We start from the raw sequence: 72,089 nt of genomic DNA on the forward strand, positions 1-72,089 counted from the left end.
GTGTGTACCATAATTTATTCATTCCACTTCCCGTGTGTGGAAACTTATGTTGTTACAAATAATTTGTAATTACAAATAATAAATAATGTTAGGCAAATGTACTATTATTTTATTGAGAGTATAAGTCATGACTTTAAATTAGCTCTTTTCCTCAAGTTAAAAGCACACAGAAGTATCAGGAGGCATTAACTCTTTTTTCATGTGTCAAAACAAAGATTTATAATGCTCTGCTTCCTGAAAAGCTATATAGGAATTATATAGTCTGGAAAACTGTAACTACATTCTGTGGAAGTAGAAATTGTAACACATATTTGTATAACAGCAAGGCAAGTGTGGTCTCTAGGAAGTATAGGTAAAGTTGATTAGATTGCAGTGTATACTTAAAAGTTGAATAATGTGCTCTTGTAAAACACTCTTCAAAATTATTTAACTTCCCATGATATCATCACAGCATGTGCAAAAAAAAAATCTTTAGTGTTATCTTTTCCTGTCACATGACTAGTGCAAACAAAAGAAATCCTTATCTTTTTGTTTCTATACTGGCCCTTTATAAAATGGCATTAAGCGCCATTCAAAACTTAAACAGTAAAAGGTTTGGTTTGAGGAAAAAAGAGTTATTTTATATTTCAAACAAATTATACTTGCTAAATTATAAAGTAAAATTTCCCCCAACAATTGAAGGTTTCTAATATTTTATATGTGTAGAAAAATTTACAGTTTTAAAACCACTTTTCTAGGTATTTTTACACTTAAGTATTGTAGCAATTCTTGGCATTATGAATGAGTCAGGAGTTATAATGTGCTTATTTTACAAAAGAAAACAGAGGCATTTAGATAGTTTAAGAAAATTGCCCTAGGATGTAGGACTGTGGACTAAACCCTGAACTAGAATTCAGGACATTTTTTTTTTTTTCTCGATGAAGTGGAATGTACCTATTTAACAGTGTTATTGTGGTGACCAAATAAGGCAATGGACTTGAAAATGCTAAAATTATACAGAGATGGTAGTTTTATTATTAAAGTTTTTGGGCTTTGGTAAAATTTCTCTGTATTTTAGTATAACGTATATATGTAATATAGGAGACATATATGTAAATAAGAGTATGAGAAATATAAATCACACAGCACGACTTAAAGTATTCACATGGGGAGATATTTTGTCGACTGAATTTGTACCTCTAGGAGCAAGAGATGATGCTCTATATCCATTGTGGAATAATTAACAGCATTATATATTCTACAGAAGTTAGACCTTGAAACAAACCTCATTAAAAGGTACTTGATCTTAGTTTTAAACCTTTAAGCATCTTCTTTAAAAGTGATCAATGTATGTACTGGCTACTTTAGTTATCCCGCTATGAGATTCACACAACTTTGATCTAACTTTCTTTGATTTAACACTGCAATTAAGAAGATTTGGTTCAAAGTAAAAGCTCATTGGTTGATGTTTTCCACTGATGTGATAATGTTTACACAGATGTGCTTTGAAATCTTGATTATGGTGGATCTGGGGGTCCTACCACAAGACAGATTGCTATTATTTGAAAGGTGAAATAATATGACATTTACCTGGTACAACCTTTAAAACTGACTTTGCTGTGTACATTTCTAAAGTGATTTATCTGTTTATTGTTTTTAGTCAGTGTTTTTGTTTTATTTCATATCTATCAACAGTAAATCACTTGCTTTAAGGACTCTTTTATAACTTGGCTGCACAAGGGTCAGTACTTAGGGCCACAGTGATGAAAAGGTGTAACTTTACCTACTTTAAAGCACCTGCCAATTAATTAGCAAAAATCCTTTCAGAGCAAATAAAATAAAGCAGTCACATCCATCTGTGCTCCCCCACTTAGGCCTTTGGTAAACAGACCATGAAACAAGACTGAAAAACTAGTCTTTAGTGAGTCCCTAAAATTTTTGCCCAGGGGAAGCATAAATCCACCAAATCATTCTAAACTCTTCTGCCACTGAAAAATTTTAACCGAAAAAATTTAAATCTAGCTAATGGTACAAAACCACAGGTTTAAGTTTTAAATGGACATGTATCCAACTCCTCCACTTCAACAACTTTTGATTTTACAAAAATGCAGAGACACTCTCACATTTTATCTGCAAATTTCCATGTCTCAAAAACACATCAAGAATCAACACCATTTTCCATTTAGTTGTTTATATAATTCAAATGTGAATGTCAACAAAAATCTGGTCTTAAGGAAAAGACAACTAAGAACAGAGAAGTGCTCTCAGATTGGAGAAGGGACCCAGAGGCTACTCATCATTTGTGACACTATTACAGATATTTCATTTTCTATTCGTGGCAAATATAAGAATGTAAATCATCCCTTTTCAGCCTACTTGGATTTACTCTGAATCTCTAGAGTCATAATTATATTACTTTATTATATTATGTTGATTATAAGTCCATAAACTTAGCACACAATTTAAAGCTTCCATATAGATATAAGGAAATCTTGGTTATATCATGTGCTATCTGAGTAAAGATAAACATTAAAGAGAACCTGGGAAGGGGGTGTGTGTGTTCCTAACCTAACCTTGATTATGTAAAGAAAATCCCCCATCTAAATGATAAAAGAAAAGAGTAATGCTTGTACACTTTATTAGTGTTTTAAAATTAGTGAGTTAAACTGTCAAAGCTTTGATTTTCCTTTCATGTGTGTCTGGGCAGGTCTAAGCCTCAGGTAACGCCCTTTTTCCTTCTCCTTCTCCTACCTTTCTTTGCACCTGTCCACTGCAGGCTCCCAGCAGCTCCCAAAGAGTCTAATTCTCCTCTTCTCTCCTTTTCCTCCTCCTTCTCGTCCCCCCCCCCCCCCGTCCCTCCCTTCCCCCTCTTCCCTTCTTCAATATACCTGCCAAGTTGGGCTCCTTTTAGCAGCGATCTATCACTGCAAAGGACCTCACATCAAAGGCTATTGCACAGTCGCAGCCGAACAGCATCACGGCTGTTCCAAAGACAACCCCAAAGAGGGGCCTTGACTGCGCCTCCCCGAAGTTGCTGGCTAGCTTTGGCCAAGTGTGGGAATGATTTTTGCGACTGCATGGATAAAGAGCCGTCAAAGGCCCCTTCTGGTCACTTCCGAAGAGCAAAAACGTGTTGAGAGGAGGCCGGTTTAAGATTTCAAACAGAACCTCCCCAGCGCGGATGAAAGGACTTGATTAGCATATGTCAAGAGGACCCGCATATATACCCGGTGTGTATGTACACAGGACTCTGATCTGATCAGTTTGCGGAGTTGGAGCCCCAGCCCCCAGCCCCCAGCCCCAGCCCAGCCCCAGCCCCAGTACAGGCAGCGGCAGCTAGCTATAGATGTTTCTGCAAAGCCAGCGGCCGGCTCCCACCTACCCAAGGAGAGAAGATCGCTCCAATACAGCGAAAGCTTCCCTATTCTTAGTTCAAAGTCCATCCAGCGACCTCCAGGAGTAACCGGGCCTTAACTTTTTTGCGCTTGTTTGACTGTAATTTTTCTCCGTTCACCTCCCCATCCCCGCTACATTTTTTATCGGGGGGGTCTTTTGTTTTGCGGATCCTCCGCCTCTCCCTCTAGCCGCTTCATGGCTCCCTTAGCCGAAGTTGGGGGCTTCCTGGGCGGCCTGGAGGGCTTGGGCCAGCAGGTGGGCTCGCACTTCCTGCTGCCTCCTGCGGGGGAGCGGCCGCCTCTGCTGGGCGAGCGCCGGGGCGCGGCGGAGCGGGGTGCGCGTGGCGGGCCCGGGGCTGCGGAGCTGGCGCACCTGCACGGCATCCTACGCCGCAGGCAGCTCTACTGCCGCACCGGCTTCCACCTGCAGATCCTGCCCGACGGCAGCGTGCAGGGCACCAGACAGGACCACAGCCTCTTCGGTAAGTACCCGCACCCTGGCACCCCATGCCCCGATCCTCTTTTCCACCCCTGCACCACCCACCGGGCCTGCGGAGCGAGGGCTGCGCGGAGCCGGGAGCCCCCGGAACCCTGATGGTGCGAGGTGCGCGCTGGGGCTGCGGGGCGGCCAGCGCAGGGACCGGAGGACTTTTCCTGCGCTGGCAGCCGCGGTCGTTAGCAGGCCTGCTGCTCTGGGCGCTGGGGGCGGAGGGAGAGGGGGAGGGTGTGTGCCCAGGTGCCCCGCCCGCACCTGGCTGCCCTGCCCTTCCTGCTGCCTGGGACACCGGGCCTGGACACCAGTCACATCTTTCCAGTGCTCCTTACCTCACAGGCGGTTTTTTTCAGTTTTATTTTAAAAATCCCTATTGTTTTCTCCCAATTCCTCTCTCATTTCCTACAGTACCGTCCACTTAACAAAAATTAACAGTTGGAAGACTTCCGCTTTTTTAAACATGCCCTCCAGGTATGCAGTTGATTACCCATTGATGGCTACTGCTCAAAGGATTTCTCATGGGAGCATTTACGTGTCTACATAGAGAACAGTTCACCTGAAAAGTAACAGGTTAACTTTCCTTGGGCACATTGGCCCACTGTCAGGCTCACCAGCCGCCTGCAGTTCTCAGAGCTCTTAAAGTTTGAGGCGGGGTGTGGGATGGGGGCGCTATCCGGCTATTGAGCATGCCCAGTCCTTCAGCCAGGCTCCTCTATAGAAATTGTGAAATCCGAAAGCAAAGATCTTGGTATTGACTGTAGGTAAGAGGAAGTGGGGAAGCGAAAGAAGATATGGGTGGGAACAGAAAGGGACGTGTTTCAGAATACCTCCAGCGGTGTCTGGGAGCAGAAGGGGTTAAAAGAAAGAAAAAAACACCCGAATGATTGTTAAGGCAGATTGTTAAAACACTAGATTGGGAAATCCTAAGGTCTCTACTGTTAATTACTCCCTAACTAACTCTGTGACTAGCACCTGCCCTCAGTCTTCTTGTCTGTGCAATGATGGGGTTAAATTAGGTGATTGCTCTCTTGTTCTAACAGCCCTGGATCTTTCTTCCACTGTGGAAGTTTTCATCATATTAGAGTTAACTGGCTAACACTCTCAGAGGATTTTGATCATCAAACTTGGGACATCATTAGAGAGACTCGTATTTTTTTTTTTTTTTTTTAAAGATACTATTTACCTGTCAGCAGCAATGTAGAAGGGCATAGCTTAGGGTCAGTTTTCCTTTTCCTTCCTTAGCACAGGAATTCTTTGAGAATCTCATCTCTGAAGGGCCCTTTATCGTCCCCATTCTTGTTCTTACTTGGCTTTCTTTTTCTTTTTCTTTTTCTTTCTTTCTTCCTTTCTTTCTTTCTTTCTTTCTTTCTTTCTTTCTTTCTTTCTTTCTTTCTTTCTTTCTTTCTTTCTTTCTTTCTTTTCTTTCTTTCTTCCTTCCTTCCTTCCTTCCTTCCTTTCTTCCTTTCTTCCTTTCTTCCTTTCTTCCTTTCTTTCTCTTTCTTTCTTGACTTGTAGTACTCATTAAAACTTTGGAGAAGTGTAAATCTCAGTTTGAGGGGCATTTGTAATTCTAGATGGAGAAATGAGCATGTGGCGGTCATTTGGTAGCACTTAAAGGCTTAGAAAATTAACTTTTAAAACCCATATGTTTGCAGCTTCCACTGATCTCTTCCAAATTCCCATTGACTATGAGTCCAGAGTGTCATGACCCAGTGGCCAACCTTGGGGTCACTTTCGGAAAGTGGTTTCTAAATTGAGGAGGCTGAGATTCGGAGTCTAAAGAACGTTGCTGACACCAGGTGGCTCAATTCTCTTGCCTTTAAGAATTATTGCACTCCACTCATTACAGAAAAACTCTAAAACTTTCTACCTGAAAGATTTAGAAATGAATGCAAATGTGATAATGTCTACAAGTAGAGCAGGTAGAACTTGAGCTTAGGTAATATTCAGACTTCCCCTCCAGTGACACATAATGTGATCTTGGAAATTCTACTTTTAAGACACTTGTAATTCAACTGTAATCTTTCCAATGGCGAGTTGTTTCTTCCACTTTGTGTCTCTTTATAAGACTAACTCTGTGGGAAGAGATTAGTAAATATTTACAGACTTGAAAACACTCATTAAACTGGTATTCCATTCCATAACAGATAAGTGTCTCATATTAAATTACCATCCTAGAATTTTTTGCTAAAATTGTGTATACTTGCTTAGTAATTGCAAAAGTATAACTTGGACTGATTTTGTGCTGGTTAAAGTCACTCTATGGTGCAAGGGTATATAGCAGAACAAAATATTTATTGTTATGCACAGGGACGATAACCCAGATTAGTCTGGTAGCCTAAAGGAGTGACAACACCTCTGACACATTGTGGTGCATCCTAGTGGCCTTCGATAGTTAAGACATCCTAATTTACTACAAGGGAGTGTAGGTGAGAAGAAAGTATATGGTCAGCATGTATAATATTATATACTTCTCTCCAAATTTACCTTCTTTCCTAGTGCTGCAATTATTAACTATGAAATTGCTTTTCTCCTAAAAATTCATTTCTGTGTCATCAAAGTAAGAATTTTGAAAAAACTTAAGGTATGCTATTTGAGATGTAAATAACATTTTTGATAATTTATATTAATTTGGCCATGATTAAAATAAAAATTCAGAAAACTGTGTTTTGAAATTTCAAAACCACATCAATAGAATATAAACTGAAAGTTCCCAGTGGGGTTTAAATAATTTCCTATCTGAGTTAGCTCTGTATTTATAATAGTTTTTCTGCACAGTAGTACAGTAGGAAGATTTTACCTAATACGTAAACATGGAATCATTACTTTAAAAAAAGTTGAGCCTGAGATCAAACATATTCCTTTAAAGGCTTTTCCTTTATTCCCCTATTATCCATAGATTTGTCTGATGTGGTTGCATTGTGGGTTGACTCACCTGTTTATTATGATTTTTTTAAAGGCTGGCTTTGAAAATGATACCAGAAAGACAAAGTACCTCCAAGTCTTTTTATGGGACACTGGGCATTAGAAAATCTATCTAAAATCTGTGATTACCTCTTAAGGAAAGTTTTTCATGTCTACTCTTTGTTAAGGAATTAGCTTAGTTGCCACCTCATATTATAAATAAGAAAGACTTGTCAAATCTCATTTAAGAATCAAATGATTACAAATTACTGTGGGGTATACTATTTCCTTGAGGAGAAAAAGGATCAGAATTTAAAAGTGTGGCTAAAATCTTTAAGAGGAACATGAAAAACACATAACCCTTTTCCCACCAGCCCCCATGAGCCATTGCAAAATTATTTAGACCTGGTTCTATGTTTATGAAATTTTGGATGTCATTTAATAAAGTTGAAACTATTGAGTATAATTATTCTAAGAATATATGTAATTTCTTTTTTCTACATAAAGAAAAATTACATATTTTTTGACAAGATAACAGCATTATTTTAAGATGAGAATTAAAGTATAAGTGGTTTACAATTTAGTTTTGCAATAAAAATGATTGCTTTATAAGATTTTTCTATAATTGGTTTATATGGAAATGAAACTCATTGTACTTGAAAACTAGTTCTATTATGCATTGTAATCAGCTAATCAGTTCCTGTTCTTTGAAAGACAAGAGCATCTTAATGTAAATCAGATACTTAAAGAGAATTAAGTTACATATGAGCCACAGTACACTTTTCACTTCGAATGTAACATTCAATACAACTTCAAGTAATTAGACATCTCTAAGTATATCCTGGATGAAATTCCATCAATGTATCTTCTTTTACCAATCATGTTTTGGGCCTGTATTTTTGTTTCTAACAGGAATCGCTCTCTAATGAGCTTGGCATTAAGTTTAATTTTCTTTTGTTCCCACTTCTATATAGAGTCATTATAATGGCTTATGCATTGTAATGGGGTCTGTCCTCTATCTTATCCTTTCTCTGCCTTAGGCTCTTGGTTAGGGGCACTAACTCTTTCAAGCCACTTACAGGCTATTTGGCAGTACATTACTGCTGTAAGATCCTTGTTAGCTCTAGTGTTCTACATGTTCTCCTAATAGTTTGAAAGTGCTCAGCTGAGCTCTAAAGAACCTATGTTTAGAGGTTAAGCATCTATGTTTCTGCCGAAGAGTGAATTAGTATCTGGATAGGATAGAGCCCTCCATCTAAGCAAATATCCAGATTTTGTACTTTCTTTTGGCCTTGGGAAAGTCGCATGTCCAAATAGGAACTCATACATAAATCAAGAAGTGACTTAAGAGCAAGATTCAGGCTAACTGGTACTCTTATACTGTTTGTAGAGCTTAAGAGGAGGTGAAGGTAGGAAGCTATTGAACAAGGCAGTTCCAAGCATAGAAAGTATGTCTATATCCTTTCTCAGCAAAGAATTTAAAGAGAATACCAAGACAAAGGTTATTGTGTGCAGAGAAAAACAATGATGCAGAGGGAAGCATTAAGTTTAAAAAAAATTTTTTTTTACTGTAATATATTGAGTATTGGAGTTTCTTTGTGTCTCGGTGGGTTAAGGATCTGGCCCTGTCACTGCTGTGGCTCTTGTTATTGCAGTGGTGCAGATTCCATCCCTAGTCCGGGAATTTCCACATCTTATGAGTGCAGTCAAAGAACAAAAGAGTACTAAGTGGAGAGTTTGGAGTACTAATTTACCTATAGATCAATGAAAGAAATTCTGAAAAGTTACTGAAAGCAAAATCTAATCATATGCTAAATTATTGGTATTTGACCATCACATTTCATGAATTATAAAAGTCCTTTTACTTCTTTGAATCATAACATTTATTTTTAAGAATCAGGTGACAGGAAACAGCGTATTACATAATTTATAAAGTTTTAAAACTTCTATCTTGTCCTCAAGAAGCTGTGTTCTGCCATATAGGCATTGGATCAGGGCTCAGAAGATGCAAGTTCAAGTATCCGTCTTATTAGTTACAAACATCATGTCTTTAAGCAAGTCAAGGCTCATTGAGCCTTAGTTTCTTTATAAAATGGGATAACAATATCTTCCCTAGTTATCTTAGGAAATCATTTTTGAGAACCAGATAGAAAGTAAAAGTAGAAGCCTTTTATAAACTATAAAATACTAATATGTCCATATAAAGTTTAGTAGCTGCTGCTAGAAGAAAATTCACTTCATTCATAGTAAGCAAAAACAAAGCAAAAGAATTAATAGAACATGGTTATAATTAATGGAATCAAGGAGAACTAAGAACACCTCTATTCTATACTAATTTATGATGATAAAAATAGCTTCCATTTGTTGAAGGCCTAAATGTTTTAGCTCTTACCACTCTCTTATAAGGAAGTATTTTACCCATTTTGCATATGAGGAAATTGAAGTTCAAAGAGGACAAATAATTTATACAGACTAACCAGCAAGTTACTAAGCTGGATTCAAACCCAGGTCAGTCTGGTGTAAGATTTTACACTCTTAACCTTATATCATGATGAACAATTTTTCCTACTCAGGTTTTTTTTTTTTTCCATCTACAAAGTGAGAGGCTCATCATAATAAGACAATGGTATACACTTATCAATTTACAAAGGACTTCCACATACATCATTATATTTAGCAAAATTGATCTACTACTGTTTGGAAGAGTTATATTAGTCATATGTTCTTGAATCAATTCAAATAATTATTTTGTTTATAAATTCAGGTATCCTGGAATTCATCAGTGTGGCAGTGGGACTGGTCAGTATTAGAGGTGTGGACAGTGGTCTGTACCTTGGAATGAATGACAAAGGAGAACTCTATGGATCAGTACGTATTTTTAAAAACATATTATAATTCATTAAATAATGACTATCCACTTTGTAAGTAGCTACCCAATAATGCATGTCAAAGGAAACATGTACGTATACATACTCATATAGAAATTAAAAATCTGTATCGTGATGAATTCCCATATGTTTAGGGAGTAGTAGAGTAACTCACTTTCATTTCTTTTTTTTTCTTTTAAATATTTTATTACAGAAAATGAAAATTCAAGACCTATTTGAATACATTTAAAATATGTGTAGAATGTGACAACAAGGTGCACGTTACTGGTTTTGTCAATTACTTTCATTTCTTAAACCCCGAAACTTGATTGCTTTCAGCTCACTAGTTCTTTCTAGCCATTACCCTGTGACCAGAGACAGAAAAATGAGAGCATTTCTCCTTGCCCTGTTAGATTCTTTTCACCTTTACATTCATTTGATGTAAATTTTCTCTACTCATTACCTTCAATGCTAAGTATACATCACTTATTTGCTGACCTTTGCATATAGGAAATAAGTGAATGAAGTCTTAGAATACTGTGAACAACAGAAAATGGCAACTATGTTAGTTGTACCATATCTGCAGTTTTGATAATTACTATAGTAATTATCAGGGTTGCATTGGGCAATTTTAACTTGTCACTGGGGATTAAACACACACATTTATAGGTCTACTATAGATGTTTTAAATATGAAACTTAAAGTAAACTTTTCAGGTTACTATTTCATGAGTGTAAGGTTTTTCTTTCTTTTCTTCTCTCTCTCTCTATTTAAACCAGAAAGTAGCTACAATACCACAAGAATTAGAGTAACAGGAAAATATAAAATTCAACCTTCAGTACAGTGCAGATCTTTCTCTGTCACTGGTAACGTTTTTATTTTTTATTTTTTTTAATGATTTTTATTTTTTTCCATTATAGCTGGTTTACAGTGTTCTGTCAATTTTATACTGTACAGCAAGGAGACCCAGTCACACATACACATATATATTCCTTTTTCTCACATTATCATGCTCCATCATAAGTGACTAGATATAGTTCCCAGCATGCTGGTAACATTATTAATTTGTTGACAGTTGCTTATATAATTTTAAGAAAATAGTTAAAATTTAAATGTGTGTCACTCTCCTACCCATCCTCTCATATGAATATCCCTTCTTAAAGTCAAAGTCTCAGTAGCTATTTCCAAAGAGAATTTTCTTTTTATGATTTAGTAGATGAAAATATATAGTACCTTCTTTTTCCTTAAAATCTCGATTAAGACCACACCATACAGTTAGAATCTCCATATATACTGAGGAAAATTGGTTATCATATTTCAGTAAATGGTACTCCATTTAATATCTGTCTTTTGTAAGGACAAAACTCGCCCTTTCTGGGCTTTCTGTCAGCTCAGAAGAAAAAGAAATAATGCATCATATAATCTCACAAGAGTAGAATTACAACTGAAAGAGAAAAACATGCCCATAATCTTCCTTCTTCATGTATGTGTTGGATTAAAGAGGCAACTGTAGTCTATCTCTTGGGATAACATACAGTAATCTTGAAAAGACAAGAAATCACTGGGCTTTTACTACATTTACCTAATGGTAATATCTGGATAAAAGTTAATCATGGGGATTGTATCATCAAACAATAAATTCATAAAGGGAAGATATATGATTTGGAGTAATGATTGTGAATTAGGAACTTGGATATTAGCAAGATCTTGAACTGTTTCAAGATGAGAGTATAGATTTGCTGTGCTAAACTTTGGCATCTAATGATGGAACAAGATAAACTACAAACCTATTTGTTGTGATGGTGATAGAGGGAGATAAAATGGAGCATGGGCAAGTTTAGAATATCTATCATTTAAAAATAAAATTGAGAATTGACATTTAACTTAAAGTTCTTTGAACTAAACTGCTGGATGGGGTCACCTGGGAGAAAGAACTCCAGAGAACGTGAGAACTGAAACAGAAGAAAGCAAAAACAATTTACCCTTTCTCCTTGTTTGACAAGGGTATAGTTATAGGCAAAGAAATAAAAATATAGAGTTTTTTTTCCATTATAGCTGGTTTAGAGTGTTCTCCCAGTTTTCTACTGTACATCAGGGTGACCCAGTCACAATACACATATACATTCCTTTTTTGCACATTTTCATGCTCCACCATAAGTGACTAGATATAGTTCCTGGTGCTATACAACATGATCTCGTTGCTTATCCATTCCAAAGGCAATAGTTTGCATCTATTAAACCCAAATTCTCAGTCCATCCCACTCCCTCCCCCTCCCCCTTGGCAACCACAAGGCTCTTCTCCATGTCCATGATTTTCTTTTCTGTGGAAAGGTTCATTTGCGCCATATATTAGATTCCAGATGTAAGTGATATCATATGGTATTTGTCTTTCTCTTTCTGACTTACTTCACTTAGTATGAGAGTCTCTAGTTCCATCCATGTTGCTGCAAATGGCATTATTTTGTTCTTTTTTATGGCCGTGTAGTATTCCATTGTGTATATATACCACATTTTCTTAATCCATTCATCTGTTGATGGATATAGAGTTTTTTTTTTTTAAAGGAAATTCTTTTAAAGATATCTTTTTTTTAATGGTATTTATTTTCTCTCTTTTAGGAGAAACTGACTCCTGAATGCATCTTTAGGGAACAGTTTGAAGAGAACTGGTATAATACCTATTCATCCAACATATATAAGCATGGAGACACTGGCCGCAGGTATTTTGTGGCACTTAATAAAGATGGAACTCCAAGAGATGGTGCCAGGTCCAAAAGACACCAGAAATTTACACATTTCCTGCCTAGACCAGTGGATCCAGAAAGAGTTCCAGAATTGTACAAGGACCTACTAATGTACAGTTGAAGGGTGATAATGTCTTTACTACAAGAAGAACCAAACTACAAGTATTCTTTCTTATTACAGTTCCTGTCATAAAATAATAATCCAGAAAGACATTCAGGATATTATGGAGTCTATTTTCCACTGGGAGCCTGGATTTGGAAAGAATATTGAGAACAAACAAAAATATTTTGACTTGAAGTAGATCAAGATCTCTCTTTACAAGTGGATTAAGTTCCCTTAGGTACCCAGGCTCAGTTCTTACTTGTAGATTGAAGCTGAACTTCTGCTAAACTCTGGATAATGGGAACCCCACCTAGTTTGCTGCTGGTGCCTCGCCTCTCTGGATTATGTTTACTTTAAAAGTTACATTAAAAATAGATATCCTTCATGTTGAAGAGATGGATTGACATAGTTGGCCAAGATTATTGCTACATGAATTCTGAGAATCTTGTAGGATTTTGCAGGTTATGAAATTATGTGTAAAAAATTGGGATGAAACATGGACTATGAAACATGCCACATCAAGATGGAACATTTTTTAAAGGATGGACCTATTTATATGTTTTCAATTTGCAGATATTTATTATATATATTTATTTATTAAAGAGTTTATTTTTTACTGGTATATGAAGATAATACAAAGAGGAAAAAGCAACAACAACAAAAAATTCCTTTACTGTGCCATTATTTTGTTGTGGTGTCTTGGGCTGTAAAGAAGACATCATTATTGCTACACATTAAACATAGAATAAGATCTTTAATTCCTTTTTAAAAATAAAGTATAGCATAGATTATATATATATATTTTGCAGTCAATTGCCTTCTAAATGTAGCATTTGTTTCTTTGGCCTAGAAAATGTATCAATTTGTGCTGAATTCACACATTCAAAAGGGGAATTAAATATTTTTATTTTAGTGTTTTGATTTCATTCATTTTTAGGTGAAGTTATTCTACTTATATGACATTTTTTTAAAATGACAAAATTCTAAATTCCTTAGAGAAAAACATGATAGAGAACTTCTAATGTTGAAAATTGAAGGACATTACAAGCAATTTATGCTTCCTTATTTTCTTGATTTAGTGTGTCAAAGCATATTTCTTTCACCTACTGTAATCCCTTTGTGGTACTGCCATTAATAATAGCGAGGCACCTATCTGAGTGTGGTATCTTTTCCATTATATCTCCTATTTTGTCGTTTTTTTTCCCGATAAATAGTCATTAAGCCTCCTATACAAAAGATACTGTTAGGCACTAAGGAAAATATAGTGATTAAGACAGAGGTGGCCTTCCAGGGGTTTGATGTCTAGTGGGGGGACTGACAAACACCATAAATGTGAATTGGGATGTGCTCTATGAGAAAACAAGTTTCAGACATAGGAAAAAAAGAGAGGGAGAGAGAGAACAAATTTAGGTAGGATGAGTCAGAGTCTTCTCTAAAGAGATGACATTTCTTAAAGGATAAGAAGGATCCAGCCAGGCTAAGAAGAGAAGAGCCTTAAAGGAAGAGAACACAATGAGTCTGGGGTCCCCGAGGTGAAAAAGAGCTTTGTGACTGGAGATGAGTGAGCATTTGGGAGGGTGGCACTTTGAAGTTTACAAAGCCATGCAGATACAAATCCCATAGGTTCTTAAAAACCTTTCTGAGGTTTTATTTGTTCTTATCCAGCAGCTGTCAATGTCACCACCCTTAGATGTGGCTGTCATCGTTGGGGATGTGGTAACAATCATGGTGGCAGCTGCCACCAGTTACCAACCTAGAAGGCTTGGTAAAACACAGATTGCTGGACTCCAGCCCCATAATTTCTGCTGTGTGAGTCTGGGGTGGTGCCTAAAATTTTGCATTTTTAACAGGTTCCCAGATAATGCAATGATGCAATTGGTCTGGAGACCATATTTTAAGAACAACTGGTCTAGAGCATTGTTTCTCAAACTTTAATGTGCATACAAAATCACCCAGGGATCTTCTTAAACGACAGATCTGTTAAACAAGATCTGGTTGGGGATGGAATGGGGAGCTGAAATTTCACATTTTTAACAATGTCCCAGGTGACGCTTGATACCGCCAGACGAGTAACCACTCTTTGAACACAAGACTGTTTTTTCAATGTTCTCTGGAGTTATCCATATTAATTCATCCTCTCATGACATTTTTTTGGGGGGGAGGGGCTGGGCTAATGCCATGCTGAAGTTCTGGGGCCAGGGATTAAACCTGCGCTCTAGCAATGACCTAAGCCACAGCAGTGACAATGCTGGATCCTTAACTGCTAGACCACCAGGACTCCCCAGCCTTTCACTACTTGAATAAATTCATGGTGATATGTGGGGTGAGGGTAGAGAGTACAACCTATAACTAATAAAGCTACACATGGGAATGTGTATACTTGAGGTGTGGTGTATGTACTTGAGTGTGTACAGGGTGAGAGGGAGAGAAATGGTTCAACTTAAAACGTTCTGGTGTTATAAATGTAAAAATAATAGGAAAAAATAGTTTAGCAGTAATACTTTAAAAGTCTTCAAGAGTTCCCATTGTGGCTCAGCAGATTAAAGAACTGATGTAATCTCTGTGAGGATGTGGGTTCTACCCCTAGCCTCTCATTGGGTTAAGGACACGGCGTTGCCACAAACCATGACGTAGTTTGCAGATGTGACTTGGAGCTAGTGTTGCTGTGGTTGTGGCATAGGCCTCAGATGCACCTCTGATTTGGCCACTAGCCTGGGGACTTCCATACTGGCCACAAAAAGAAAAGAAAAAAATCTTTGGAAGACAAAGTCCCCAATTTTTCTCTGTAAATGAATTTTGGTTCAATGTTTGATACCTTTATTTAAAGTATATGTCCCAAAGCAAGCATTATGCAAATATTTCAAGTCTTTTGCAAAATGATGCTGGTATCCTAACTTATAACTGTGGAGGAAATCTTAGAAATTTAAAGAGACAATATGCTGATCAAAGATGAATATTGTTACTCAATCAAAATTTCTTCTTTTTGAGATGTGACAGGAATATAAGTCTAAAAAATTTTTCATGGTGTTAGCTACCTATAGTAATTTGAGATATGAAATATGATTGAAGGAATGGCTTTACAAACTTTTAGAAAACTAGGAAATCTTTGTACCTTGCATTCTAATTCTGTTTATATATTGGCATATCTTCCTAGGTCAGAAGAAGAATTCGTACCTCCTGAATTTGCACTATTTGAAGAAACTATCTGTTTGAAATCTGAATAGATTTCACTTAATTCCTAAATGGAAGTAGTATTTGGACACATTAATTCATATATGGAAGGATAAGAATAATTTGGTTATTATCAAATTAATGACTTGAAAAGAATTCATTATGTTCTCTGAATGCCTGGGGAAATCTCATTCATTAGCTATCCTCTTGCTTCTTTAATTTTCAAATGTTCTATTAGCAATCGTTTATTGAATTACATTTCCCATTCTTCCTTGCTTGGAATGTAACCTATCATTTGCAAAACTTTCCTACATTTTCTGCAATTGTTACCGGAAGAGGAACCTCTTCCAGGATCGGAGAGTGGGCTCTTGTCTAACACTCAGAAATGGAAATAAATTGTCAGAGGAGACACACAGCAAAATACTTTATTGGGAAGGGATTACCCGGGCTAGTGGAGAGCAGCAGGGTAAGGGAACCCAGGAAATTGGCTCTGAAACATGGCTCATGCCTCAGGGTTAATGGAGGTGGGTTTGTTTCTGGGTTGCCATCTGGGCCAATTATCCTTCCGTGCCCACATTTGGACCAACCTAGAGCCCCTCCTGGAAGGAGGTTCATCTTTTGGCCGAGATGGGTTCTGGTGTGAGGGCTTCTGGGAGGGTGGCAGGACTATTATGGGCTGGTGTCTCCTCCCTCCTTTTGGCCCCTCCCAAATTCTCCTGGTTAGTTTTCCCAAGCAGCTCTGCATTCCTTATTGGAGCCTCCTGTTGTGAGACAACTGATGCAAGTGGGTATCATCCAACCTGACCAAGGCGGCTGTTTCTGTCAAAGGTTCCTGAACAACTCACCCCCGAGAGACTTCATATTCAAGGTACTTCCTGGGAATTGGGGTAGAGGTCAGTTTCCTCTGTAAGTACTTCCCGCTGGGAGTGGGCACTATCCTGCCTCATAAAGGACAAGTCTCCCTCCACCTAATTCAAATTGAGGTATTCCATGTCCAAAACCTGCTTCCAAATACCTGGGGTGAGGGAGGCTCTCAGTGCACCGAAACCCAAAGAATTTGGTTTCCAGTTAAATGCAATGTCAAAACAATTTAGGAACTTAAAACTATTGGCCATTTGTGAGACTATAGATCTATAATAAAATTAATATATAAAAAATAGCCATTTAGCTTATAACGTATTTATTTATAATGCAGTTTATGTAAATTGCCAGTTTTGTGAATTAGCTCATGATTAGAGATGCTTTATATACCAAACTCTGACTTCAGTGGATGAATAGATGTTATGATAAACAGGCAATTTCTAATTTCTAATGATACCATTTTAAAAACTCTTATAAATAATTGGAAAGTGAGGAATTAGCATGTTAAACAACCTTTATATGTTCCGTACATGCTGCTCCCATTAGCAAAAATAATTTTAGAATATCCAGAGCTCATTTATTCCATGTAAATCCTGATTTCAAGTTTCTGACAATCAACATTTTTGTACCATATTTCCATTACAGTTTATTCTAGACAGAGATCTACAAACTGAAGTTAGGCTCAGTTGACCTCAGCCTGTTTGTTCCCAGGATGCTATTTTGGCCCTAAAGACATATGACATTTGAGGTCAAGACTCATCACTTCTCTCTAGCCAACCATATGTTAGTACAACTTAGGGTATTTTAATTATTAGTATAATGTTTGCTGGTGTGATTAATTTAATGCATATAAATTCCTTGACCCAATGTTAGGGTTATCTCTTCCTACTGACAGAGATGGGATCTAGTACAACTCCCCTAGTTCTTTAGAACAAACTTCAATGTTTTTTAGAGAACCTGCAGCTAATACTAGTCTAAGTTTCCCAAGTTGAGCCTATTAACCAAACCTACTGCAAACTAGCAGTGTACACAGGGGTATGTAGCACTGAAGACATTGAAGGTAGGGGAGTAGATACAAATTTAATTCAATTGGCTGAACAGTTCACTTCTGGTTGAACAAAACAATTCTGCAGGTCACAACTGACGTTTACTTTCTTTGACAGACATCTTTCATTTGCATCGTTATGAGTATGTAAATAATAATGTGGAACTGAAGGAACAGTTTTAAACTGGTAATCTTCAAAATTAGTACTGACTTGACTTCCAGTAAGAACTTAGAAAGTGTGCAACATCATTTATTTTAAAAAATTTCCTTTCACTGTTTTTCAGTTATGTTAGAGAAAGCTTCCTTGTTCCTGTGATTATTTTCTTTTCAATGTAACTTTTGTTCTTTGGACACAAACAAGTTTTTCACAGTTTAATTCATTAGAGTAGTCTTGTGTTAACCAGTTAGGTTTTTTCAACTGGATTTTTACAAGAGAATTAAGCCCTATAGAAAATAGTGTAAGTGACTATTTCTCAGTTCTCCCAGGGAACAGATCTGGTACCATTTTAGATATATAGAACGCAAGTTATTGTATTACACATAATGGGTCCCTTAGGGCTTAATTGTTTTAGAAATCCTATTGAGAGCCTGTTGTGTTGTGAGGTTGGCTATAGTGTTGTCAGAATTTCCCCTTCTCTCAGCAGCATTGACTTTCCTGCAGGGACCAGACATGTTAATATAATTCCACTTCAGCTTATCCAAATGTCTACATGACACAAGATATTTAATATGTGGGTAGTGTCAGATTACTCTGGATATGACCCCAATACCAGTCAGATCTAAGGAGACTCAGTGACCATCCTTCGTTCATATTCTTACCTCCTAAACCTCATCAAGCTGTATGGGAATGTTCCAGTTATTGGGCACAGGTGCATTACCTTAGACTTGTGGCAACAACATTTACTGAATATTCTACCCAGTAAGGAGAAACATTTAATTTACATTGTTATGCTGGTGGAAGTTTTCTATTGTTCTTTTTAATCATGTTGATATACTAATCATCCAGAGACAATCTTAGAATGCATAAAAGTCAACTTTCATTAGCATCAGTTGGCTTTTCTACTTGCCCAAAAAGACCAGATCTCTTTCCTGGTTGAGTGTTCTCCACAGATGCCAGCCATTGTCCCGTATGATTGGATATAATTAATACTTTGAGACCAAGTTCTTCTTTGTATATAGACCATTCTGACATGGGAAGCTGAAGTGTGTCAAATGGCCTATGACAGTGGGGTGAATCATTCCATATATGCTTAAAACAGCCTTGCTTCATCAGCATAAGCAATCTTAGTTCAGGCCGCCAGAGTGCAACTGATTGGGACTAAGCTGGATGCAGTGAAGTTGTAACCCAGCAGTATCCGTCAATAGAGTGGAACGGCTAGAGAACCAGACTAGAAAAGAAAAAAATGCTAATCAAAGACCTCTTAGTTTTGAAAGATTTGTGGATTTTAAAGTAAAGTTCCATTGACCTTGTTTGGAAAAATATTCATGGTTTCTGGTTCCTCAGCCACTAAAGCTCCCTGTGTGATTTGGCTTCTAAGTGGTTCATATGCATCTTGCCACATACTGAGTCAAAGGGAGTTTGACTATTTATTTTAGCCTTTCTGACATCCAGAAAAGAATATCTGTCCTCATTTCATCCAAAAGTTTTTGCCCCAAATGGTTAGAATATAAGAAAATATAACTTTAGATGTGTTTACTTTTATTAACAAACTCCTTGGTTTCTCTCTGATGAACCATATACTCTTTTTTTTTTTACAGATTGCATTGTCAAATTTTATTAAATCAATAATCTCACACAATGATATGATTAATATTTCAGTCAGATGTGAACATTGCAATATATTATAATGCATAGTTGATCAGAAACAAATCCAAAACCGTTCTTCTCTGGGAATTTCAATTATCATGTTTGCTGCATTAGAACCATATACTCTTTGACCCAATTCAGTAAATAAGTCAGCTCTGCTTCCATTTTTCTCTCTAGTGCTTTAACGAAGAAGCATTCAGGGCTTATCACTTGTATTAATCTGGATCTCTTCATGTTGATGGATATGGCCAAGTATCTCTAAGGTTTTAGCATTTTATTTTTGTCTTTTTTTTGTCTTTTTTTTTGCTATTTCTTGGGCCGCTGAGATTCCCAGGCTAGGGGTCTAATCAGAGCTGTAGCCACAGGCCTACGCCAGAGCCACAGCAACGCGGGATCCGAGCCGCGTCTGCAACCTACACCACAGCTCATGGCAACGCCGGATCGTTAACCCACTGAGCAAGGCCAGGGACCGAACCCGCAACCTCATGGTTCCTAGTTGGATTCGTTAACCACTGCGCCACGACGGGAACTCCAGGTTTTAGCATTTTAAATGGCCAGACTGGTACCTCACCCTTTGCCATGGGGCTTGAGTTATATGGAAGGTGGTGCTGTAAAGAAGCAATTATCATGAAAATTAATTTTTGAGGAAGACTCTACTTCCAATCATTCTGTTTGCCCCTGAACTGGGATTTGGATGGCTACCACACCTTGTATTTAACAGTAATGACCTCAGAGGTATCAGAGTAAAGTGCACAGGTCAAGAACAATGTTTCTTAGGAGAAGCAGTGTACCTTGGGTATCAGCAGGGGTGCCCTTGATGAGGACTTGCTTTTAATAGTGCAGTACACTCTTCTGAAGGGCATTGCTCAATCCTGATTCTATCACTTCCATTTAACAATAGAGATCTCATTTGCTCATCATTACTTTAACATATTTGGGTATCCGATATCATCAAATTTGCGGTGGTGGCAAAAGGGCTTGATGTTTTCTCTTTGGGTTGTTCTATTTTAACTATGGCCCAATAACTTGTATTATGGCAACTGACTTGTACTAAAAAAATGAATACCCCATTTGACAGATGTGACAATTTTGTCATTTTCTTAGGGACACACCAATGATTCCATGTCAAGGCATCACTGGAGAGATCCCAGAAGAGATATGTCTGCGTTAGATGGGCTGAGAGGTTAGAAAGTTGCCTGTGTACTTTTTAAGAAACCTGCCTTTCAGGAGGCCATGCAATCTAATGATGATACAGCAGCATAATACCCCACTGTGTCAGTATCCATGTCTGTCACTTTGCATTCTGCTTGGTGATGTGAGTTTCAAGGTCAAATGATTCATCCCCATTCAATGCATACTTTATTTGTTCCAAATAACAGCACTCCCAGTAAAGTTATTGTTTGGTGAAGGGCCCTTGCATTTAGTTTTTCTGTGAAATTGTTCTATCATTTTTAGTCATCCAACTAATAAAGGAAGGCTGAGCTCAAATACTATTATTTCTGACTGCTACTCAATGTGCCATTTAGAAAATGGATATATTTTCTGTTTGAATCAGATCAAGGACATCTTTTGAATTTTACTTTATGAGATTATAACATAGTGCTAGAGAACTGATCTTATAGTTAGACAATAAAGGTATAATTCCAGCCAAATGAAGGCAAATTATATTGATGACCAAAATTAACAGGGATCTGAAAGAATGCATTTGTTACATCAGTGACCACAGATTACTAAAATGTTGATTCACTGTCCATCATTATATTGGACCGGTCAAATCAGGGTTCAAGGGGTAAGTGGTATATGGGGTTATTCCCAGTTAATTCAACATCCCTATTACAGTCTTACTGCACCTTGGTACTATTCCACATCTGCAACAGCATTGTTCTAGAGGTTCCCTTTTGGCATGCCCAGTTGTTGGGGTCCTACTCATTAACTTTTTGAAGGTTCTTTCCATCCCTGGAATTGCAACAAATCCCCTGCAATTACATACTCAGAAAAAGGAGATACCACCCCAGGAAAATCTTCTTTGGTCTTCTGTGTCCAGCTGTTATCACAACCTAGCAACCTCAGGTACTTTCCTCACCATATCCTTCAACAGTCAAAATAATTTGTCTCCTTATATTCAAGTTTCCCAGAATTAATGTTATTTTTGATCCTGTATATAAAAGTCCCTGAGATTCTTGAATATTATCTTTTGTTCCAAACCAGTCACAGGGTTTAAAGTCTCTCCAGGCAGATCTAATATTTTAATGAACCTGATGTTAAGTACTTTGGGTCAATTTGTCCTTCCCTTTGAGAGACTGGGACTGATCTCTAGACTTGAGTGCCAGGGTTCTTAAATTAAGAAAGATCAGAAGAAATCAAAGGAAATGCTTTGGAAGTTGTCCTTTGTTTTTCATGTGCAAGGAGTTTATCCTTAGGATTTACGAAGCCCTTGTCTCGCTGTTCCCTCTCTTGGCTCAGCTCCCAGTGATTTTGAAGTGGCTTGTTGCTGTCTGGGTGGAGGGTTTGCCAAGGTTGTTGCCATGGCTGCCGTGCTTGCAAGTTTAGCTGATTCTTCAGTCCTATTGATCTCTGAATCTTAGCAACTTGCCAGTGTTCCTCGTATGAACTGGGGTGTGTGATTCCAAATCTAATGACCTTTTGTCTTAGCCCATAGGGAGACTGTTGTGTAGACAGTGGGCCCAATCCCAATTCAGATCTTTCCAGCAGCCAATTCTCCATGAAATCCATGCTTCCATAAAAAGCTTTTGGGAATTAGAAAGGTCACCCTTTGGGACAGACTCTTTATACACTTCAGCATAGAAACAATCACCTGGGTTGTTGGACTCAACTATCCTTCATGTCAGAACATTCCCTATTTGAAGTTCTTTCTTTCTAATCTCCTCCATCCCTTGCTTGTCAGTTTTCCATGGTGGAGTTGCTCCACTACTCCTTGCAAATCAGCTCATCTTGGTTTCCATGTTTTCCCCACTAAGAGCAGCAAAGCATAAATTTCAAAGGGGTACACCCTTTTTCCTCTCGCACGCTATATTTATTACCTTTTTGTTTTTGAAATTGTGGTAAAAATATATAACATAAAATTTACCTTTCTAAAACAATTAAAAAGAGTTCTCATCGTGGCTCAGTGGTTAACGAACTCGACTTGGATCCGTGAGCTTGTGGGTTCGATCTCTGACCTCGCTTAGTGGGTCAAGGATCTGGTGTTGCCGTGAGCTCTGGTCTAAGTCGCAGACACTTGGATGCTTGGATCTGGTGTTGCTAGGGCTATGACATAGGCAGGCGGCTATAGCTTCAATTACATCCCTAGCCTGGGAACCTCTGTATGCTGTAGGTACAGTCCTAGAAAGCAAATAAATAAATAAATAATAAAAAATAAAACAATTAAAAATGTGTGGTTCTATTGTTCACCTCCAGAACTTTTTCATCTTCCCAAATGGAAACTCTGATCCACTGAACACTAACTCCCCATCCTTCTCACCTCTCCACCTTTGGCAACTAACATTCTATGAGTTTAACTGCTCTAAGAATCTCATATAAGTGGAATCATACATTATTTGTCCTTTTGCAACTGGCTTATTTCACTTAGGATAATTTTTTTTACAGTTTCATCCATGTTGTAGTATGCATCAGATTTTTAGGCTGAATAATATGTAGTTGCACATATATACCACATTTAGTTTTGTATATTCTTCTGTTGGTGGACATGTGGGTTGTTTCCACCTTTTGGCTGTTTTTCAAATACGCTGTGAACATGGGTGTACAAATATTTCCAGTCCCTACTTTCATTTTTTTTTTGGGTCATACTTTATACAGTTTTTAAATGTTCTTTTAAAAAATTTTATTGAGGTATAATTTACATAGAGTGATTCAAAGATTTTAAGTGTAGCGTGTTATGGCTTTTGACGTATTTATATACCTGTATAACCTCTACTACGTTCATGATATGAAATATTTCCATCAGCCCAGAATATTTTTCCTTGCCCATTTGTGGCCTTTCCCTACTTCACTCATAGTTTAAGGAAACCACTGATTTGTTTACTGTCGCTATAGGTTGGCTTTTATTTTCTAGAATTAGCATAAATGGAAATATTCACTATGAACTCAATATTTTGGGGATTTACCCATATTCTTGCATGTACCAGAGGTATTCCTCTTTATTGCTGAGAAATAGTTCATTGTAAGGCTATAACACAATTTGCTTATCTATTCAATAGTTGATGTCTAATAGTTGTTGGACATCCAGCTGTTTCCAGGGCTATTATGAATAAAACTGCTCTGAACATTTATTTTTCATTCCCTGGGCCAAATACCTAGAGTGGGATTGCTGATTTGTATTTATTAAAAATACCCAACCAGTATTCCAAAGTGGTCGTAGCATGTTACATTTAAAAGACCATCTGGAGTTCCCGTCATGGCACCGCAGAAACACATCTGACTAGGAACCATAAGGTTGCGGGTTTGATCCTTGGCCTCTCTCGATATGTTAAGGATCTGGTGTTGCCATGAGCTGTGACGTAGGTCTCACCCACGGCTTGGATCTGGCATTGCTGTGGCTGTGGCATAGGCCAGTGGCTACAGCTCCGATTTGACACCTAGCCTGGGAATCTTCATGTGCCACGAGTGCAGCCCTAAAAAGACAAAAGAAAAAAAAAAAAACAACATCCTGTAAGAATTCCAGTTGTTCTACAGTGCTCATCTACACTTGGTATGAATAGTCTTTCTGGTTTTAGAAATTCTAGTGATATCTCATGTGGTTTTAACTTGCATGTAATTTGCATCTAAATGCACTTTATTCAGTTAATTAAATTCCACAGAGATTAATGATATGGAGCATATTTTCATCAGGTTGTCATCTGTATATCTTCTGTAAAACATTAGTTGTGTTGTTTTGCTACTATTTATTGTGTTATTTATCATATTACTATTGAGTTGTAAGAGTTCTTTATATATTCTAGCTATAAATATTTTTGAATATGTATTTTGCAAACATTTTCTCTCAGTCTGTGTTTTATCTTCTCTTTCATGAACAGGGTCTTTTTATTTTTAAATTTTGATGAAGTTCAATTTATGAATTTTTTTTCATCCCATTTATTTTGTACCTAAGAAATCTTTGCCAAACCCAAAGTTATTATGAAATTCTCCTATGCATTCTTCTTGAAGTTTTTATAGTTTTAATTCTTACATTTAGATCTATGATCCATTTTGAGATTATTTTCTCTGGTGAAATTTTTTAGAATTTTAAAATATATATGATGGGAGTTCCCGTTGTGGCGCAGTGGTTAACGAATCCGACTAGGAACCATGAGGTTGCGGGTTCGGTCCCTGCCCTTGCTCAGTGGGTTAACGATCCAGCGTTGCCGTGAGCTGTGGTGTAGGTTGCAGACGCGGCTCGGATCCCGCGTTGCTGTGGCTCTGGCGTAGGCCAGTGGCTACAGCTCCGATTCAACCCCTAGCCTGGGAACCTCCATATGCCGCAGGAGCGGCCCAAGAAATAGCAACAACAACAACAACAACAACAACAACAACAAAATATATATATATATATATATGATGTACATTTTCTATACATACAGCTAAAAATACTTGAGGATTTATTTACATGTTACTTTAATTATCATGAGGCCCAAGTACAAATACAACAGTAATTAAAAATATATATACTTATGAAAGTACATTGCATAGATTCATATAAGTGTCCTGAGATATTAATAGGCTCTGCTCTTCCCATGGTTTACTCTGTGCCCTGAATTTCATTCAGAAAGTATAATCTAGGTTGGTCCTCCTAGGCTCTGAGTTGGAGTTTAGAGAATAGGATGTTTATTACACATTGCCCTTGGGATAAAGAAATGTGGAAAAGGAGGCAAGGAATTAAGATTAGGCAGAAGTTAAGCTGTGATGCAGATGTGATGATGAGTTGACCATTTTGTTTGAGCTCTGAAGCTACAAGGACCCTAAATCACTGGGATGAGTTGGCTGAAACTTTTACTCATGCTTGGATCAGTTCCTGGATGTGAGTCACAACAGGAAGTAGGGCTTTCTGCAACTTAGGCAATTTCTGAAGGGACTGACAACACCTGGGCAGTTGGGGCCATGAATACTTCCTTGCAGAGCATGTAGACAATGAATCTCCATGTCCATAACAGTCTACCTGTTGCTGCTTACATCCACATTTTTGTGAACATGGTATGACTGGTGGATCCCCTTGTCAAGCCTGCTCTGCTCTATGTGGGGTCCTATGCAGGTAGAACAAACCCTTGTGTAGTGAGGTTGGCTGAAATTCTGTGGGCAGGAAAGGTATTCCATAGCATAAAGGTCTATTCCTATCTGAATCAATCACAGGTCCTTTAAAGGATAGAAGTAGCCTAATGTAGACAAATTGCTATCAGCTAGACAGATAGTCTACTTAAGGAATGGTGCCATGATATGGGCTCAACATTGGTCTTTGTTGCTGGAAGCTTGGACATTCAGAGGCAACAGCAGTAGCTGAATTCATTATGGAAAGAGGGAGCCCATGCTGCTGGGCTCGTGCCTAACCTCTATCTCCGTCATCAGTGCCACTTTTTAACATGTCCCTTATTTTAGCATTGAACTGGCCAGTGACAGTTGGCTCTTACCAATTGGTGAAGTCATTCTATCTACTTGATTGTTTAAGCCACTTCCATGCTGGGAACTCTTGGATTAATGTTAACTTTTTATATAAAGATTTTCACACTTTATATACACTCCCATTTATCCATATACTACATTCCTTTCTTTCAGACCTCTTTGTCTCTGATCTTCCAATCATTTGTCTTCTATGATTTTGATCAGCTAGCCAGACTACCCATGAGTCATTATATGTTCTAATCTCAAGCCACTTCATTTATCACATGAAGTAGATGACCAGATGCACTGTCCCAAACTCTTATAATTGAATTAGGCTGTGCTGGCTTGTACCCACATACTGAGCTGAACTGTATGTAAACCAAGCTTGGGGATTTTCACCATCCATCAGCTAGTCCTCAGAGATCTCCCTCCCAGGCCATGGGATTATGCTGAGGAAGAGGTGCTGGTGCAACTGGTGAATGACAGGAGTCTGGGCTAATGGATCAGGCTAATGAGTCTGAGTTAATGGGTCAGAGTATGGCTAATGAATTCATGTGGTGTCCCATAGGCTTTCAAAGCATACCATGCCAAGAGGTGCAATTCAAAAGATGTATATTCTCTATTGCAAACTGTGTGACCTGGCTCCAGTACCCCAGGGGGCAGTGTTGTGATTTTCCCGCTGGGTACTGCTTGGACCTAACCATAGGCATTCCTGGAATCTCTCACTTGCATAGAAGCATCTTTGCTTTGATTTGAACTGTATTACATTTTTTTTTTAGGGCTACACCCACAGCATATGGAATTTCCCATACTAGAGGTTGAATTGGGGCTGCAGCTGCAGCCACTACATCCATAGCAACCCAGGATCAGAGCTGTGTCTGCAACCTACACCATAGCTCATGGCAATATTGGATCCTTAACCCACTGAGGAAAGCCAGGGATTGAACCCAAATCCTCATGGATACTAGTCAGGTTTGTTACTGCTTAGCCACAATGGACACTCTTGAACCCTATTACTTTTTAGCTGCATTTTGAAGGGCTATGAGCAAGGGTAGGAACAAAATGCCTTCACAGTGCACCATCTTTAGATAGTTGTCAGGGGAGGCACCTGGAATGGGTTCCAGAAGGGTTGTTTCTACTCTGTGGCTCCTGAGGGTGCTCCTGTTACCCTCAATAGACTGGAAATGATCATATCCATAATGGACAGCCTGATGGGTTGTGTGTTAGGGTGTTTTTAATAGGATTGGAGCAGAGAGAAGAGGTATGAAAGAAGAGAGTGGAAAGGTGGAGGAAAGGAGCTATTTGTTCAAGCTAAGCAGTGATGATGTCATCCTTTTGTACTTTCATTTCTCAGAGCAGCAAGACTGGGTCCATATCTTCTGGTATGTCAGTCATCTTGACAGTAATAAATATAAAGTAAAAATATAGAAATGGTGAAACATAGATGACTTTCCTTCTAAGAAGAAGAAAATATGTATTCTATGAACTATATAGTACTATATGTTCTATTATTTAATCTAATGGCAAAAATATTAGAATTTTTAGAGCTTGAAGATAGCTTTCATCTAGTTCAATCTTTTCATTTCATAATCAGGAGAATCTTTAATCTTATTGACTCTTTTCAATAAAATCATGAAACATTTTGTTCATAGGTTGGTAAATGTATCCATGTGCTTTTCTTTTATGATTTTCAGCAATGGTGAAATTAGTATGTTTTGATCTTTGTGCAGATTGTTCAGAAGGAACTTAAAAGAAGTATTTAGGAAAATCCAAGTGCTGAAACATTTAAGATATGCTTTATGGTCTCAGTTTTGTGTGATTGTCAGCCAGGAAATTTTCTGATTAAGACGGCTTGCCAATTTCCTGCCAAATACATTATTTATTGCACTAATGGGGATTTCCTATTTGAGATGTAAAGACAAAATGCTACTAATATTATTTTCCTTAAAATAATTTACATAGATCAATTGATACAGTCTAATAAATTAGAATCAAGAAGCAAGATAGAGGTCTGTAAAGACATACAGGCATTTTATTAGTATGTACTTATTGAAATAAACTAGATTTCATTGAATTAGAGAATTTTCATTCATTACTGATAGTGAAACTTGAAACTGGATGTTAGTGAATTTGTATTTCCTTTTTTTGGATCTAACGCTTTGTAAGAGAGCAATAACTCTTAGCAAGCACTAAATTCCGTTGGGTTAAAATCGCATTAGGATCCCCTATTGTGTGTACAAATCTTAGAATTTCATGAGTTCCCCAAAGCTATAAAGAAACTTCTGCATATTCACGGGTGTGTGTTTTCTTGTAGCTGTACCTACAAAAGGAGATAGGTTCCAGGCATCTAGTAAAGAATAACTGCTTGTAGGTAAATTAATACTCTAAATTACACCTAATTCTAATCAGACAGCAAATGCATGAAACACATTTTAATAATTACATGTTGTAGCTGTAAAATTAAAATACATTTTAAAATTATAGATTGTAACAACTGCTGTGAAGGAAAAGAATATGGTGGTATAAGAAAGACCAAGGGTATTTTCTTCAGTTGAGACAATCAGAAGAGGACTTTCTGAAGGACAAATAGATAGGCAGACAAAGAATTTGTGCAGTTTGTGTGTGGGAGGAAGGATGTGTGTGGACAGCAATCCAAACAATGCAGGGAACAGCACAGTCCTTGTTGGGAGTGTGATATGTTCAAGAAATTAAAAGAAGACCAAGATGGCTAGAGTGCAGTTAGTGAGGCCAAGTATAGCATGAGATGAGATTGAAGAGGTTGGCATGGATAGACCACATTGTGCAGGGCCTTGTGGGCCATACTGAGTTGTTTGAATCTTATTTTAGTGCAATAGTGTAGGGTAGTCATAAAGGCATTTTAAATAGGAGAGTGACACCATTTCATCTATATCTTTAAAAGACCCCATTGGCAGTGGATTTCCCACTGTGGTACAATGGCATAAGAACCTGACTGCAGTGGCTGGGGTTGCTGTAGAGGTAAGGGTTTGATCCCTGTGGGTTAGGTCACAGCAGTGTCTTGGATTCAATCCTTGGCTCAGGAACTTACATATGTCATAGGTGCAGCCATTAAAAAAAAAAAAGACCCCATTGGCAGAAATATGGTTATTTCATTGGACTGGATTGGGGTAAGAGTGGAAGAAAGTTGACATTTGAAGGAGACAAATGCATTAGTCCAAGTGAGCATTGGAATAACTTGGACTGGGGTGTTGGCCATGCAAATGGAGAGTAATATATGGATTCAGAGTGTTTTGAGAGTAGAATCAGACTCAGTAACATATTGAATATGGAGGTATGTGCCCAGATTTTGGGATTGAGCAAATGGGTAAGGGGAGATTATAGTATCATTTATTGTAATAGTGTCAGTCTGAAGGAGACACAATTTGGGAAAAAAAAATCCAAAATTCAAGTCTAGGTGGAGTTCCCGTCATGGCCCAGCAGTAAGGAAACTGACAAGTATCCATGAGTTCACAAGTTCAATCCCTGGCCCCGCTCAGTGGGTTAAGTATCTGGCATTGCCGTGAACTGTGGTGTAGGTTGCAGATGTGGCTCTGATCTGGCATTGCTGTGGCTCTAGCATAGGCCAGCAGCTGCAGCTGCAATTCGACCTGTAGCCTGGGAACTTTCACATGTTGCAGATGTGGCCCTAAAAAAAAAAATCCAAGTTTAGAATGTTAATTTTGTGATGCCAATGAGATGATCAAATGACTGGGTCAGGTAAGCAACTAAATACCTGGGTCTTTAAGCGTGGGCTGGAGATATGATTTGTGATTATTGGCAAATAGATAGGAAGAAAAAAATTTCTAAGTCCCATGAAGTCAAGCAGAAGAGGAAGAGTCATGTAAAGAAAGAGAGGGGGATGCTAGGTAAGAAAGTGAAGTTTTTGTGTCTCATAGACTGAGAAAAGAGCATGTCTAAAAGGAGGAGGCAACCAACAGTGTTATGTGTTATTAAGTGGTCAAATAAAATGAGAGCCAAAAAAAGGATTAAATTTGTGAACCTGGGAGTCTATTGTTACTTCAAGATCAACAGGGACAGATATCAGGTTGGAGTGGATTGAAGAGTGAAAGAGAGATGAGGAAGTAGAAAAAGATGTAGAGACAAATGTGGTAGAGGCCATTGGTTGACTACCCAACAGTTATTTCCCTAATGCTAATAGAAGCCCAATTTTTTTGATGGTGTCTGGGTGGGCAAGTCCCTTAAGGGTGTGAACTGATGTTGTCCAAATCAATCATAGGATCTCATTCACTTTGCCATGTGATTGGGTTAGCCTTGCATATTTCATACATTCTAGGTATTATCTTCACTCAGTCTCGACTTAGGATAATGCTAACATTCTAAATAAAATATTTTCACAGGTAACAAAGCAGCTTTGATGAGGGGGTGTTTTTTCAACACTCTAGTGCCAATCATGAGTGATTACTCTAAAGTAAAAAAATCTTACTGTTGAAAATAACAACAATTATAATTTCCTTTATTTTTACTTTTTTTTCATTATAGCTAGTTTACAAATAATTTTCTTTTTTGGCCTGTGCCTGCAGCATATAGAAGTTCCTGGGCCAGGGATGGAACCACAGCAATCTGCCATGCAATGACAACACTGGATCCTTAACCTGCTGAGCCACAAGGGAACTCCCAATTATTATGATTTATTGCTAGCTTGTTACATGCCAGATGTTGTGCAGTGTGCTCTATGTATAATATTTCAGCTACCCGCCGCCAACAAAATTCGTTAATCAAGGCTTAGAGAAATGAAGTGAAATATCCAAGGTCACAATCAGGTAAGCGAGAGAGACAATCAATGACTTATTCAACCCATCAGAATTGTTCAATCTCCACGGAATATTGTACATTTTCTACTGCATCTATAAAAGCGGTATTTTACCCCTGTGCTCGTCTACACTTGCCTGTTTTCTCCCTTGCTCACACCTGCCCTTTTGATTCCATTGGCTTTCAGCCAACTATTACATATAAAGATTAAATATGTTGATTTTTCTAAGCTGACCCTACTGGAATGATATGATAAGCTTTCTCTGAAAATACTAGAAAAGGAGGTAGGGCTATTTAAAAGCTGACCATAATGAAAAATATTAATTAAAGACTCTATTACCGTACAGCTTTACCTTCAAGCAAAGGAAAGGAATTCACTGTATATTTATAACTTGGAATCAAAGAAATATTGTGTAGAGTTATAAAAGACTGACAGCCTAATTTTGGTAGAGTATTTAAGTTTTCTTTTTCAAAATAGTGCAAATACATGGTGTTTTTGAAGATACAGAGTAGTTAAATAGGGCAAAGAAGACTCTGCAAGGAATCAGATAACATTTTCATTAAAGGCTCTGGTACTCTGTGACCTGATCACAGAGCTTCTTCATCAGTAAAATAGAAATAAAGCTGACTTGTTTTCAACTGAAATTCAAATAAAAAAAAGTAAAACCAAGTTTTCTGATCATGGTAAATCATTTCTTCAGTAAGCAATAATTTAATGTCTATTGTGTGTGTACTGTGGTTACCTATAGTTACTACAGATGGTGGAACACGTGCTTAAGTAGGTATCATATAAATAGATGGTAAGAGCTATAATAAAAACATGCAAAGTCTTGTAGGAGTACAGGAAGTTCCCATTTTGGCTTAATGCTAACAAACCCAACTAGTATCTATGAGGATGCAGGTTTGATCCCCGACCTTGCTCAGTGGGTTAAAGATCTGGCATTGTTGCAGCTGTGGTGTAAATCGCAGATGTGGCTTGGATCCAGTCTTGCTGTGGCTGTGGCATAGGCTGGCAGCTGTAGCTCCAATTAGACTCCAGCCTGGAAACTTCATAGGCTGTGGGTGTGGCCCTCAAAAGAAAGGAAAAAAAAAATCCTATAGGAGTACTGGTGGGTTGATGTGATGAGACGTCGGTTTGGAAGAGTGAGTTGGGAAGGAAAAACTCTGGGGATGGCTTTTAAAATATGGGTTGTTATTTTGCCAACTTTTTCTGGTCCATGGGAAAGACTATGTTAAAGATTAATATCTTGAGCAGCATCATAGCCTTACACCAGTCTACTTCCTGCATCCATTTCTGGGCCTCATCAGGTCCCATCAGCTTGTACGCAAGGATTCTAAATTCCTTAGGAAACTTTTGGAAATCTTCTTGAGTTTAGAAAATTCCTTAACTAAGGCCCTCACTCTCTTCCAAGGTGGTAGCGCCATTTTGCCTTCCCACCAGCAATGAATGAAATTCCCTGTTGCTGTATGTATATCCTAACCAGGATTTAGTGTTGTCAGTGTTCTGGATTTTGGCCATTCTAATAGAAGTGTAGAGGCACCCCATTGTCTTAATTTGCAATTTCCTAATGACATGTTTTCATTAGTTCATTTGCCATCTTTACATTCTTTGGTGAGGAACTGAAGGAATACCAGGGCTGGTTACCAGCGACAGCTTGGAAAAAGCAAGGGAGGATTATTTCCCAAAGGTTTCAGAGGAGTAGGGTCTTGCTGACACTTTGATTGTAGACTTCTAGCCTTCAGATATGTAAGAAAATAAGTTTTGGTTGTTTTAAGCCACCTAGTTGTTGGTACTTTTTTATGGGAGCCCCAGGAAACTAGTACATCTTCTCATGCATTGTTTTGAGAATTAAATGATCTCATGTGTATATCTCATTCAGGCCAGACTCTGGTACCTTTAATATAGTGATTGTAATTATTTTAATTGTCATCATGCTGAATTATGATTGCCTTTTTACTTCTTTGTATTCTGTGAAGAGACTCCAAGTTGTCTATTAATATTTTTTCTCCTCTTCTTCCTTATTAATAAGATCTCAAATTTTAGCCAAGAATATTACTCTTCTTCCAAAGGACCAAGATTGATTAGTTCAAAGTAAACAACAGTATTATCCAATTATCCTTCATTTTCTTTTACTTTGTTTTCCACATTTCCCTTAAGGAGTATGATTCTTACAATTGCTTATGTGTTAAATCACAAAAAAAAAAAAAAAGAATAAGAATGTAAACCTTCTGTAATAAAATAGATCTTAGAAGAGCTGGTAGACTGCTGTTTAGTGGCATTTTTAGAGATTATATCTAAATTGATATTCCCATTATACATGCTACTCTATTCTCAAAACACATCAACAGTATTCTCCATACATTCTGGTTCTTGGAGCTAAAATTAATTTGGGCTGATGTAAACATTTCAGTGTCCTTCATTTAATAGAAGTTTTTGAGGAGTCATTTTACACAGAAGAGTCCAACTTCCTACACGGTTAATAAGAAATTCAGGAAACAAAGGCACTCATTTTGAGAAACCCTGACGCTTAAAACAAGAACATTTTATGTGTACAGGGCCAGACCCCACAAGCTGTTCTGCTATTTAAGGTACCCACTTGAAAAAGAAATTCACCTGAGTCCTGCTTTCAAGGAATGTGTTTGAGTGGTGATGAAATCAGGCGGTTACAAGTTGAATTATTGCCTCGTCAATTAGGAAGTCATTGAAGCACAGAACTGTATGGATTCATGTCTTCCATCAGGACATTCTAACAGGGCTCTAAGTCATACTAACAACTTGCTCGATAGACGACCTTCACTTTGTTCAAACACCCGCTTCTCACAGACACACCTCTTGCAGGGAGGCTAAGAGAGCACAGAGAGAAAACAAAACTGAAAGATGAGAAATTGAAACCAGGGTAGGGGAAGGTAATAAAAAGGGAGGAGTGTTAACATCCTAAAGAACCTCTATTGTTCTAACCCCAGAGAGTCATAAATTCGGAGATGCGACCTGTCTTAGACCCAAAGGGTCAGGGAAACCCAAGTCTTCTTTGGGACACCAGATCCTGGGGGACAACCTGAAATTACCAAGTAGAACATTATTATCTGAACTATTCAGCCAGCTATCTTTCAACATTAATAGGATATTTAATGTCTCCTGCTGGAACAATGCAATAGAAAATGATGGTTTACTCTCTGGAAGTAACATGAAGATGGTGATGGGGGAGTCCGTTGGGTACAAATGGTTTCATTCCCATCAAAGGCAGGTTCTCCTGTGTGTCCTGTCCTAAGTAATTCATGGCACGATCAATCTTAGATGTGCTGAAATGTGGCTGGAAACTCTTCAACAAATAATTCACACCTATGGGATTATTTACTTTCAAAAAGGTAGACTTTAGAGGTCTTTTAATATGTCAATCATAAGAAGTTATATACTGAATATTAATAACATTGTGCTATTAACCAGGAGAAATACTTAAGTCAAAACCTTTGAGATCTCTAAAAAGAGACTAATGTTGAATAAAAAAGGAATAATGGAACAAAAATTCTCCTTTGTAGGCCTATATTTCAACAGAAAGGCCGTGGATCACAAGTGAAGAAAAGATACATGTAAAATAACATAATAATAAAATGTGGTTTAGACGTAACTCTAGTGGGAAAACTTGATGAAAAAGTCAAAGAGGCCTTCAATTAGTAGAAACACTTTTTCGTTTTTTTTTTTTTTTTTTTTTTTTTTTGCTTTTTAGGGCCACACCTGCTGTATATGGAAGTTCCCAGGCTAGGGGTCAAATCGGAGCTACAGCTGCCAGCCTACACTGCAGCCGCAGCAACCCAGGATCTGAGCCGTGTCTGCAAACTACATCACAGCTCACGGCAACGCTGGATCTTTAACCCGAGAGCAAGGCCAGGGATGGAACCGCATCCTCATGGATACTGGTCGATTCTTTTCCACTGCGCTACAATGGGAACTCCTGGTAGAAACACTTCTGGTCTGTGGGAGAGGCCACATTTACTATTACATAAGTTTGCAAACATTATAATATCACATATCTATGAGACTGCTATTTAAAATGATCACTGGAGATAAAGGGTACTAATGTAGCAAATTTCTTCTTCGATATTTCCTCTTTCAGTAGTGTAAAAAGGTACTTGACTCTCATGAAAGCTTTGTCTGACTGTAAACATACTGTCATGGCTACGGATGTTCTCCCACAGTTGGAAGAGAGAATATTACTTTTGACACACTGAACCAGGTTTGCAGGCAAGTCTGCAAGAGGAAAAGTGGGAGCAGCAGCAGTAGATGAAATTTCTATACTGCAATCAAGCCCTCTTAACTCATTTGCACCTCCTTTTTTTTTTTTTTTTTTTTTTTTTTTTTAATGGCCACAATCATAGCACATAGAAGTTCCCAGGCCAGGAACTGAATCTGTCTGACCTGCTGCAGCTACAGAAATGCTGGATCCTTTAACCCACTGTGACAGGCCAGGGATTGAACCCACACCTCTCTAGAGTCCCAGGCTTCCTCGGTTGGATTCTTAACCCCCTACACCACAGCAGGAACTCCTATACCCCCACTCTTGTTTTGACATCCCCAGCTCTTTGGGTTTTGTCATTGCAGGCTCAGAAAATGAGGCTGTTAGAAGGATCATGGAAGACAGGCTGAGGATATGGTGTTCCCTGTAGGCAGAAGCAGAGGCAGCTCCACCTCAGAAAGGACTTTTGACTCTAGTTTCCCCTCAAGGTCACTATTTCTTTTGTTTCACTATAGGACCTTCCATATTTTCCATGTAACCATTCATGGGTCTTCCTATCTTCCATCTCCATTGACTTTCCAGGTCATTTCTGGAGTGACATTCCTAAAAATGATGTATTTGTGGCATCATCCAGATGTTGCTGATTGTTGATAATTCACTGAATCCAAGTAACTCTAAGGAGCGAGCAATAATGCCTTCCCTCTCTTCTTCAATAAGCTTCTCCTTCAGCACTTGGTACCAGGATGGCTCTTTCAGGAAACCCTTACTGGGACTCTCCATTCTGGATGAGGAGCCTTCTTTCTACTTTTGTTGTTGTTGTTTGTTTTTTAGAGCTGCACCTACCGCATATGGAAGTTCCAGGCTAGGAGTCCAGTCAGAACTACAGCTGCCATCCTACACAACAGCCACAGCAACGCAGGATCTGAGCCAAGTCTGTAACCTACACCACAGCTCACAGCAACACCGTATCCTTAACCCACTGAGTGAGGCCAGGGATCAAACTCGCAACCTCGTGGACCCTAGTCCACTTCATTTCCACTGAGCCACAATAGGGACTCCTCTTTAGTTCTTCAACAGCCTGAGCTTATCTGCATTGTATTCCTTATTGCCCTGTACTATAAACACCTCTTTGCCTCTCTCTTTCATTAGATTGAAAATTCTTTTTCCTGGTGCTATCGTTTAAGACCATATATCATCTTGGCTCTGTCACTCTTCCTTTCTGAGCCTCAGTTCTTTAATAGGTAAACTGGGAATGATGTAACACCTATTTCACAAGTGTTAAGTGAAATAACACTTAACACTTGCGTTTCACAAGCCAAAAGGAGATAATCTTGGTCTAACATAGAGCACAATAATGGCACATAACGTAATATTTGGTGGGCATAGAGATGAGCCCTTTCCATAGATTATCTCATTTATTTATTCTGCTCAACAGGTCTATGAGGTAACTATTATGTTGTTCTCTTTTCCAGACCAGAGAACTGTGGCTCAAGGAGGATAAGCAACTTAAGATTGCATAATTATTAAAGAGTATAAGTGCCATTCAGACACAGTTTGGCCACCCAGTTTAGCCACTAAACTCTCCTGCCTCTAGTAATAAACACTGAATAGCCATTGTTATCATCATCACTTCTCTTTCAGCTCTAGCTAGCACCTAATACTGTATGGCTATGATTGGAGCCAGATACATGCCTATTGAATGCTCATGTGACTAAGCCTTAAAAAAGAATTCCCCTAAGACTCTAAGCATATAAAAATTATGTTTTTTGGAAAATCATTTTCTTTTAAAAATTCTTAGCATCTCTGTGTGTTTTTTAAACTTCTGCTTGGAAAAATCTCATATTTTTCCTCCTTGCCAAATACACCCAATGGTCAAGTCCCAGGTTCAATGCTATTTTGTCTGGGAAACATTCCCTGGTTCTGTGATGGACCAACATTTTATTGGTGCCTCAATTTCAGCACACATCTTTCTATTTTGAAGTGAGCTCTGTTAATAGTTGTCACATCACTCAACAATTATTTCCTTAAGGGCATAAGCATGTCTTATTCCATCTGTGTTTTCCTTGTGCCAAGGCAGTGGGTGCCTAGTGGGCAAAGAAAAAAAGGTTGAGTGGCTGGATAAGAGTTATGAGGTAATGGAATGCCTCTCCAAGAGGTTCTGTGAGTTTCTCTGAATATTTTTTAAAATGTTGATGGGTTATATTTTTTCTATTATAAAGTTTCTTTGTAATCCTTTTCAGAAGTGGTAAAATGGCACAGATAATTTTCATCTTTAATTTTATCATTTGTAGACTTATATAAACTGTATAATCATATATATATAGACAGGTAAAAATTCACTGAAATAAAATGACAAAGTTTATTTGTCCATATAAATGCCATGAAATAGCAACAAACCAAACTGTATCTGGTAAAATAAATGAGGTTTTGAATTTGGAAACAACAGCTGTATCCATGGACCATACTCTAGCCCCTTCAAAATAACTTATGGATATATTATCTATGAGAAGAAACTACAGGTGCACACATTTAATTCGATTCAAGGAAATACTAGTGCTCTATTCTAAAAGTGATTAGAACATGGAAAAGGTGAAAAATAATTTCTTCAACAAGGAACGCTTTATAAAGAACCGGAGAGGAGAGGAATCATATCTCAAAAATTAAATAGGGTTTGTGTGCATGAAATATGGTTGCATCCAGATGAAGGCGTCAGCAACCATGGATTTATGTGCTACATATTCTTTTTTAAATAGATTATTTTTTTAATTGAAGTATAGTTGATTTACAGTGTTGAATTAGTTTCTGGTGTATAGTGAAGTAATTCAGTTACACACACACATATATTCTTTAAAATAGATAATTTTAGAAAGACATCAAAATCAGAGATCTATTAGTGTTTAGGTGAACAACATAACATTTAAAGAATCCCTATGTTCTGAAATCTCTGAATGGGGGGATGTACCTAGAAAAAACAAAAACAAAAACTAACCATAAAGCTGTGTGTGGCTTCCTAGAAGATGAAATATATTCTAGCATAAATAACAAGTAGACATGGAGTTCCCTTGGTGGCGCAGTGGTTAACGAATCCGACTAGGAACCATGAGGTTGCGGGTTCAATCCCTGGCCTTGCTCAGTGGGTTAAGGATCTGGCGTTGCCGTGAGCTGTGGTGTAGGTTGCAGACGCGGCTGGGATCCTCCGTTGCTGTGGCTCTGGCGGCTACAGCTCCGATTCAACCCCTAGCCTGGGAATCTCCATGTGCCGCGGGAGTGGTCCTAGAAAAAGGCAAAAAGACAAAAAAAAAAAAATAACAAGTAGACAAACACAAAAAAAGCAAGAATTCCAAGAACCAGTAATAGATACTTTATTGTAATGTGCTGACGCGTAAGACTACTTATTTATTGGAGTTCCCGTCATGGCACAGTGGTTAACAAATCTGACTAGGAACCATGAGGTTGTGGGTTCTATCCCTGGCCTTGCTCAGTGGGTTAAGGATCCAGCGTTGCCGTGAGCTGTGGTGTAGGTTGAAGATGCAGCTTGGATCCTGCATTGCTGCGGCTCTGGCGTAGGCCGGTGGCTAAAGCTCTGATTAGACCCTGGCCTGGGAGTCTCCATATGTGCGGGAAGCAGCCCTAGAAAAGACCAAAAAAAAAAAAAGTTACTCATTTATTAATAACATCAGAGTACAAGTTGGTGAGAAGCAGTGACAGCTCAGATTAAAGACAGCTAGTCATTAATTCTGTGTGGAACATAGAGTGTGGACCATATTTCATGGGCAATGATCATGATGACTTCACTGCCTCCCTTTGGTTCTGTCGATCTTATAGTCACTTGCCAAAATCACTATCTTGGTTAAAACCAACACTGCCTAATTCCCACTTATACCTGTATAGCTGAAGGAAGCTAGAGGAAAACACATGATCACACTATCTTACTTTTATTTATTTTTTCAAATTGAAGTATTGTTGAGGCACAATATTACATTTGTTTCAGGTGTGCAACATAGTGGTTCAATATTTTTTTATAAATTATTCTACATTTAAAGTTATTATAAAACATTGGCTGTATTCCCTGTGCTGTACAATATATCCTTGCTACTTATTTATTTTATACGTAGTAGTTTGCACGTCTTCATCCCCTGCAGCTATCTTGTCCCTCCCCCTTCCCTCTCCTCACTAGTAACTGGTAACCACTAGTTTGTTCTCTATATCTGTGAGTCTGCTTCTGTTTTGTTATATTCACTTGTTTTATTTTTTAAAGACCACAAACAGGTGATAACATATAGTATTTGTCTCTCTCTAACATTGTACTAAGCATAGCACCCTCCAGGTCCATCCATGTTGCATTTCATTTTTTTTTATGGCTGAGTGATACTGTATTGCATATCTGTATCGGTATCTCACATCTTCTTTATCCTTCATTTGACAGTCTTACTGTCAGACTCATGATCACAAACCTCCAGTGGTCCCTTGATGCCAGGAAATTGCACTGTACTTCCCTAGCATGTTTACTCCCACACCCTCTCTCAGATCCCTCACCTACCAGCACCTTCATCTATGTATTTTGTTTTCTTGCCTTTTGAACTTTTCATATTGCTGTCTAAGGCCAATCTCTTGAGTCCTGCACTAGGCCATCCTCTCATTTGCTTAAGGATGTTACTCCAGCAATTCTCCACTCTTTCTCTTGCCTCATCATTTTTTTGTCTGTACTGGATCATTTTAGCTGGTGCACAACTTAAAAACCCAAATGACAAAGTTCCTTTAGATCTCAGTTCTCCCACCAGTTAACATTTTCTTTCTTGCATTGACCTCCAGATACCATACCCTATTGGGTTTTCCTAACCTTATTTATTCTTCCTCCTCAGCCTCTTTTGCTGCAGCTCCTCCCCACCTTTTAAATTTCAGTGTATGCCAGTGCTCAGACCTTGAATTCTCTTCTTTCTATGGGCTCCCACCCTTCATAATCTTATCCAGTGTTATGCCTTTAAATATCACCCTTGATAATCTTATCCAGTGTTATGCCTCCCAATTATATATCTCCAACTTGGGTCTTCCTTCTGAACTCCAGACTCATAATATGTCCAAATGCTGTACTGACATTTCTTTTTGATGCCTAGTAGTAAACTCAACATATTCAGAACCATTTTCCCCCCGAACTTATTTTAAATCCACAGTTTTTGCCATTTCATTTAATGATAACTCCTCCAGTTGCTGAGGTTAAAAATCTTGGATTCACTTTTGACTTCTTGTTCTCACGTCTTCTATTCGATCTTCCAGAATCCTGTTAGTCTAAATTCAGACTATACCTGGAATCTGACCACTCTCACCTCTTCCACTGCTGTAATCCTGGTCTGAGCTATAGTCATTTTCACGTGGATGGTGCAGTAGGAGGCCTCCTACCTGACCTTCCTGCTTTGCCCTTGTCCCCAGCTCCTGGCAGCTCTATTCTCAATCCAGCAGTCAGAGTGATGCACTAAAAATCTGACTTGGACAGGGTCACTTCTCTGTTCAAAACCTTGCAACTCGTCTCCATTTTACTCAGTAAAAGCCAAGGTTCTTACAGGCCCTGGATGATCTGTTCCCTCTTTCTGCCTCTTCACTTTGATTTAATTTCTTTTTGGTCCAATCATTTTCACTTTAGCACCATCCTAGCCTTTTGTGTCAGCTATTTCCTCTGCTTGGAACAGTCTTCTTCCAATTATCAACATGACAAATTTCCTCCTCTCTCCCTAGTCTTTGCTGAATGTCATTTTCTCAATGTGACTGACACTGATATTCCTATTTAAAATTACATTCTGGAGTTCCTTTTGTGGATCAGTGGTTAATGAACCCAGCTAGTATCTATGAGGCCACGGGGCCAATCCCTGGCCTCGCTCAGTGGGTTAACGATCCCGTGTTGCCGTGGGCTGTGGTGTAGTTTGCAGATGTGGCTCAGATCTGGCGTTGTTGTGGCTGTGTCATAGGCAAGCAGCTGCAGCTCCGATTTGACCCCTAGGCTGGGAATTTCCATATGCTGAGGGTGTGGCCTTAAAAAGCAAAAATAAAATAAAATACAACAAAATAACATTCTGTCTTCCTACCCCAGAACTATTGATTTCCTCCCATCCGACTCTACATAATTTTTTTCTATAGGCATTCATTATTTTCTAACATACTAGGTAATTTACTAATGTATAATTTCCATTAAATATATTGCTTTTTCCTTTGGGATGTAAGCTCCAGGCAGGCACAAATCTTTGTTTTGTTCACATGTGTAACTGAGGCATCTAGAATGGTCCCTGTCATTTTTTTTTTTTTGAATGAATGAATGTGAATGTAATTCTGCATGCTGTTAAATCTGTTTTCAAAAATTGTGTTTGATTTTAGATGGATATGTTCAAGATATGATAGAGAAAGCTCAGGTAAATACTTATTTTCAGCACATTTAATTACCTTTTCCAACTTCTAAGAGCTATCATATTCCTCACCAAAATGTTAAGACTTTAGTTTCGGGTGTTGTGCTGCCATCTAATGAGGTAAATATAAATTACATAAATTTCCTTTTCTGCTGTTGCAGTAGCCTTTTCTTCAAGGATGCCTCCTGTTCTTAGAGTTGCAAAGACATGAGGGGAATATTAACGAGTAGATTTTGATCCAGATCCTTGGATGCATGCAAGCAGAAGCATGCAAGCAGCTCTCTTGAAGTCTGAAAGCCCCCAATGTACAAAGCTGATGCAGAGTAAAAGATTATATCAATTACAAATGTATTATCTTTACTTCAAATAGCATTTGTACTGGAAAATGAAACAAATAGTTTTATGGGTCACACTTTTATTTACAAAATAAACCGATTTGACCCTGTACTGACCTGAAACATGGGGGAATTTCTTTATCATAAAATGGAGCCTGAAGGGAAAATTTGCAGGAGGCTTGGGGAAGTGAAAGAGAAGGATTATATATTTTTTCTCTACACCTGGGACTCAAAAACAGCTTACCTGGGGCTGGAATTTTAGAGGTAATGGAACACAATAGATTTGATTCAGAAGCCAACCTTGCCAGAAATATCTCACAGGACTATAAACATGGTTAAGCTTTAAGGACCTTGTAACAAAGGGAATATTGAGACATAGAAACCTATCTGATAATCTTGATTGGTTATGGAGGAACATTCTGAGAGAACTAAGTGACGACCCTTCACAACTTAAAAAAAAATCATATAAAATGTATTGCAGTGGCTCAGATATCTATGATTTTATGCATGCTCTGCATGTATAGGGTTTTCCCAAGGACTAGAAAACTATCCACAATATATTGGCAATTAATCCACAGTCTGCCTTCAGTTCATATATTTTTACTCTTTGAAGAAGTTGTTTCTCTCCTATGTTCTTTTTTTTGTTCAATATTTACTTGTGTATGTATATATTTATTTATTTATTAGGGCTGCACCCTCAGCATATAGAAATTCCCAGGCTAGGTGTCAAATTGGAGCTGTAGCCACTGGCTTACACCACAGCCACAGCAACACCAGATCCAAGCTGTGTCTGCGACCTATACCACAGCTCATGGCAACTCCGGATTCTTAACCCACTGAGCAGGGCCAGGGATAAAACCTTCATCCTCATGGATAGTAGCCGGGTTTGTTACTGCTTAACCACAATGAGAATTCTGGTCAATACTTATTTTTGAAGCATAAGTGATTTACAATATTATGTTAGTTTCAGGTATATAGCATAGTCATTCAGTATTTTTGCAGATTTTTCTCCATTATAGGTTATTACAAGATAAACAGCTATAACTTCCTTTGCTCTACAGTATATCCTTGTTTTTTATTTATTTATTTATTTATTTATTTATTTATTTATTGTCTTTTGTCTTTTTAGGGCCTCACTCGTGGCATATGAAGGTTCCCTTGCTAGTGGTTGAATCAGAGCTGTAGGTGCTGGCCTACGCCACAGCTGCCTACGCTACGAGCTACGTCTGGAACTTACACCACAACTCATGGCTCACGGCAACACTGCAACACCAGATCCTTAACCCACTGAGCAAGGTCAGGGATCAAAACTGTGTCCTCATGGATGCTAGTCAGGTTGGTTTCCGCTGAGCCACATCGGGAACTCCTATACATAGAAATTTTTATCTGTTAAATCCGTATCCCTAATCTGTCCCTTCCCCCTTCCTTCTCCTCTTGGTAGCCACAGGTTTGTTTTCTATATCTGTGAATCTGTTTCTGTTTTGTGTATACATTCATTTATATGATTTTTTTTAAGATTCCACAAATAGGTGATATAATACAGTATTTGCCTTTGACTTATTTCATTAAACATAATATTCATCCATATTGCTGCAAATGGCACCTTCGTTCTTCTTTTTTGGATGAGTATTATGTCATTGTGTATGTATATACCACATCCTCTTAAACCAATCCTCTGTTGAAGAACACTTACGTTGCTTCCATGTCTTGGCTATTATAAATTGTGCTGCTAAGAACATTGGGGTGCATGAATCTTTTCTAAGTAATGTTTTCATTTTTTCCAGTTACATATAACCAAGAATGGGATTGCTGGATCATACAGCAGATCTATTTTCAGTTTTTTGAGGAACTGCTTCACTGTTTTCCATAGTGGCTACACCAATTTTACATTCCTACCAACTATGAATAGTTCCTTTTCTCCCCATCCTCTTGAACACTTGTTATTTGTAGACTTTTTGATGATAGCCATTCTGACAAGTTTGAAGTGGTATCTCATTGTTGTTTTGATTTGCATTTCTCTAACAGCAATGATAAGCATCTTTGCATATGCCTGTTAGTCATCTGTATGTCTTTCTGCCTTGTTCTTTATGATTGCTTAGAGTTTCTTCTATTTAGTTTTTTTAAATTTAAACTGTGTATATATGGAACATATATCTTGAAGTTCCCCCTTTTTAAGAATTGAGATGTTAAAAAGTCGCCTTTGGAGTACCTGTCCTGGTGCAGCAGAAACGAATTCGACTAGGAACCATGAGGTTGCAGATTCGATCCCTGGCCTCACTCAGTGGGTTAAGGATCTGGCGTTGCTGTGAGCTGTGGTATAGGTTGCAGGTGCGGCTTGGATCTGGTGTTGCTACGGCTGTGGCGTAGGCTGGCAGCTGTAGCTCCGATTGGACCCCTAGCCTGGAAACCTCCATATGTGTGGATGTGGCTCTAAAAAGCAAAAAAAAAAAAAAAAAGTCACCTTTATTTTATAGATCACAAGAGCATGTCATTATTTTTTATTACAATAATCTGCAATGTTAATGCAGTCTCTTGGCTTATTCTTAAAAAATTAATTTAACAGAAATATGTCTAACTTTACTTATTTATTTTGTCTTTTGTCTTTTCAGGGCCACACTCATGGCACATGGAGGTTCCCAGACTAGGGGTCGAATTGGAGCTGTAACTGCCCCCATAGCTATAGCAACACCAGATCCTTAACCCACTGAGGAAGGACAAGGATCAAACCCACAACCTCATAGTTCTCAGTCAGATTCGTTAACCACTGAGCCACAATGGGAACCCTGAAATATCTCTAACTTTAAGTGCTTCATAATTGAAATGGTCTCAAAGCAGAAAATTGACATCCTGGCTAAAATTCTCTGCAAAACTTATACTAGAATGACTATTTAAATGAGCATCAATAAATCCATTCTCTTCCAAGTGTTTTAATTGAGTACCAATAAATTTAGCTCAGAAAAAGTAATTTGTATATAATTTCAGTAATTTGAGATTTTGATTAGTTGGACTAGTAGGACATCTCATAGTAGGACAAACACTTAAGGAATCTCTGTATTACTTTTTTTTTTACCTTTTTTTTTCTTTCTTTCTTTCTTTTTTTTTTTCAGGGCTGTACTCACAGCATATGGAAGTTCCCAGGCTAGAGGTCAAATCAGAGCTACAGGTGCCAGCCTACACCACAGCCATAGCAATTTAGGATCTGAGCTGTGTCTGCTCAAGGCAATGCTGGATCCCTAACCCACTGAAAGAGGCCACGGATTCAACTCACATGCTCATGGATCCTACTTGGGTTCGTTAACTGCTAAGCCATGAAGGGAACTCCTATATCACTATTTTAACTACAGAAACAAGGCTAAATTTGTGCTCTCAGTTTCCTTCTTCCCCTAGAATTCATTTTGTCTACTTATGCTTGAAGCTTGATTTTTCTCACCTTCATCCCTCTTCTGTCTCATGCCTGGAGTCTGAACTTGAGAGTTATAATAACTTGCAGTATCACATGAGCAGGGGGAACATTGCTGAAAGTGATTCAAAAGTCTTGACTATGTCTATAGAAACTGAGTTGAATATCATACTATTGTTAATCCTGACTTTGTGTTTTAAATGAAGTACTAATTTATTTAAATCATTTATATAAAAAAATCTAGATCACTTAATTTCTCTCTTCTCAAAATCAATAATAATCTTACTGGTAGCTTTTTGGAGGCTCATGGGTTACCCTTTCTAGCTGGAAAAGCGTGAGTCATGTACTATATTTTTCTTTAATGTAATTAACATACAAGTCAAATGGAAACAGAGTTATAAATGATTATTATTTTTCACTACGTTTTGCTTTTAGAAACTTCTGTTTTCTTCAAATTATGTGAAATTCACATAGTCTATTTCTGTTTTATGTTTCATCACCAGCATATATTTTAGAGCATAAAATAGTTCTAAACAAGTAGAAGCCAACTCTAGAGGTTGTCAGTATCCGTTCCTGTTCAACATTTCTGTTCATTTTTCCCCAGACTGTTCACTTGTTCAGTGTTTAACCTTCCAGACAGGTGAGGACCATCTCTTGCAAGGGTATGAGTGAGTGCAGGTTCCTGCCGGAAACTGAAAAGCAAGGGCTAAGCAAGAAGAAAATTGGAGCTTTCTCTTATTTCAACAAATAATTAAAGAGAGTTGAGTATGTGAACCATTTCTGAACCAGGGCATGGAGACGAAGAGCTGCAACAGTGAAGAATTTGCTTATCCTTGTGGACCTCAGGGTTGGTTTAATCCTCATCTCTGGAATGTGGTTTAAAAGGCTAGATTCCAAAGGGGCAGTCTAAAGTGAATGAAGAACCCTTATGTTTAATGAGGAAGTAGAGCACTATGTAATCGGTCGCCAATCACTAGAGTGAGCTTTGTACAGTGCAGTCACAATGTATAATAATGGCATGGCCAATAGCCAAGGGTAGGGAACACCCTATGCCAAACAGAAGACCTCCTCCTTGGTATAGTTCTTTAAAACTCACGTCTTAGGGCATAATATCTATTACCCTAGTGCTTGACTTAAAATGTGACTTCCTTCCTAAACCTAATCCCTAACTCTGGTATTTCTTTCATAGCAGTTAGCACAACGTGGATTTTTTTGCATGTGATTGTGTGTGTGTGTCTCCCCCACGAGGCTGTAAGCTTCTGGAACAAGTTCTCTGTTGCTTATCATTGCATCTTCATTGGCTGTAACAGCACCTAGCACATAGTAGATATTTAGTAAATAATTGTTGAGTAAATGAAATTGACAGTGTATCTGTTTACTTGTGCCAGAAGATGCTTTAATGTAACTAGCCATGTTTGAATTCTAGAGATAAACACAGTTTGAGTTTAAATCTGATTTCTCTTATTACATACCCCCCCATGTCAAAAAAATAAAACAGATGTGAATAAGGTCTTGAACACGTTTGAAATGAACTAATGGGGGTGCTTCTTTTCTTATAAAAATTTAGAACAATAGCAAGAATCCTTCCCATAAGAATGTCACTTATTTGGTAGCAGTAGCAGAATCAGCAATGTTCCCATCTGCTCGGTAAGTTCAGACTAAAGTTCCATCTATTTTATTTAATGGATATCATGACTAAGAACATGTAATTTAGCTTCCATGGGCTTCGTTTCCTTCATCTGAAAGGTGAGGAGGCTGGACTCGATGGTGTATGGTTTCTTCCTCTGTGTACCATATATGTTTCCGTAACCATGGACACTGGGATTTGAGATTTCTTTAGCAGGAATGAAAGACAGCTAGAAATAATGGCTCTCCTACAGAACTTGACAGTCAATTAAAAAATGTAAAGTTAGGACACATGAGATCTTAGGACACATGAAAAAAAGAATAGATAGAATGAACAATCTAGCATCCCACTTAATGAGGATAATCCATTTAGGATACTTCAGCTATCAGTACTGCTAGTGCATTGCCGGACTTTTTACTCTGCTTCCTATGCTGTGTACAATGACTAACTCTGTTTTTCCATTATTTATATCACACCCTAATGATGCAAAATCTCAGGAGTAACCCATCAGCCAGGGTATGTCCCTTGCTCATGCCCTGGCTACCTGGACCATCTGTCTCTCTTTCTCTTTTCATAGAGAGAACCAAGTCTTTGCTTCCTTTCTAGTCTAGATGATCAGCTTGGGGGGAAGCAGAAATGACAAACCTCTGCTGAATTGGACTTGTCACAAAATAACAATCCAGTGAATTCTTTAACCTTGTAATTCTGAGGTGGAATGAGGCAGCTTCATGGCATAGATCCAGATTTAGAAAATAGGAAGAACTAGGGGATGAGTAGTTTATGTGCCAACCTTTGTTCCTGTGCATTTCAGGACACCCACTGTTCTGAAAGCTGCTCCAGGTTTTCCAGACGGTCAGAGGAGGCTGTCTTTTTCTGACACTGCCAGCAGCCACCCAGGGACCACAGTCAGTGGGGACAGTCATTTGTCTTCTATGCTTATTCCACTGTCTTACTGCCCTAGAGCTATAAATTTTGACAATTGCTATGATGATAAACATGCATCCCATTGAAAGCGTGCCACAGCTAATCTTATCAAGGAATTCTTGGTTAACATGGGGGTATGTAAAGCTTCCAAACTGACACGATCTTACATAAAGAAATAACCTGACATAGTTTCAAGCATCTTTTTTCTATGTGATAAACCCCACTCTAATCTGCTAAGCTTCTCTCTCCTGATCCCTCAGGTTTCAATTTTATCTTCTGCTGTTTTATGTAAACTTTGTAATTTCGTGCATGTTCATATGAAGTTATTATGAATCCTTTATGGACAATATATAGTAATTTACTAATTCAACAAAGAACTAAGCACATTCAGCATTCCAAGTGCTGAGTCTACAGTTAAAAAATATTTAGTCCTATTCTCAAGTAGCAGAAACCTCGTGAAGCAAATAGATATGTCAACAATTACAGCAGAGTATTATGAGGCATGGTATATACATCTACACAGAGTGGCCTGGGGGCAGAGTGGATGGGCACGCAACTTCTCAGTGAGCAGAGAAAGGGTTGTCATGGAAAGTTTTCCAGACTAGTTGACAACTGATCTGAAATCAAGAGGAAAGGACATACTTATTTTTATTTTTTTAGGACATATATTTTTAAATAGGAAAAGCGTGATAATGGAATTTTAGAATGTGGGAACTATATTTGCAAAGTAAGCATGGCATAATTGGCAAGTGGAAGATAGTTTGGTTGTGATTGGTGTATATTCAATATAGATTTATTATTCGTGAAGTAGAATTTGGGGTATGGAAGTGAAATGATCATGTTTGAGCTTGAGACCAATCCCTTTGGTGGCAAGCACTGTGGAGAGTAATGGAAAAAAAGTGGGACTTAGGTTTATGTATGTGCATAGGAGTGTGTGTGTGTGTGTGTGTGTGTGTGTGTGTGTGTATCCGTATTCATGTCCCCAGAGAGGAAGAGAGGAGACAATTATAATGGAAGGGTAGCCGAGCACTTTCCCCTTTCTTGCTTTAAACTCCAATGCAGAGGTTTGTGTGCATGTGTGTGTGTACATGTGTTTGTAAAGAGAAATGCCTAAGAAAGTTGTACCCAGAAGGGAAGCTGAATAGGACGGCTAAATGAGAAAAGGGAATAAATCTATAAATGGGCAATTATACATGAGTACTAATTTTGTTTTTGTTTGTTTGTTTGTTTGTTTTTTGTCTTTTTGCTATTTCTTGGACCGCTCCTGCGGCATGTGGAGGTTCCCAGGCTAGGGGTCCAATCGGAGCTGTAGCCACTGGCCTACGCCAGAGCCACAGCAACGTGGGATCTGAGCCGCGTCTGCAACCTACACCACAGCTCACGGCAACGCCAGATCGTTAACACACTGAGCAAGCGCAGGGACCGAACCCGCAACCTCATGGTTCCTAGTTGGATTCGTTAACCACTGCGCCACGACGGGAACTCCCTAATTTTGAATTAAATAAAAGTCTATGTGTTTATATAAAGTCACATAGCATATAAATTTCCTCTGTTAGGGCTCTGTTTGCAAGCTTGAAGCATCTAGCATTGCTAATATGTGTATGCATATGCCACTAGGTAGCACATTTGTTGGTTCACACATAAAAATAATACAGTGTGGATCTCAGAGCCATCTGTTATATGCTTGGCTAGGTGGTGCTAGAAAATTGGAGGATCTTTGAGGCAATTAAAGAGTGAGATATTGAAATAACATGGAATCATGTTCTCAAGATTAGAACTATTTGAGTCTTTTAGTTAATGACCACAGTTTGTTTTTAAATCTTACTCATTACTGAGTTTGTGATCAAAGACACGATATAAGGAAAGCAGGCAAATATTCCTTTTGGTTTCCTTTCCTGTTTCTCTCTCCCTTACTGTCATGTGCTTGCTGTTGCCAGGCTCTGTGCTACATGCTGGGGGATCAGAAAAACTGAGACATAGATCCTGACCTCATGGAACTCAATTTCTCCAAAAGGAAGCAGACAGGACAAGAACTAATTATAATGCAATTTAATAAAGACTCTAATAAGAGAATGAGATAAGATTTGGAAAACAGAGAGAAGAATAATTAATTATTGCTGCCCAGCAGGACTGTAGGAGTCTTCATAGAATTGGTGACGCCTGACCTGGCTGTTGAAAGATGGACAAGATTTTGCCTTGTTAGGAAATATGTCAGCAGGGAATTGCGGGACTTCAGACAGAACATATTTTCTTGCTGTTCCGAAAGAGCCTCCTGAACCTGTGTTCAGTGACTCAAGAGCTTGATGACAGATGTTAATGCTGAAACAGCAGACTAATTAAATTCTTAAATTGGATTAAAAACTTGGACCAAATCTGGGTGTGATGGTGATATGGGAAAGGAAAAGAGAAATAGTATTTGCTGTTTGCTACAGTTGATCAAGTGCCTTAATACAGTTTACCTCAATCCCCAAATCGGCAAAGTAGGTATTAGTACTTATTCAATTTTAAAGATAAGGAAAATGCTCAAGGTCACTCAGCTATTAAGCCAATATTTGGACTTGGATCTTTCTGATTGCAAAAGTCAATGTGATTTCCATTGCACGCTCTTGCCTTTGGGCACCTATGTTGAGTATACAATATACATATACACACAAATACACAACATTGTAAACAAAAATACATACATACAGATAAATAAATAAATCTACACACACACACACACGCACACATGTATATATCTTATTTGTGCTCTTTACCATGCTATGCAACTAATTTGTAGGAATATTTCTGCCCACTAACATAAGTGATTTGGAAATGACGTTACGCTTTTCACAAAAAGTGGTTTTTTAGGGAATAACTTTGGAAATTTAGGTAAGTGGACATTTATCAAGCCTAATCCTAGCCTGAGTCATGCTCTTTTGTTTTATTTTGGGATGACATATCAGCAGGGCAGCCAGTACCTGTGGCAAGACTCAGCCCATCTCTGAGTCTTTTTACTAAGCAGCTTTCAACACATAGCTTACTTTCTGTTTACTAACACTTACAAGTGTTAAAATCTTTCATGTCAACAGGTCGGGGATCTGGCTCTTGAGTCAATGTGGGCGTTTTGTTGCCGTCATAAGGTTTTTGCAAAGGAGATCAAAGGGATGCATTATGTTTCAATACATAACTTTATAGGACAGATGGAATCCACCTTGAAAGACCCATGACACTTAAAGCCAGATTATCAAAAGTTTCAGGCACTAAAACCTATTAGCTTGCTCAAACCTTATCCTCACACTGTCAGCACTTTTTAGCTTCATTTATAGGTAGTGGACAATCCAATTTGAATTTTAACTACTGCCAAAGTTCAAGCATGGGTTAGAAGGATGGCCACTGAAATATGGGTTCTTGTAATGATGCTCTGCTCTGGTATGTGAACTTGCTCTCTTGAATGGGGATAGCGCACAAATGGCTAGATCACTTTATTTGAATGGAGAAATGACCCACTTATAACTTTTGGGAAGAATTCCAGAACTTGGTATTTAGCTAGGTGGCAGCTTCAAAAATCTGTCATTTCTCTGATGAGAAAAGAGCATGAGTTGTTTGTTCTTTTATCTTCCAGAAATGCCAAAGGGATTCTGCTCCTGCCCACAACTAACATTGGATGTATACACAAGTTTTGGGTTTTCCCGCCTCAAACCTTGAGGCAAACTCCAGGGTTACAAAAGAGGATGGTGTACTTGAGTATTCCTATTTTTTACTTAGCGTTTGAAAGTATTTTAAAATGTAGCTGCATGCCAGTTACTTTAATACATACAAAGTTTCAGTACTTGATTATTTTTAACATATACTGTCATTTTAATTGGTGCTGCAAAGTTAACTCCTTTGGATTGTCTATAATGTGATAATTTCACAATTAAAAATTAAAAATTTTATCTATTGCTTTAAAACAAGCATTTGGTTTAATTAAAGGTTTTCCCAAAAAGATGCTCTATTTGTTCATTTCTTAGTGATTCATCTGTATATCAACTTAAGGTTTAGAAAATGTGGGTTAGGATTTCCTGTTGTGGCTCAGTGGTTAACGAATCTGACTAGGAACCATGAGGTTGCAGGTTCGATCCCTGGCCTTACTCAGTGGGTTAAGGATCCGGCGTTGCCGTGAGCAGTGGTGTAGTTTGCAGACGCGGCTGGGATATCGCATTGCTGTGGCTCTGGTGTAGGCCAGCGGCTACAACTCTGATTAGACCTCTAGCCTGGGAACCTCCATATGCTGCAGAAGCGGCCCTAGAAATGCCAAAAAGACAAAAGAAAAAAAAAAGAAAAAGAAAAAGAAAATGTGGGTTAAAACAATTGTCTAGTTTTACAACAATATGAATATGTACGGCACTAAGTTGGTTAAGCACGCAAATGTTTAAGTCTGCAAATCACATGTCAAGTATTTGTGAGATGTTTGTCTTTCAGTTTCTTTTTTCAGAAATACATAGATGCTGTATTTATACTTAAGACATTTTCTAATAATAAACTGAAAACTAGCTACCATATGTACTATGAAATGTCATAAGTTTACTTTGCTTTAAATAGCAATTTCTCTTCTTTTGGTGTTTTTAGAAACCTGCTTCCCCCTCCCCCATTCTGTTAAGAGCAGCTGTACATATTTTTTTTCTATTTATATAGTTTCCTTCCCAGCATGTTGCCAGATATATTCTTATAATTACGCATTAAAGCTTGTAATACGGAACAGTTTTGTTTTCCTTCTTTTCTGAGCATCTCCCTTTGAAGAGTGTGCTTTGCCGCTTCTGTCTTGTGGGGACCCATCAAGAGCAGCAGAGGTTAAAGGCATCCACCCATCCAGCAGGTGTGTAGGTAGGAGAAGCCTCCATCTTCCTTTGTGGGCGGCTCTGAAAGCACAGGTGTTGATCATCAGCATCATCATTCCGTTTGATAGTTGGGCTTTTGTGTGTGTCAGGTGGGACATTTACACTAAATCTGAAGGGAAAAAAACCTCTCATAACTTTGTTGTCTTGTCTGAGAAGCATAAAACAGATTTTTTTTTTTGGCTGGTTTTAAAGCTGAAAAGATTGGAGTGGCTTTACCTGTCAAGCCTTACAGGTAGGAGTCTTGTTTTAACTTGACCATAAAAACAGATACAGTTTATTCCTGATTTAAAAAAAATAAATAAATATTAAACTGTTCTAAGGTGAACACTAGATATTTCTAACATTTAACTAAGAGGTCTTGGGCAAAGTAAATGCTTTGTCCTCAGTGGAAAATATACCACCTTTAAGACACTTCTGTTTGTTTGGGTCCTTTGGGTTTAAACTATAATTGTACTTTGTTTTTTTATCACACTATCTGTTGACTTAAATTAAGACAAATGTAACGCCAGGTCAGAGGCACTGAAGAAAATCTCCCTTTAAAACACAGAAATTATCTCTGGTATCTCCTGGTTGCCCTGGCTTCAATCCAGCTGTCACTTCTGCTCCATGATTCATTCTGATAATGTTAACCAGCTGTCGATTTAAAAATCTATCATTGCAAAGTTCAGTGCAGGCATTTTGGTTCTTTCTGAAATTCCCAACACAATATAATAATGATTGTATATCTTTATACCCAAATATGTTATTGTCACTCTGTAATCCAGGTGGAAAAGTACATCTATCGTGCTTTTAATTCCCTTCATGTCTGAGCATGACTCAAATGGAAAAATAATCCTTACACTTGCATGGCATGGCAAAAGCATGAGGAAAATTGCCAGGGCTCCATAGTATCAACACGTGACAACATTGACTTTCCTAAATATCTTAGTATCATGTATTCTTTTTTTAAAAAAAAAAATCATTTAACATTTTTGTCTTTGTCACCCAAAAGAAGAGGCTTTGTGTTTCAAGAAATGTCAATAATTTGGAAACTAAAAAGCCTTTGTCTCTCCAATTAATTAGCTTTTAAGTTACAGAAAATGGTAGTAAGGTGAAGCTATTTTACTAGGGAATTTAAAATAGTCTTTATACAACCTAAATGTTAAGCTCTACTTATGATACAAATTAAATATGAGTATTCTAATAAAAATTTTCATGTAAAGATTGAATAACAACATGTATAATGATAAAAGCTACTATTTATTTGGGGCCTACATTGTGTCCAGTAGCCTTTTAATTCTTTATACCAATAAATATTCAAAGTATGAGAAAACTGAGACTGGGAAAATTTTGTCACCTTAAAAAACTTGCAGTCACCTAGTTAATAGTTTACAACTGAAATTCAAACCCATGGCCATCTGATTCCCAAACAGCTTCTTTTTCCAGCCCTCACTTCTCAGTAAAGAAAATACATATATATATAAAGAATTGTGTAATATAGTGTTAGAATTAATTGCATTTTCAGGTTGGAGTACTTTATTACAAAAGTCATCATGGGGTTGAATGTATTACCAAAAATTTCTCTCTCTCTCTCTCTCTCACACACACACACACACACACACACGTGAGCTGTAAGAGAGTTTATGTAGGAAAACTGAATTTATGACCCTATAATGCACATTTTCTATGCTTGATATGGATCATTTCATACAATTGTCACAATCCTATGGGCTAGATACCGTTATTATTATTCCCATTTTACACAGATGAATACATTGAAGGCTACAGATTTAACCAGCAAGCATAAAAGTCAGACTTTGAACTTGTGCTTCTCCAGTACCAGAAGCTGGGCTCTACTGCATGCTAGCATCACTCTGTAGATCAGTTTTTAATGTACAAATTTGAAAATAAAAAATCCACAGGATTTGAGGTTAAACTTATACCAAGCCAGGATATATTGTAAAAGTTGTATGCATTTGTTAATTAAATCTAATATGAAATTCTTTTCCTTGTGATTTTCCACTCTCTCAAAATTGTATGAAAAAAAAAAGAGCAGTTAACTCTCTTCTAGTGTAGTTATTGAAATTTTACTGTATATTGAATCTTACCATTAAGAAAAGATAATATTAGTAAAACAAAGAGGCAGGAAGGGCGACCTTTCCTTGTTCAAATGTTGCCAGGCCACCTGAGGCCAGCCCTTGCTCCAGAGTCAGTTGGCTTTGGTGAGAACTATGCATACAAATTTGGTTAGAATTTGACTAGATGAGAAACTGTTGTCCTTTACACCCGCTGTGGACGTGTTAATGAGTGTTGAAGTTTCTTGTTAATTTTGTGGTTATTTTGTTTTTACTGTTCTTCTATGTATTTTTGCCTTGCTTCTTCATTGTATCATAAAAGAACAGAGAAAACAAACTTAAGTCTCAGCTGTATTGAGGCGTGTGAATGAGTTGACAAATGTAATTTGGAACTTACTTTATATCCTGAGTGATTTTTCCATTTTGTTCTTGTACCCTTTATGGTATCGTTATCAACTTTATTACAATAGGCCTGTTAACATAAATGCTACAAAGGCAGCAATTCAGTCAAGCTAACATTTAAGTTCTTAATCCAGGTTACCTTGTTGAGTATTTCTTTCTCATCTTAAAAATTGTTTTTTGTGGAGCTCCTGTCATGGCTCAGTGGATAAACCTGACTAGTATCCATGAGGACACAAGTTCGATCCCTGGCCTCACTCAGTGGGTTGAGGATCTGGCATTGCTGTGAGCTGTGGTGTGGGTTGCAGATTTGGCTAGGATCCCAAGTTGCTGTGGCTCTGGTGTAGGCCCGCTGGTACAGCTCTGATTGGATCCCTGGCCTGGGAACCTCAATATGCCTCTGTTGTGGCTCTAAAAAGACAAAAAAAAAAAAAAGAATAAATGTCTTTTGTAGACCCAGTTTATTTTTGCTATTTAGTCAGGTTCCAGTCTTTGTCGTAGTGTTCATATTCAAACTCACATTAACAAATTTAATTATATCATTAAAATAACACAATGCTAAGCCTATAGTGCATTCTGTCACTGTAATTGCTAAATTAAGCCTAATGAGAGTGTGTTTATAAGCCTGTATGCATCTTGCCCACTTGGCTCTGTAGTATTTTTGTATGATTGAAAAACTGTAGTTTGCTTTTCTACACACAAGTAAACCTTAAAGGAAATTAATTATGTACTCATAATTTTGGAAGTTGGTTGAATTTTGAGTTTTTAGATTATTTCTTTTTCTCTCAGACTGTTCTTCCATTTTTCACTTTTTCTGAAAACATCATTATTTGTTCTTTTCTCGATTGTCCCAGCATACTTGAAGTAAAGGCAACGTGTCAACCTGAAGTATATTGTTTTATATTAAATAAGTTATTGTGTAAGGTTTTATATAAAACAGAAATACCTTCAGGTGCTATGTAACTATTGTTAAAGAGTAGGCTAGATATACCAAAGAGAGTATCTATTTTTATATTTATAATTTCTTTATTTGACTTATGATCCAAATAAGTTTAATGCACTGTGATGAATTGATATAGCTCTTGTCTCTTTCAATCTCCGATTCCTCTTCCATCCTTTGCAATTTTTTCAGCGTTATTGTGATGTAATTGACATAGAACATTGTGTGAGTTTAAGGTGGCCAATGCATTGATTTGATGCCTTTATATATTGCAAAATGATGACTACTGTAGGATTAGCTAACACCTTCATCACACCACATAATTACTATTTCTTTTTTGTGGTAAGAACATTTAAGATCTATTCTCTTAGCAACTTCCAGATATATGATAGAACATTATTAACTATCATTACCATGCTGTACTTTAGATCCCCAGAACTCATTCATCCTACACCTGGAAATTTGCACTCTTTCGCCAATATCTCCACATTTCCAGATGGTATTAAATGAGCATATTTAAATATGTAGGTATCATCTTTACTTCTACAAAGAAGTAAAGTCTCTGTAATATTCTTGAAATAAAGTGTTGTCATCCCACAATCATCTCTCCACCTTTGAAAAGATTTAGGTATGAGATAACTTGTTTTCTTTTCCTAAATCTTTAACATGGGAAAGTAGCACAAGCTCAGTGATAAAAGGCAACTGACACAATTTCCCAAAGAAAGCACTGAGGGTGATACTTTGTACACTAGAGAGTGTATGACCTTGAACGTGCAGCTTTAGCTGACTGTTTCCATCTAAGCATATTTCTGTTATAGGAGAAGCCAGAAATTTGTGTTTTATGTGAAAATGTCCAATTTTTAAATATTGGCAATTAATTAAATTAAAAAAAATAATACTTGCTGAATGTATTAAAGCTTAAGGCACACAGGCCTCCAGTTTGCTGCAAATGGCTCTGTTTTTCTCTTCACATTGTTCACCCAGAGAAATAATAGATTGCCATTAACCCCAAAATGTGACATTTCCCTCCTCTCCAAATGGTTTCTCAGCATTGCTATTGACTTTTGTCATTCTTCTTTTTATAGAAATATTAGTGTCTAAGCATCAGTTTACTTATTTGAAGCTCTGCTGTGTCAAAAATTTTAGGAACAATTTATTCCACTTTCCTCATTTTGTAAATGAGAAAAATGAGACAGAGAAGGACTTGTTCTTTTCTGCATCTTTATTTTCTGATTTTTCCAGTAACTCTCTTTCTGGAGGATTTTGTACAAAGTCCAGTTTAGTTCAACAGACTTGTATTGCAGAAATATATATACTTCTTAAAAATTTATCTAGTTTATTTATGGATGGTGCTATTGTAGATACTGTCTACTTTATTATCCAATTTGTAATCCCCAAATCAAAAATACTTCCAAAAAAGAAAATTATAGACCAATATCTTTGATGAATATGATGCAAAAACTCTCAACAAAATTTTAGCCAATCAAATCCAACAATATATAAAAAAGATCATACACCATGACCAAGTGGGATTCATCCCAAGTTCACAAGGATAGTTCAACATATGCAAATCAATCAACATCATACACCACATTAACAAAAGAAAAATCAAAAGCCACTGATCATCTCAATAGATGCAGAAAAAAGCATTTGACAAAATACAACATCCATTTATGATAAAAACTTTTGTCAAAGTGGGTATAGAGGGAACATACCTTAACATAATATTATCCTATTTGTGAGAAACCACAGTGCATCTTGATTAAGGAAAAGTGTTGCTTTTCTAATGACATCAGGATATCTAGTCTTATGATCAGTTTGTATTTTGTATCTGTTTCTTTTGTGCTTTGGCCTCAGTTGGCCACTAGGAAAGTCAGTGCCAAATTAACAATCAACATTTAATAACTGGGAGTTCCTGTCATGGCTCAGGGAAAACGAATCTGACTAGCATCTAGGAGGATGCAGGTTCCATCCCTGGCCTCGCTCATTGGTTGAAGGATTGGGTGTTGCTCTGAGCTGTGGTGTAGGTTGCAGAAATGGCTTAGATCCTTCATTGCTGTGGCTGTGGTGTAGGCCAGTGGCTACAGACAGATTCAACCCCTAGCCTGAAATCCTCTATATGCCCCAGATGCAGCCCTAAAGAGACAAAAATTCTTTAAAAAATTTAATAACTGATTTTAAGGGACTTAAGATCTGCCTTTACTTAATATTACTCTTTGTCTCTTTTTATCTGTAGAGCCTCTCTAATTACAGTTATGTAGTTTATTATTTTTCATTATATAATGTATATTTTGGTAAGCCACAGAAAATATTTTGCAAAAATACTTGGAATATAAATCAGTATATATGTGTGTATATATACTTACATTTATAAATCTACATAATATATACCTATGCATACACCTATAAACATTTATGTAAAAATGACTCTTCAGAGCAGGTTGTGTTTTTCACAATTATCTATTAACTTTAGCAATTATCATTTTAAAATTAGTAATCTAAAATAAGGAGTTTCCTAGTGGCATAGAAGGTTAAAGATCTGGCAGTATCACTGCATTAGCTCGGGTCACTGCTGTGGTGCAGGTTTGATCCCTGGCCTGGGATCTTTCACATGCCATGGATGTGACCCCCTCCAAAAAAAAAAAAAATCTAAAATAAGCACATTTAATCTATATTTTAATGGATCTATTTCTCTAACATGTTTATTGTGCAAAGAGAGAATGATTGACCTAGCAAATTTTCCTTATTTAAGGCCAGAATACTATTTTAGGAGACAGCATACACAAACTCCTGTGGAATAGCTTGTACATAGTATTCACTTTCTTTAAAGTGCAACCACCTTGCCAACCTTCAATTATAGGGTTCCTAAATCAGGAACAATTCTGCTTTTTAATATATTTTATGTATTATATAACACTTTCTTAAAGGTGCTTAATAAAATCCTTTAATGATGAGAGTTGTTAGATTCTTTTCATTTTACGTGGGAGGATGTTGTTCCCATTTTCTAGAAATGGAACTAAACCAAAATATTGTTGAGAATCTGTTCAGTCTTTCAGCTACTCTGTTCATACATCTTCTCACTAACCATTCAACATTCTGACAAAATATGTTTTTATCTTTATTCAATTTGGTTAGAAAACCAAGACTCTAGCTTGCCCCAGGTCATATATCACCAGTGAATCTTGAGTTGTGATCAAATCTGTCCATCCACATGCCCCCTATTTTTACGGCACCACTTTTCAGGAAGACCAATATTGGGGATTCATCTAAATCAATTTTATGCTCATCTCCCACTTACCCACCCCTCCAAAATAATATTTTAATGTTCAGATGAAGAAAAGATTTGGTAGGCTGTGGCAGTCAATGCTCATTTATGTCCAATGACAGTGTGATTAAATGCATTTATACACATTTATCTCAACTGAACCCATGTAACAAAATTATTCAATTTAGAATAACACTAATCTGGAATAATACTGTCTTCTTTTTATAAAGCTATTTAATTCAACTCTAAAGGTCCCTATTTCGTTAATAATTTTGAGTATGCAACATTTAAATTCCTTGTTAGTTAAATACAGAAGTCGGAGGGGTTGTCTTTGACTTAATCGTGCCTTTCTCCCAGGACTTACAACATATTCATAGTACTGAATATTTAATTACTACTCTATATTTTGATCTCTTTATCTACTTATGGCAGATGATTCTATTGAAATAACTGTTGTTTCTTACTGACTTGTTGCTAAACAGTCACTCTTATCTATTTAGCTTAATGATGTAAATTATATTAGTATAATTTTAGGACAATTGCATTGACTTTTTAAATGGATTACTCGGTGGCAAATGGGACCTAATGGCATAGGCAGGTACCCCTTTGCATTGTAAACTCCTGAAAGGTAGGAACTTTGCTGGCTACTCAGTTTTTTCATTGTGATGAATACCATGGCAAATAATTTGTTTTGACTAAATAACTGAAAAGATTAATTAGTTTCAGTTGACATTTACTTTTTAATGATTTTTTCAATAAGTATGTATTATTTATATTATTAAGGAAAAGCGGTGGAGTTATTAGCATTTTAAACAACTAAAAACGAACCACTGAATCTGTAGGCTATGTTTTTGTGGGTCAAGGTGTAGATAAGATGATTCCTGGGAAGAAAGTGTTTTTGTTTTTTTTCTGTCAGATTAAAACACATTTGCACAAAGAACAGCTTGAGTACAGAATAAACAACATGTGGCACCCTAAGGGCTGGGCTTTTACTACGATTCAGGTTTTCATATTTTGCCTTTATGGGAGGAATAATAGACTGTTGTGATATTATTCATATTGAAGTGAAAAGCGTCCTGTTGTAGTGAAAAGAGTCTTGTAACTTTTGATGATCCCCATTCGAGATTTTATACATTTAGCTGAGATATAAAGTGCGCGAATGACTTCAATGGCTGTGGAGCAAAATCAGGACCTGACCCTAATTGAAGTGCTTTTAACTTAAGGACTCTATATGAAGTAATTATATCAGATTGGAATAAGAAAAATACTGGCTCATAACCATTGGGCCTTGTCCAAACAGTTAAAAAAAAAATAACAAAAAAAAACAAAAAAAAAACAAAAACACACACACACAACCCAGACTTTATTATCAATAGGTTTTAAAAATATATCTTGATATTTATTAGTTCACCTTTAACATAGACAGAAATGAATCTGTAGAAGAAAAATCCCACTAAAACAAGTAGGGGCACACAGGGATTTAAGATGATATCTCTAATGAAATACAGAGCTTCGGCCCTGGAAAAAAATTAAGACTTGGGCCAAGAATCAAAGAGGAGCTCGATAGCTTTCAGAAGGCGTTTTTATAGTCTGGGATCAAAGAGGTTTCATCTGCTGAAGTGTCGAGGACTAGTAATGGTCTGTTAATCTATGAGGTGCTTTTATATTGTTTTCTTTGTGATTTCTGAGATTGTTAAAGCTTAAGAGTAAGAGGCTGCAGGCTGGGAATCACATGTGCTCTAGATGCCTGGGACACCACCTTATTTCTGCACCCCGTCATGTTCAGGAGGGTGTGGGATGCTTTCAGGACTCCCTTAAAGGTCAGCGATGTTAAACACTGGCAGTCACTTCAATCACATTCTAGAGATAAAAAAAAAAAAAAAACTGGAGAATGAGAGAGGAAGACCCAAAGGCATAGTCAGCTCTTCAGAACTGAGAATTTTCTGAATTGAGAGGTTTCTGAATTGAGAATAACAGTTGCATGTAATTGGGTAGGTGACCATTAATTTCTCTATACTAAATTGACCAAGTGGCCAGTGTAAACTGGGTGTATATTTGCAAATCATTTAATGTGAATATTTATGGAGGCTTTTCATAATAAATACTGATGTTTTAAAGCGGGCATTCTTTTTTTTTTTGGTCTTTTTGCCTTTTCTAGGGCCGCACCCTTGGCATATGGAGGTTCCCAGGGTAGGGGTGGAATCGGAGCTGTAGCTACCGACCTACGCCAGAGCCACAGCAACGCAGGATCTGAGCCGCGTCTGCAATGTACACCACAGCTCACAGCAATGCCGGATCGTTAACCCACTGAGCAAGGCCAGGGATCGAACCTGCAACCTCATGGTTCCTAGTCGGATTCATTACCTATTGCACCACGACGGGAACTCCATAAAGCAGGCATTCTTAATAAAAAAAGGTGACTAGGAGTTCCCGTCCTGGGAACAAATCTGACTGGCGTCCATGAGGACACGGGTTCAATCCCCGGCCTCCTTCACTGGGTTAAGGACCTGGTGTTGCTGTGAGCTGTGGTGTAGGTTGCTTGGATCTTGCATTGCTGTGACTGTGGCATAGGCCAGCAGCTGCAGCTCCCACAACCCCTGGCCTGGGAACTTCCATATGCCACAAGTGCGGCCCTAAAAAGACCAAAAAAAAAAAAAAGTGAATAAAATTTACTTGCTTTATTTACTTGTTTGCTTTTTTCCATTTTGAATCCAGTGATGTCTCATCCTACTGGGAGCTGATTTCCCGAGTTAGAACATGCAAAAATCAGAGTTAAAATTATGCTTGAAAATTTCTTATATCCTCCACAAAGCACAGCATATTAGGTTTTATATAAACCGCCTTTACAAAAATTATGTGCACATTAAAATATAATATAAATAGACAATGTAAAGTACAATTTTACAGTATATAAATTTTTTTTCAGTTGCATCTTTATTATTACATTTTTTTGTGGTGCACATTGTGCAAGTTAAATAAGCACCTGAAGAACTGTACTTTGAAGAAAAACCAATTAAATATGACAAAGTGAGAGAAAAATGTCTTTGGCTTTTCAAATGTCAGTGTAGCAGGACTACCCAGAAGATAAATGTTGCCTTGGCATGTTTAAAATGTAGTGAGATTCTGTTGATTAATTAATTCATCACCATTGGTGTCATCAGAGCAATCCTCAGTGAAATGCTGAGTGCTTGAGAAAACCATCCCAAGTAGCTTTGAAAAGATGATTTCAGCAATTAGACCTATGAAGTAAGCTAATGGACATCTTCAATCCTATCATATCCTTTCTGTTAAAAATTTAAAATACGTCGAGTAACATCTGACCATAAATGACCACCTACTAAGAATATGTAAAATTCTAGTGAAAAGCAAAGCTTGAAAACCTGCTATACTTTTCTTACTTTTACTTTTTCCACCATTGAGTTTTCTATTAAAAAAACCTTCTATCCTAAAAATGATCGTCATGTGAGTCATGACTTTTATTAGCTAAATAGAAAAAATAATATTTCTCTCCCATTTTACCTTTAGAGTACTTTAGGGTAAGAAGATGAGTAGACTAAATTTAAAGAAACACTTAGAAAATTAAGAAAGAATATTTTCATATTTTATATATACCTAAGTGTGTGTTACGTACTACTATGGTAAGCTTTTTTCCTCCATGGCTATTTTTTAGAAAAAGAAGTGGTTTTAACTGTTAGTTAAGAAAACAGTGTTTGGATTTGACAAGTTATCTCTTTTAAATTAGGGCGATTTTAAATTAGGCAGCTATGGGCTTGTGATTGAGTATAAGCTCCATACAACATAAAGTGTATACATCTCTCTGAGAAGTGATTGTGAGGATTAAATAAAAATAATATGTGAAATTCTTTATATACCTTAAAGCACTTTATTTTTATTATTATTTTTTTCCGTTTAGGGCCGCACCTGTGGCATATGGAGGTTTCCAGGCTAGGGGTCCAATCAGAGCTACAGCTGCTGGCCTACACCACAGCCACAGCAACACAGGTTCTGAGCCATGTCTATTACCTACACCACAGCTCACGGCCATGCTGGATCCTTAACCGACTGAGTGAGGCCAGAGATCGAACCTGCAACCTCATCGTTCCTAGTTGGAATCATTTCCTCTGCACCACGATGGAAACTCCTTAAAGCATTTTAAATTCCTGGTCTGGAGGTAGTATTGCATAGTGCAGAATAAAAGCTTTATAGTCAGTTAAACCTTAAAAGCCTGTTAGCTTTCTCAATTTACCTAACCACCTCAAACCCTAGATTAACGATCAGTAAAATGAACATAATAATGGTATCTACCAAATAAAGATGTGCACATTCATGAAATAGTGCATGTAAAACTTGTAGACCAATGCCGAGAACATGTTAGATATGCAGTAAATATTTGTATTTAAAATTATAATTCTTTAGGATTCTAAGCGACTAAAAAAGTTTCATAGACAATCGCACATAAACAAAAACTCATTTTCTTATGTAAGTCTATAAATTATAACAGTTTTGAATAGTGTTACAAATAGAATGTAACATAACTAAAAAGCAATAACCAAAAGATATATTGTTCATTAATTGTACTCTGTTTTAAATTTTCTACTGCCTTGAGATTTATCAGCCTCCCAAAGATTCAGCACGTGGATGAAGGAATCTTTTATAGTTAACTAATCCCAGTGTAAATCCATGAAGCCAAGGAGATCCTTTTCTAAGAGGAACTAGGATGGACTTCCTTCTTTTGTTAATTGTGTGTGTGTGTGTGTGTGTAGTAGAGAGCTGTGGAAGATAACCAAGCAGTTTTAAAGTGGAATGAGTTATAATAGTTCAAATTGTACTGAAGCCATTTGCCAGAAGGAAATTTCTAGCCATGGCTAGCATATTTTTGAATACAGAGCACCATCTCCTATAATCAATCAACAAATTCCCAAATTTATTTGCATGTCTCCTGTAAAAGTGATATTTTTAAATTGTGAATTCCTGGGGAGTTACCATCGTGGTTCAGTGATTATGAACCCAACACATCCATGAGGATATGGGTTCCATCCCTGGCCTTGCTCTGTGGATTAAGTATCCAGTGTTGCTGTGAGCTATGGTGTGGGTCACAGATGAGGCTTGGATTCTGTGTTTCTGTGACTGTGGTGTAGGCCGGCAGCTGCAGCTCTGACTTAGCCCCTAGCCTGGGAACCTCCATATGCCACAGATGTGGTCCTAAAACAAATAAACAAACAAAACCCCCACTAAATATGAGTTCCTATTGGAGCTCCTTTCGTGGTTTAGCAGTTAACAAACCCGACTAGGATCCATGGGGATGCGGGTTCAGTCCCTGGCCTCGCTCAGTGGGTTAAGGATCCAGTGTTGTCTTGAGCTGTGGTGTAGGTTGCAGACAAGGCTTGGATCCTGTGTTGCTGTGGCTGTGGTGTAGGCCGGCAGCTATAGCTCCGATTTGACCCCTAGCCTGGGAACTTCCATATGCTGTGGTGTGTGCAGCCCTAAAAAGCAAAAAAAAAAAAAGTTCCTATTAAGACAAGAAAGCTGTATGAAATCTAAACATACTAACACAATTCAAATATACTGTCATATGTCAATAACCCAATGGTTCAATGTGGATTAAAGAGTTTGCTTCAAATAAACCAATACTTAGATTGAAAATAAAACTGTAAAGAGGAGTATTTCTCTGACTTTCTCATGAACTTTAACGCTTAATCTTTGCTTGATATATATGCACTACATGTTTTAAAATTCAAGAAAGTTTTGTTATACACTGTCATACATTTACCTCTATCATGTATGACTTCCAAGGGTTCTACATGCTACTAAATTTTTATTTGGTATCCTTTTTGGGTTTTGAGACTATATACACTTGGCCTTGTGTAAGATACCATATCTCCCATTAAAAATTTCTTTAGTGCATCATGTCATTTAAAGGGCAAATTTCATGAGGAAAAGAATTAAGTGAATTTTAATAACACCTTAAGTATTTGGTTAATTTTGTTGATTATTGTTATTTCCTAAAGGGCAACTATAAAAAATTGAGGTCAAATGTAACTTTTTGAGTTCTTGATTTTATGTTTATTTCATTTTTATGGTTAGATCTAGAAGTGACATTCAATGTATTTAACAATTAGTATGATATAAATTAATATATAGCTCAAGGCTTTAAAATGCATAACATTTTCTCTAAATAATTAAAATATAACACTACTTACCAAGCGATGTAAGTTGAAGTGCAATTCATCAAAACATTCTAGTAATTTCCCAATTATTTGAATCCAATTTTTTGAAATTATTGAATCACTTTAGAGACTATTAGCATAATCTTTTCATTTTATGTGGCTGTTACTAGCTATATATTGCCCTTGTCTGAGTCATGATTTGTCATGGAAACTGTCATGATATAAGGGAAATAGCCAAGCAGTACACACCCAACCTTGCCTCTAGCACTGAGCTAAATTGGTTTCCCTGGAGCCTTTAGCAGGTCAATTCCTTTCCTGGGAGGATGGCCTACAAGTGAACCATCACTGGCAGTAACCACATCAAAATATTCCAACTCTTCCCAATTAAATTGATATTCAGTTGGCTTATGCTTTCCATAAGTAGCAAATTTCACTTATTATCAATGATATTAAGGGTGCTGATTTTTTTCTCAGCTTCTGCTGAATGTAGAGTAATTTAATTAAAATTATTTTTTAGTTCTTTTAATTTTTTTCTACATTTAAATATTAAATATCTTTATCATGTACTGCACAAAAATGATATAGAAGGTCACTGAGAATGTAGATCAATAGGAGATCCCATATATTGTTGATGAGAATGTAAATGTGTACATCTATTCAGAAAACTGGCAATATTTAGTAAAATTGGACATGTGTATACATTATGTACTAGTAGTTCCGGTCCAAACAGAAATTCAAATATATATATATGTATGTGTGTGTGTGTAAATATATATATTTACATATTTATACACACATACATGCACAAGGACCTTCATAGAGGCATTCTTCATAATGACTCCAAATGGGAATAAACCAAATGTCCATCAGCTGAAGGATAGAAAAATACAATGTAGTATATACATACAGTAATTCAACCATAAAAATGAATTAAGGAGTAAATCCTACAAAAATCAAGTTGAGAGAAAGAAACCAGACAGGATAGAGTATATGCTATATGATTTAAGTATTATATTCCAAATAGGCAAAAATAATCTCTAGTTTCATATACAGGACAGTGGTAAACTTTGGGGAAGAGTACTGTGTAATAACTGGAAGGTGGCGTGTGAGGTTCTGATATTTTATTTCTTGACCTATGTAGTAGTTATGCAAATGTGTACACTTTATGAAAATTAATTGTGCTATGCATTTAGAATTTTTGCAATTTGTATATATATGTCATGCTTCATAAAGAAGTTATTAAAGAAAGAAAAGCAAAGCTTTGGAGGTGGATGGACACTACTCTTTCCACTTGTTTTATTTCCACTGTCAATGGCTGCTCCTAGAAACCAACATGCTAGTGTGTAAGCATAAGTGCAAAGAATAGTTTGCATCTACCAACCCCAAACTTCTGTCCATCCCCTTCCATTTAGAATGGATAGCAATGAGGTTCTACTATACAGTACAGGGAACTATGTCCAATCTCTTGGGATAAAACATGATGGAAGATAATATAAGAAAAATAATGTATATGTGTATATGACTGGTTCACTATGCTGTACAGCAGAAATTGACACAACACTGTAAATCAACTCTATTCTAATAAAAATAAAATTTAAAAAGATCAAAGAATAAACAATGGGCTAGAAGTAGTATTTGAATACACATTTTTTAAAAACAAAAAGATGTGGAGTTATTGATTCAAATGAAGCCCAAAATGGAATATTATGAATATTTTATTGATGTAAGATTGTAAGTGTGTGAATTTTCCTTTCAAATTTGGAGTCCGTGCAGATCAAAGCAAATTCATTTTATGTGGAATACATGCTTTTTCTAAACATGTATCAATGTATATTTGAAATAGCAGCTGTTTTTGCTCTTTTATTTTCTCGGTTAGTAATAAAATTAGGAAGTTGATTTGTATCAAATCAATAAATATGAGCATTTAGCACATAGTCCCAATGTCATCAAGGGTCCATAGATTTGATTTAGCTCTTCAGTTTAAAATACTACAAAGGAGAATTAATTTTTCTTTAGAGAGTCATTTCAGGTTATTGCTTACTTTATGCATATAATGGAATCTAGGGTACTAATCTTTTGATCTCACTGTGACTTGGAGGATAAGAAAAGGCTCAAAAGCTATATCTGTTCTTTCTGAATAGAGGCTCGCCATAGGTACTATCCTTTATATGTTTTATTTGTTTCACAATCCCCTAGTACATGCATACAAGTATCAAGCCTAGTTACACTGCCTAAAGTTGAGTTCTGTCATCTGGTACCCGGCCTATTGCAGTGGCCTTCTATCTTCCGTGATGACAGAATGGTTTACTTCCAGTTCATCCTTTAACCCTATTGGTTTTTTTTTTTTTTTTACTCAAATGAATTTATCACATCTGTAGTTGTATAATGATAACAATCTGATTTCACAGGATTTCCATCCCACAGCCTAAGCACATCCCCTCACCCCCCAAACTGTCTCCTCCAGAGACCATAAGTTTTTCAATGTCTGTGAGTCAGCATCTGTTCTGCAAAGAAGTTCCATCTGTCCTTTTTTCAGATTCCACATGTTAGTGAAAGCATTTGATGTTGGTGTCTCTTTGTATGGCTGACTTCACTTAGCATGATAGTTTCTAGGTCCATCCATGTTGCAAAAAATGCAGGTATTTCGTTCTTTTTGATGGCTGAGTAATATTCCATTGTGTATATGTACCACATCTTCTGGATCCACTCCTCTGTCGATGGACATTTAGGTTGTTTCCATGTCTTGGCTATTGTAAATAGTGCTGCAATGAACATTGGAGTACATGTGTCTTTGCGAGTCGTGGTTTTCTCTGGGTAGATGCCCAGGAGTGGGATTGCTGGATCAAATGGTAGTTCTATGTTTAGTTTTCTGAGGCATCTCCATACTGCTTTCCACAGTGGTTACACCAATTGACAATCCCACCAACAGTGTACTAGGGTTCCTTTTTCTCCACACCCTCTCCAGCACTTATTGTTTGTAGACTTTTTGATGATGGCTGTATTGGTTTTTTAACTTAAAAAAAAATGCAGCCAAATCTTTTAAAATCAGGCTAACTCCAACAAAAAGCATGCACCAAAGAGATAAAAGGAGAACCCTCTGATGTATTTGGAATGGAAGGATTGATCCTGGCCACCTCTCTCTCCCTTGCCCTCCTTCTTTCCTCACTTTCAGCTCAGGTCTGCTTGACACTTGGTAGAACTCCTTGAAAAGCAGAACACCTTGATAGGACTTGAAAGACAATGGAAAATTACTTTGGTTTAAGATCCATTTCTAAAGTCCAAATTTAACCATCCCATTCCTCTGCTAAAAAGTTTATGCTATCTCTCTCATATCTAAATTTTTAAACTGTGTTCAATGCCCTCTCAGGTCTGTCCCCATTTAACTTTATGGTATATATCTGTATTTAACTATATAGAGAGAAATGTATGTTTATACTTCCACCTTCCCATGCCAACTTCCAAAATGCTGAAACCATGCTATGGACATTTACTATCTCAGCAAGTACCATTGATGTTCTGCTGCCCGGGCTTTTTGATGTGCTAATGTCTTTGCTTGGAATCTTCTTTCCCCTCTTGCCTATAATTCCTTCTAATCCTTTCTTCAAGGCTCAGATCAAACCATACTTGTGTGTAAAGCCTTCTCTGCAACTGTCTGGAACAAGGAGAGGATCTTTCCTACTCTACTATCCGTCTTTCCCAATGGTCGATGAAATCTTCAAGAACCAGAAACTTGTCTGTGTATTTGTATCCCCCCCCCATTTTTCCCTATCAACCACAGCCATTATGCTATCTGACACATGGAAATAATCCATTCCATATTTACTGAATGAATGCATGATCAAATATTACCACATGATAGAACAGAAATGATGCAAATAAATAGCTTTGCTTGGATAAAGTGAATTTGGATCTAGATCTCTAGATGAAAAAATGATTTTGAGAAATATACTTGAGTGCATGTTTTCCTCTTCTTTCTGAGAAGATTAGGCCCTTTAGAATAACATTATTTAATTTTTTAGATAATGTTTATTTTTATATAATGTTTATTTTTATATAATGTTTATTTACCCTTAGAACTTTTCCTTTTCACCAAAGTAATATGCTTTCCTATTCCTCAGTGTAAACCTATGGCAAGAGAATAATCCTTTCCCAGGAAAAGCTAAGAGATGTTGCTGCATGTTCACTTTGAAAAGCAATAGTGCCTCTTTAAAAGAATTCCACTTCTGAACCTCTGCCCAGCCATTAAAACTCAAAGAAAATTCTCCCTTAATCTTAAATTTTAAGTTTTGTTTTGTTTTAGCTTGAAATTCTACTGTAATCTCTTGTCTGGAGTGCTAATTGTTACCACTTGAAGGGACACTTAGCATTATTACTTGACTGTAGAGGTTAATCTTTAACTGTAGGTTTGTGGTTGGGGACCTTCTTAGGAAAGCTGCATTTTGGCAGGAACTTTAACCACAAATATTTAGGGATTTTTTTCCTTCTCAGTTCAATGATCATTTATGACCCAAATAGGGTAAATGGTATTAAGTACTTGTTTTTTCTTTAGAAGGCAAACTCTTAGAGGGCAGGACTCTGGATTTCTCAAGGCATTCTGACATATGTTATGATTATGAATGAATTGGGATGATAATTTAAAACTTTATGTTTTGAAAAATTTGATATTAAAGAACTGGTACCAGCCAAAGTGCCTTTTATTTCATCTTTGAATCTGTAAATATAAAACATGTTAGCCAATTATTAGCAGTCCACTTTTTCTATAAGCAATTTAAACTATGTGCTATAATTGTTTAAGCAATACTTGATTATTGGATAGCTGGCTCTAATATATAAATACCATTAATTTCCTTCTCTTTACTCTCTATATTTTCCTTAACTTTAGACATATATTTTCATAAGTCACAGAAAAACAGAATGACAGAAAAGAAAGACTATAGGAATAGATTGAAGTATTGCTATGAAAAGGATTCTATTAAATGAGTCCAACATCTTAAATTTATGAAGAAAATAATATCCCAAGACACGAAGAGATGCACTTTAGGTCCTGGTTAGCTAATTGCAAAAACATTTCTAGAAAACCTAATCAGGTCACCAGGATCCCAGTAAATTTCTTTTTCTGTTATACCAAACTTTTGAATATGTTTAAATTGGGCCAAATCATTACTCATATGCATTCTCATTTTACCATTGGTATTAGAAAGTTTTATCAGAGCTAGTTTAGTCCCTTTAGGCTAGCCATTTCAGGGATATCTAGGTGACCCCTGGATAAAGTGTTAAATGACTTAACACAATTTCCATCTCAGTTTCATAAGTATAATTTAGCTTGAGACAGCTCATAGCCTATGGGACCTCTGCTCAGGGAATTTTCTTTCAGGGTTTTTTTGTTTTTTGTTTTTTGTTTTGTTCGTTTTTTTAAACAGCTTTAATGAGATATCATTGAAATAAACTGTAAATATTTAAAGTATACATTTTGATAAATCTTTGCATATGTATATACCTCCGAAAGCATCACCGCAATCAAGATAATGAACATGTCCATCACAACTGAAAGTTTCTTCATGCCCCTTTGTCATTTGTCCCTTGTACCTCATCACTTACCCTATCCTTTTTTCCGGGAAACCACAATTTGCCAATTTCACATAGATTCATTTGCATTTTCTAGAATTTTAAATAAATTAAAATTTTACTTACTTTACCTTTAGAAACTTTCCTTTTCACCAAAGTAATACACTTTCCTATTCCTCAGTGTAAATCTATGGCAAGAGAATAATCCTAACCCAGGAAAAGGTTTCCTTGCCAAGAGATGTTGCTGCATATTCACTTTGAAAAGCAATACTGTATGTGCCATTCATACAGTATGTGCCCATTTTTGTCTGACTTCTTTTTAAAAGTTATTGAATTTTTTAAATGATTTATTTTTTTCCATCATAATTGGTTTACAGTGTTCTGTCGGTGTTCTACTGTACAGCAACATGACCCAATTACATATATATATGTATACACATATACACATATACATATATATACATATATATATATACATTCTTTTTCTAACATTATCATGCTCCATCATAAGTGACTAGATATAGTTCCTAGTGCTATATATCTGGCTTCTTTCACATAGCATCATTCTTTTGAGATTTATCCTTGTAGTATTTTGTACTGACGGTTTCTTTCCTTTTATAATTATTCCATTGTTAGATATACCACACTTAGTTTATTCATTCATCTGTTGATGGACATTTCTCTTGTTTCCAGGTTTTGGCTATTACGGGTAAAACTGCTATAAATACTCATGTACCAAGCTTTGTGTAGACTTAAGATCTCATCTCCCCTGGATAAATTTCGAGGAGTGGAATGACTAGATCACACAGTGGGTGTAAATTTACTTTCATATGATCCTGCCAAACTGGTTTTCAAAAATTCTTTACCATTTTACATTCCTGGAGCACTGTATGGGAGTTCCGATTGCTCCCTATCTTTGGCTACACTTAGTATAGTCTGAAGTCAGGGAGCCTGATTCCTCCAGCTCCATTTTTGTTTTTCAGGATGTCTTTGGATATTCTGGGCCTTTCATGCTTCCAAACCAACTTTAAAATATTTTGGTTTAGTTCTGTGAAAAATGTCCTTGGTAATTTGATAGGGATTGCATTGAATCAGTAGATTGCCTTGGGTAGTATAGTCATTTTGATAATACTGACTTTTCCAATCCAAGAGCATGGTATATCTTTCCATCTGTTTGTGTCATCTTTG

General features: G+C 37.3%; 1 protein-coding gene across 1 annotated transcript; it reads left to right on the top strand.

Moving 5' to 3' along the window:
* Positions 1-3,424: 3,424 nt before the first annotated feature.
* On the top strand, positions 3,425-13,381 carry FGF20 (fibroblast growth factor 20). The gene is made up of 3 exons (XM_047770387.1): positions 3,425-3,856; positions 9,536-9,639; positions 12,255-13,381. The coding sequence occupies exons 1-3, from the start codon at positions 3,571-3,573 to the stop codon at positions 12,498-12,500; spliced, it is 636 nt and encodes a 211-aa protein (XP_047626343.1). The 5' UTR covers positions 3,425-3,570; the 3' UTR covers positions 12,501-13,381.
* Positions 13,382-72,089: the final 58,708 nt, after the last annotated feature.

The sequence above is a fragment of the Phacochoerus africanus genome, chromosome 3 (genome assembly GCF_016906955.1).
Source record: "Phacochoerus africanus isolate WHEZ1 chromosome 3, ROS_Pafr_v1, whole genome shotgun sequence".
Classification (NCBI taxonomy): domain Eukaryota; kingdom Metazoa; phylum Chordata; class Mammalia; order Artiodactyla; family Suidae; genus Phacochoerus; species Phacochoerus africanus.

What these genes read in the sequence shown, in the direction of transcription:
- FGF20 (XM_047770387.1), top strand. Translation starts at nt 3,571, where the DNA reads ATGGCTCCCTTAGCCGAAGTTGGGGGCTTCCTGGGCGGCCTGGAGGGC. An exon ending in ACAGGACCACAGCCTCTTCG is followed by an intron (nt 3,857 to 9,535) that starts GTAAGTACCCGC and finishes TTATAAATTCAG; the next exon opens with GTATCCTGGAATTCATCAGT. An exon ending in AAGGAGAACTCTATGGATCA is followed by an intron (nt 9,640 to 12,254) that starts GTACGTATTTTT and finishes TCTCTCTTTTAG; the next exon opens with GAGAAACTGACTCCTGAATG.